Source organism: Neofelis nebulosa, chromosome 15, assembly GCF_028018385.1.
Source record: "Neofelis nebulosa isolate mNeoNeb1 chromosome 15, mNeoNeb1.pri, whole genome shotgun sequence".
Lineage (NCBI taxonomy): Eukaryota > Metazoa > Chordata > Mammalia > Carnivora > Felidae > Neofelis > Neofelis nebulosa.
In genome coordinates this window covers 72,367,485-72,439,293 of record NC_080796.1, presented here as the reverse complement: position 1 = coordinate 72,439,293, position 71,809 = coordinate 72,367,485, and the positions used below count along the sequence as shown (strand labels likewise).

At 42.2% G+C, this 71,809-nt stretch overlaps 5 protein-coding genes and 1 pseudogene across 5 annotated transcripts; 3 read left to right on the top strand and 3 right to left on the bottom strand.

Annotated features, from left to right (window-relative positions):
- Positions 1-4,400: 4,400 nt before the first annotated feature.
- On the bottom strand, positions 4,401-5,355 carry LOC131496169 (olfactory receptor 10T2-like). The gene has a single exon (XM_058701472.1). It carries the CDS (start codon positions 5,343-5,345, stop codon positions 4,401-4,403), a length of 945 nt encoding a protein of 314 aa, XP_058557455.1. The 5' UTR covers positions 5,346-5,355.
- Positions 5,356-21,798: 16,443 nt separating this feature from the next.
- LOC131495701 (olfactory receptor 10K1-like) lies at positions 21,799-22,822 on the top strand. Its single transcript, XM_058700769.1, has one exon. It carries the CDS (start codon positions 21,881-21,883, stop codon positions 22,820-22,822), a length of 942 nt encoding a protein of 313 aa, XP_058556752.1. The 5' UTR covers positions 21,799-21,880.
- A 6,667-nt stretch (positions 22,823-29,489) lies between these two features.
- LOC131496299 (olfactory receptor 10R2-like) lies at positions 29,490-30,498 on the top strand (annotated as a pseudogene).
- A 957-nt stretch (positions 30,499-31,455) lies between these two features.
- LOC131495587 (olfactory receptor 10R2-like) lies at positions 31,456-54,469 on the top strand. The gene is given in 9 exon segments (XM_058700581.1): positions 31,456-31,577; positions 33,361-33,502; positions 48,071-48,160; positions 49,076-49,125; positions 49,127-49,163; positions 49,166-49,550; positions 49,553-50,008; positions 50,753-50,851; positions 54,276-54,469. Coding segments are annotated over 9 exon segments (1,575 nt in total).
- Positions 54,470-59,000: 4,531 nt separating this feature from the next.
- LOC131495867 (olfactory receptor 6Y1) lies at positions 59,001-60,570 on the bottom strand. Its single transcript, XM_058701041.1, has one exon. It carries the CDS (start codon positions 60,548-60,550, stop codon positions 59,573-59,575), a length of 978 nt encoding a protein of 325 aa, XP_058557024.1. The 5' UTR covers positions 60,551-60,570; the 3' UTR covers positions 59,001-59,572.
- Positions 60,571-70,043: 9,473 nt separating this feature from the next.
- Positions 70,044-71,002, bottom strand: LOC131496102 (olfactory receptor 6P1). The gene has a single exon (XM_058701301.1). The coding sequence runs from the start codon at positions 70,995-70,997 to the stop codon at positions 70,044-70,046; it is 954 nt and encodes a 317-aa protein (XP_058557284.1). The 5' UTR covers positions 70,998-71,002.
- Between the last annotated feature and the right edge of the window lie 807 nt (positions 71,003-71,809).

Here is a 71,809-nt window from a genome sequence, read left to right as displayed (position 1 = left end):
ATGGCCACTGTTACTACCTTTAGTTTTTCAAATTTTGGCCTTACTTTCATTCATTTGCTTCATTTTAAAGTTCTTGTGGGGAACTATGAGCTGGAGGTGTCGGGAGACTTGAGTTTAGGCTAAAAATGAAGCCACGTCTGAAGAAGCAGAGCTCTGAGACACATCTTGAAGACAGTTTGAGGACAACCTTCTAGAACTCTGCACCAGCCTGTGCTCGAAAGCATTGCGACACCGGGCTTTTCAACTTACCTGAGCCAATAGGTTTATTTTTCATTAATATTAGTTTGAGTTGGATTACTTTTTATTTATAACCCAAAGATCTTAAATTATAAGACCTTGTCACATTCCCGGATGGAGTTGAGATGACTTAAGTATGTGCTATTCAGGCAGGCATAGCTATATTAACATATAAGAAATTAGGGCAAGAGTAAAATAATAACACATTAATAAAGTGAATTGGCGAGAGGGAGTCATTAAGGACTCATTTGAAAGGAGGGCACAGAAATGTATACACTGAGGCCACATATATGTATTAAGTTTGGTTTCAGAATTAAGCACCAAAGTTTACACTGGGTCACTCAAGAGACGATGAAAATAACTAAGCATCATGTTATTCACAAGACATGAAACACATGAGCCCTGTGGTTTCCAACATGGAGGTACTGATCATATTAACAAAGCCATAATTAATTACTGGACATCTAAGCAGAATGGAAGAAGGTCTTTAAAACGATGCGACCATATCACACCTAAAACCTCAGAGTTGGAGCCTAAATGAAAAGCGGAACTGTATTTTCTTCGCCTCAGCCCACCTGGGTCACGAGTCTGGACTAAGACTGTCCAGACCCTCGCCCTGTGCAGTTCACACTCAACTACCTATTCAGGGCCTGGGAGTGAGGGACGACAAAAGGGAACATCCCTGCCCGCTTCCTGTCTCTCTTGACCCTGCCATACCTCTCACCCCGCTTCACCCCTTTCGCTCATCCCGTTCACCCTCTCCCACCCACAAGATCATAAATATATTTTTAAATATTCTAGAAAATGGACCTCTTAACCTTAAACACTTACTTCTAATACGCATGTGGAATTGACTTTGTGTACGATACGCGACACAGTTAGATTCTCTTTTTCTGCGGCTATCCACCGCTCCTGCACTATTTTTTGCAAAGATCATCTTTCATTCCAGATATGAGAGGATGCACTTGAACTTTTGCCATATCACCCTTGCCATCATGGGATGATTATATAGATATTGGCTTATTTCTGAGTGATCTTTTCTCTTCCATTGTTCAAGGCATGTGTTTTTGCACCAGCGTTAGACTATCTTTATCACTGCAACATTATTACACAGGTTTGTTCGTTGGAAATGTAAGTCTTCTAGACCAGTGCTTTTTAACGATTGCTTCCACTTTTTGTTCTTTTGCATTTCTGTATTTCATATTCCTAGACATAGGGGTTTTCTTTTCCGCTGATTCAGAGAAATACAATTATTATTTTTTTGTATGATTGACTTGGTAGCAGGTAACCTTGTAAATAGGTTCATTTATTAATTCTCATTTTCATCTGTATATTCTTATGTAATTTCTATGTTCCTAAGAATATTTTCGACGCACACTTTAATTTCTTCATTTCAAACTACTATTATTTTGTTTCCCTTCCACTAGGAAAGACCTCTAGTACAGTATTGAATAGAAGTAGAGAGAGTGGACATTGTTGTTTTATTTGTGAAATCAAAGGCACATTTCCTCCTCTTTCATCATTAAAAATGAAATTTGCTACCAATTTTTAAACATACTCTATCAGATTAAGAAAGTCTGTTTTTAGTTTTATATATTTTTATTTATAATTGCGTGTTAAATGTTATTGAATTTTTCTGCATCTATCCAATTATATCATAAATATGCAAATCATATTTTAAAATAAATTATAGGGGCGCCTGGGTGGCTCAGTCGGTTAAGCGTCCGACTTCAGCCCGGGTCACGATCTCGCGGTCCGTGAGTTCGAGCCCCGCGTCGGGCTCTGCGCTGATGGCTCAGAGCCTGGAGCCTGCTTCTGATTCTGTCTCCCTCTCTCTCTGCCCCTCCCCCGTTCATGCTCTGTCTCTCTCTGTCTCAAAAATAAATAAACGTTAAAAAAAATTAAAAAAAATAAATTATATATAGAATTGCCTTGACAAACACAAAAAATTACATATATACAATTTATATCCTGTATCTACTCCTATCTGTTCTGTATACCTATCTAATTTAATCAATAAATCTACCATTCTGTTGGTCCTTTTTTGGTATGAATGTCGTCATTTTGAAATGTAAAGTATGTTAAGTCAAGCAACCTTTGGATAAACCCCATTTGTTCATATAATTGGGTTCAATATGGCTGCCTTAATTTAATCTGCAAAGTCCTTCCTAATAGGATTCCGTTTCTGCCTTATTTTTGTCACCTCGGTCTGTCACCTTGGAGGTCTATTTCTGGCACACGGAACACATAAATGTACTCATCTAAGCTATACAATCCTTCTCTGAGTCTGTGCACCTGCCCAAAACACTCGCTGCCACTCTTCACTTCCTTAGTTTTTACTTATTTTTCAGGCCTCAATTTCAATAGTACTTACTCCAAGATTGAGTTAGATCTTATTATTATTTGTATTTTTATTTCTCCAAGATTGAGTTAGATCTTCACACATATGCAGGCACTGCGTCCCAAGTAATTATCGCACCGTGCTGTAATTCTCTTTTTTTTGTCTACAATGTTTCTCACCTCTCTGTCTTGATTACCCTCACTGTGCCTATTGAGTGGCAGATGCCAAATAATTCATTGTTTGATAAATGAATGAAAGTAGAAAACACATTCTGAGTCGAGTGTATATAATGAATCTTTATTCAGTATCTCATTAAATCAATAGTAAAGGTACTACTGAAGATCCAGAAAAAAATCCATTCAGTGATGCGATTATTTATATTTACAGGTAAATTAGAAGACCTCAACGACCTGCCTCTTACTATCGTTTATTAATTGAATAAACATTTTTGAAAGCCTAGTGTGTGCTCAAGTGAAAGGCTGAGAAATGAAAATTTGTGACATTATTAAATAAAATTCACTTGTTTTATTGAAACTTACCTTCAACCAAAACCACAGTAAATTCAGTGGAATATGTATGAGGTACTGAAACAGGTGACTGAAATTTGGTCACTTCCTATAATAGGACATGAAGGAAAGAAGGGTGCACCTCACTCTTTGCCCACAACACTTTGCACACAACTGCTTTGCACACAGTAGCAGGTGCATCAACAGAGCTTTCATTTCATTAAAAAAATTTTTTTAAACGTTTCTTCATTTTTGAGAGACAAAGACAGAGACAGAGCGCGAGTGGGGAAGGGGCAGAGAGAGAGAGAGAGAGAGGGAGACACAGAGCCCAAAGCAGGCTCCAGGCTCCGAGCTGTCAGCACAGAGCCCGACACGGGGCTTGAACTCACGAGTCGTGAGACCGTGACCTGACCTGAGCCGAAGTGGACACTCAACCGACTGAGCCACCCAGGTGCCCCAACAGAGCTTTTGAGTGTTCAACTTAAATTCCCACTGTATCTGACATTTAGTACAATCACAGTTTATGGAAGTAAGAAAGGAAAAGGAAGGAGAGGTGAAAGGGAAGGAAAAATGTGAATACCCATGCTTTCTATCAGACAAGCATGGGATTGCTTTGCATTTTTAATTTATTGAGTTCTTAGAATGCCCCACTGAAGAGGTGCTAGGAGTCTCATGTTACCCAGGGGATAACCGACCATAAGAGAGGTTAAACCTGCCTCAGGGCATTTAGCTGGAAAATTATCCAAATCAAGATTCAAATCCAGGATTTGGTGAGTCCAAAGGCTGTGTTTTCTACTCTACCATTGGTCTTTTAGAACTTGAATTCCTTTCTCATTTATCTATAAGTGAATTCATTTCTTTTTACCTATACATTTTTCTTTGTAAACCCCAAAATATATAGAAAAGCATCCAGAAACTTAAAAGACCTTTGCGATTGGTTCCTTCAGTGTGAGGAGACTATCACAAGGCTGGGCATTCTCAGAAGGATAATGTATCATTTGTCGTGAAAGCCAAGAAAACCGACATTTCCAGTGCACAAAAATTGCATGACTTGAGTGCTTAAGAGTTTCCATATTCACATAACTTTCTGGGGACCGACTGGCATAACCTCCACAGTGGATAGAGGCTAACCATGAAGAAAGACTTTCCAATAAAGAATCAAGGTACCTTGAAGTCCTCATTTCTTCCTTTTTTTGTCTTTTGGTTTATCTGTTCCTGTTTTGTTTTGTTTGACCAAGGAGAGTGACGGATCTGTTTATGACGCTAAATTTCTGTCCAGGACACTTTCACGGATATAACTTGCCTGATTTACCAACTCATACGGTTTTGGGAAATGAGTACCTGCTGAGAACTCTACTCAGAGACATCTTTACTTCTTTATTTCTCAGTGCGTACACAAGAGGATTGAGCAGTGGGGTGATCACAGTGTAGGTCACTGCCACGAGCCGGTCCTTATCTGAGGAGTACAGGGACGTGGGCCTCAGGTAGATAAAGGAGGCGCAGCCATAGTGGACGACGACCACCGTGAGGTGGGAGGCGCAGGTGGCAAAGGTCTTCTTCCGGCCCTCAGCCGAGGCCATCTTGAGGATGGTGGAGACGATCAGGACGTAGGAGACGAAGATCAGCACAGAGGGAACCAGCAATACCAGAATACTGAGGAAGAAGATGACCATCTCCTTTCGGTTGGTGTCCGTGCAGCCTAGTTTTATGACCGGGGAAATGTCACAGAAAAAGTGGTTGATCTGATGGGAGGCACAGAAAGGCACGCTAAACACCAAGGCATTGACCACCGCAGAGATGAGGAAGCCACAGAAGCCGGAGGCGAGGACCAGCTGAACGCAAGTGGCTCGGCCGACAACGAGTGCGTAGTTGAGAGGGTTGCAGATGGCAACGTAGCGATCATAGCCCATGACAGCGATTAGAAAACAGTTGGTACAGGCAAAGCCCACGAAGAAGTAGAGCTGAGCAGCACATCCGGAGAAAGAAATAGTCTGGCTTGCGGAAAGCAGGTTGGTCAGCATTTTTGGTACAATGACCAAGGTGTAGCAGGTTTCAGAGCAGGAGAGGACAAAGAGAAAGAAGTACATTGGGGTGTGCAGAGTCCTGTCCAGGCGAATGACGATCATGATGGTGGCATTGGCCATCAGAGTGGTCAGGTAAACCAGGAGGAAGATGAAGAAGAGAAGGATCTGCAGATTCCCCTGATTTGAGAAGCCTACGAGGATGAACTCGGTGGTCATGCTCTGGTTCTGTCTCTTCATTGGTCAGTGGGAATCTGATCCAGACGTCCTGAAATTGCAAACAAAGAATCCAACAAAAGAGACATGCCCCCAAAGAGACGATGCGTTTCTGCACAAAGCTGAAAACACTAGTTTGGAAAAACGAGTAACAAACCCTAATCACACTGATCATGGGGTCGGGGAAAGCAGGAGGTGTGAGGAGAAGTGACCTAAGATGTCCCACTTCAAGGACATCTGATGGTTCACACACAGTGTGTTAAATCAAGAGGTGATGATTGAGAGCTCATCTCACCTAATCCTGTCATTTTATGGAAGAAGAAATCGAGGCTGGAAAAGATTAAGCCATTTACTTAACCCACATGAGAGCAATAGCCTTCGAAAAAATCACTTACCTGAAGAATCATCTTATGAGAACCTGATTCAGAAAAAAACCAAAAACCAATGAAAACAGTTCTGTCCAGTCCCTCAGATGTTTAGCTCAAATACTGTTTGCTTACATGCGATATTTCTTATTTATTTAGAAGTGTGGAGATTTATTGATGATAAATAATCAACTGCGAAACCTTTGGGATGGGCTTAGAATGATCCCACATACTGGTGTTTTCCTTGTCATGAGTGCATGGGAATTTGGGATTAAAAGCCTAAGTATACAGCTCATACTCTGCACAGAGGGTGATGAAGCCTCCATTCCTCCAGCACTGCCTTGGTCTCTATTGCCTCCAGAAAGTTCTAAGAACAACTCTCACCATTATTTGGGGATAGACCTGTCGTTCGATCTAAGAGCACATAGTACTGAAACGTGAGACAACCAGACAGACAATCTTTATGTCAGAGAAAGCTCAGGGGGCACCTGGGGGAGGGCTCAGTCAGTTGAGCGTCTGTCTGCCTCTTGATTTCGGCTCAGATCGTGGTCCCAGGGTCGTGAGATCGAGCCCTGAGTTGGGCTCTGTGTTGAGCGTGGAGCCTCCTTAAGATTTTCTCTCTCTCTCTCTCTCTCTCTCTCCCACTGCCCCTCTCCTCCACTTGTGCACTCTCTCTCTCTAAAAATATAAAATAAATTAAAAAAAAAAAAAGCTCGGGAACCTCCTTGGTCAATTTGCATGCAATTCTGTGAATGTTTTGTGGAAATCTGGGACGTATGTCCTGTCACTACAGTCAAGGTCCAGTTATAAGAAGCCCACGGCCACAGTGCAGGCTGCTCTCTTGCTAGGCGCCTTAATTGTCGAGAACCTCCGGATTCATAGATGAACCAGATATTCCTCCTTGACTCAGCCACCTGTGGGTCTGGATGTGTCCTCTACAGACACTTGGAAGGGGCTTAATCAGTTTTCATCAAGGATAGCCCTTTAGTTACTTCAGCAGAGCCATCATAATCCTCTTCCGGGTCTTATTATTCTCTTGACTAACACTCCTAGTTCTCTCAATTATTTCTCCTGACGTCGTTTCTGGAATTCTCTGTCTGGATCGTCATCTCAGGTGCTTTGGTCCTGAGCATTAGATCACACTTCTGGCCTCAACTGGTAAGACAAGCTGGCTGGTCCACGGCCATCACACATCACTAACTTCTGTCCCTCCGTCTTTACAAATAACATCACATTTCCTTTCCCACCGTCCTTTATCCCCCACAGTTAATATTTAGCTCGGCCGCTCATCCCCTGCTTCATATTTATCTCCTGAAAGGCTTCTCTGAGTGGCTATGAAGGCTTTGGTTACCGTGCACGTCTACTTCTCTGTCAGTTGTTCTGGGACCATTGGTTGGAACAGAAGCAAAGAGACGCAGGAGCTAGGCCGTGAGGCTGAGACCATGGCTCTGACACCGACCGGCTTTGTGACTCCATGGAAATCACGTCTTCGTGCCTCGGGCTTCCATCTGAAATGGCAGTGATAAGGGCAGAAACCGTTACGTGAGCACCAAATGGTCACAATCAATTCCCTGACTCATAGTGAATATTGAGGAAGTGTCCGCTCTATCTAATCCACCTGCCTTACGTGACATGTCAGGAAGCTGAAGCCCGTAGAGGCACCATGTAAAGATCTAGGTGGTTTCGCAGCAGAAATGAGGCTGTGTGTCACACATCGTGAACTCCCCCATCCAGGGCTCTGTCCTGTCATTAACCTGGGTCCTGTGTTTGCCATCTCCTCTGTGCTGTGTGCTTACGTACCGGTGGCTGAGGAGACAGACCAGCGTGTTCTTGACTCTGTGCGGCCCCGTAAGGCAGCCTGCCCCCCACCCCCTCCCGCCTCTTGTTCTCCCACCTTTACGGTGCCACGGATGCTTTCCATCAGCTAAAGTGTAGATCTGTCCTGTCATCCAGGATGTTTCCTCCTACATCTTGGTTTCAGTCTGTTTTAGAAAGTTTGCTGGTTTACATTCGTAATGCTTCCCTCCCTCTGCTCTCTCCATGTTCAGGTGGCAGGACCTGTTCCCTGGCCCGTTTTGTCTTCGTCCCTGTATCTCCCCCCTGAATCCCGATGCTCTGACCCGCTTCACCTGTGCATGGTGTCCACCAGCTATGCTGCCTCTGAGTCTTTCTTTGGTGCCCAGGACGTTTGTAGCGTGACTGACGGACGATGCCGCTCAGAGGAAAGGCTGGTGCTGCAGCCCGAATGCAAGAGAAACACTTACATTGAGAGGCAGGGTTCCTGCCCAATCCCGGGTTCCCTTCTAGACCCTGGCAAAGTATAAACGGAGAGACGAATAGGTAAACTGTAAACACATCCCGCAGAATTTTCCCCCCCAGAATCGATCGCGGGCAGTCCGGGGTTATAAGCCTTTAAAAAGGAAAGACAGCTTTGTGAGCTGGATGGGCGGGAGCCAAGGGGACAGCCTTGACTTCACCAGCTCTGTGTGCCCGATGGCAGACACCCCAGTGAAATCCCTGGGTCTTAGAAAGGTAGAGCAGGTACTCTAGGGGGTGAGGCCTCAGGGGGGAGGTAGTTTGGGGAACGTGGGCATTAAAACCTTGAGAAAAAAAATCAAATACATTCTGTGCTTGACTTGATCTGTGTTAAGGATGGAGAGCTCTGAATCTTATGATTTTTCCCCCCCATAGGTCATTCGTTTTGGCTCAAGGTTCCACTTGCTGAATGAAGTAATGAACTGTAACTCTCTTAATCACTGGCCTTGTAGAGTCTAGATAGAGATGAACTGCTTTAAGGGGTTACATAAATGCCATCCTTGACAAATCTCATATGGTTTCTTCCTCCTTCAAGGATGCTAGTTGAACAAACCAGATAATTGTTCCTGTATCTGTGCTGCTTCAGAGCATCTCAGCTACGCCTGCAGCCCAAAGGGGCGGAAATTCTAACCTTTGCAACACTCCTCTGCTAGATCAATCTTTTCAAATACATGAGTGGATCCGGACCTCCTTCTACCCATCCATCAGTTCGTTGCTTTAATCCTTACGCATTGAGTACTGATGTCGTTCCAGGCACTCTGGTGATTGTTTCGACTGTTCCGGTGGGGAGGGCTTCACAAAGTAGGGAATGGCGGAGTCCACGATGGTGGTGGTTTACAGGCCACCTATCGCGGGATTGTACCGAGGATCCTCTGCATGAGGACTCTTTGGGGTCGGTGCTGGGACCCTTTTGAAATTGGCTCCAGGGATCTCTATCACTCTTAGTAAGTTTAGAGCTATAGCTCTGTGTCTGAAAAGAGGTTGGTGTTTAGAAGGGCAGATGTAGAAGTGAGGCAAAGAGGGCTAAGCCTGAGGTGCTCTCAGGACACTGCACTGGATCCTTACTCATGCTTGGGGTCTCCAACTCCTCATGTTCCTCTTCCGCGTCTCTCCCTGACAACACATCTCTTTCTGAAGGACTCAGGATTTTTGTGCTATTTAAGGAGGGAAGAAATCATGGATTTCTCTCTCATGTTTTAGTTTTTAATTCTGAGAAATATGAGGTTCTCATTGATAGATGTGGGCTATGGGTTAATACAAAGGAGAGGGGTGCCTGGGTGGCTCAGTCGATTGAGCATCTGACTTCAGCTCAGGTCATGATTTTGTGGTTCATGGGTTCGAGCCCCACAACGGGCTCACTGCTGTCAACACAGAGACGGCTCCAGATTCTCTGTCCCCTCTCCCTGCTTGCACTCTCTCTCAAAATTAAATAAACATGAAAAAAGAAAGAAAGAAGTCGGGCTAATCCAAATAAGAGTCTTGTTGGTGTTAACCTGAATTTTGAGGAGGAGAACACACATACTTAAAAGGAAGAATTGTTTTGGGGGGCCTGGGTGGCTCAGTCGGTTGAGCGTCCACCTTTGGCTCGGGTCATGATCTCACGGTTCGTGAGTTCGAGCCCCGCGTCAGGCTCTGTGCGGACAGCTCGAAGCCTGGAGCCTGCTGCGGATTCTGCGTCTCCCTCTCTCTCTCTGCCCCTCCCCAGCTTGCACTCTGTCTCTCCCTCTCTCAAAAATAAATAAACATTAAACAAAAATTTAAAAAAAGGTAAGAATTGTTTAAATTCATAGGTCATTTTAGAGAGAGAGGGGTGAAGGACTGTACCAGCAAGGCTTTCTTTCCACTCGTTTCCATACTGCAGCTCTGATACTATGAGCAGCTTTCTGTGCATCTACTAGGCAAGCATCGGTATCCTTTCATCAGTGCATTTAGCTCAATAATGAGCTCATCGGTTCAGACCATATTATGTGCATTTACCGAAGGAACCCAAGGAGAGCGCGGTGGTCCTGCTGAGCTGACGAGTGTAAATTGAAGCAAAGTAAGAAAAGCTTGAGGAGGTCAAGCATCTGTCCTCTGAAGGGAGGATACCAGAGAGATGGGCCAGTTTAGGGCAAGTGTAGTCACCCCCTGTCACCCTACAGGGTTATTGCAGTAGGGCCGACCCTCTTCCCCATGCTGTGCTTTTCATCCTTGCGACTTACTTATTTCATAACTGGAAGCTTGAATCTCTTAATCCGTTTCACTTATTTCACCCCTCCCTCACCCCCTCCCCTCTGGCAGCCTCCAGTTTGTTCTCTGTATGTATGAGTCTGTTTCCGTTTCTTTTTGTTTGTTTGTTTGTGTTGTGTTGTTTTTAGATTCCAGATACTAAATAGTAAAAAAATTTTAAATATCATACATGATGAACACAATTTAGAAACAGAGGACCCAGATACCAAGAAAAGCTACTGAGCAACACTGACCAAGTGATATTGGCATAAGACTGAACACTTGAATCAATGGAACAGACGCAAACTGTGGAAATGGCACCATGCACATATGCCCAACTGATTTTCGGCAAAGATGCTAAGGTTTTTCAATGAAGAAAAGATAGTCTTTTCAACGCACTGTGATGGAAATATTGGATGTACATATTAAAAAATACAAACCTTAACCTTTACCAAAAGTCATACACAATTTAACCTACAAATATCAAAGCTATGCAAATTTGGGGGGAAAAAACTCAGAAATTCTGCAACTTTGAGTAGACAAATAATTAGATCGACAGAAGATAGGAAACATGAATCACGAAAGGAAAAAAAGTGATGAATTGAACTACACCTACATCAAAAATGTGCTATTCCAAAATTAGATAATGTTGATGGTTGCAAAACTCTGATTATATGGACAACTACTGAGCTGTGTACTTTAAAGCTGTAAATAAAATGGTTTGCAAATTATAGTTCTTTTTTATATTATTTAAAAATTTTTTTTATTGTTTTTTAATTTATTTTTTGAGAGAGAGACAGAGAGGAAACTGGGGGGTGGGGGCAGAGACAGAGAGGGAGACACAGAATCCAAAGCAGGCTCCAGTCTCTGAGCTGTCAGCACAGAGCCCGATGCGGGCCTCGAACTCACGAACTGCGAGATCATGACCTGAGCTGAAGTCAGAGGCTTAACCGATTGAGCCACCAGGCGCCCCTACAAATTACATTTCATTAAAACTAGTATAACGAAGGCATAATCAATGAAATTAAAAGGTAAACCACAGGAGCACCTGGGTGGCTCAGTCGGTTAGGCGGCTGACTTCGGCTCAGGTCATGATCTCACGGTCCGTGAGTTTGAGCCCCGTGTCAGGCTCTGTGCTGACAGCTCAGAGCCTGGAGCCTGTTCCGGATTCTGTGTCTCCCTCTCTCTGACCCTCCCCGTTCATGCTCTGTCTCTCTCTGTCTCAAAAATAAATAAACATTAAAAAAAAAATTTTAAAAAGGTAGACCCCATAGTAAGAGAACATATGTGCAAAATTTATATCTAATAATAGACTCTAATCCAGAATACAAACGTATCTCTTACAGAAGAAAAAATAGAAAGGCAGACCAATTAACGAAAATTCAGTCAAAGCTTTGAACATGTACTTGGTTCACAAGAAATTACAAATAGCCAGAAGCACATGAAAAACTGCCCAGCACACTTAATCTTCAAGTACATGCATAATCAAGGTACCGTGAAATGTCACTACCCTTGTGGGCTGTTGAAAAGATGAACAGTAGAAGAAGCAGACAGGATGTGAGGGTGCTGGAACCCTCCTGCGTTGCTGGTAGAAATTAGTCACCATATAGCCTTTCTGGAAAACAGTTTGACACTTTATAAATGGTTAGACTTACCTCTACCAGCTGGCACAGACATCCCCCTCGTAGATACTTACCAAAGATAAATGAACATAAATGTCTGCATAATGAAGTGGAGACTCATTTCATAAGAGTTTTACTCTGATTAGCCTCAAACTGGAAATAAGCCAAATGTCCTCCAACAGTTCAAGAAATGAATAAATTGTGGCGTATTTGTAAATGGAATGCTGTTAAGCAATAAACAGAAAACGGATAAATGCAACAAAATAAGTGAGTCTCAAAAACCTTACGCTCAGTGAAAGATAGAAGACACAAAAATGAACATACTATTTGATTTCATTTTTATGAAATTATGGAAAAGATCAAACCATATCAATAAAAACAAGTTTAGTGTTTTTGTACAGGCGTGGGTTGAGTGGAATTGGCCATAAACAGATGGGAAGGAACTTTTGGGGGTTGTAGAAATGTTTTATATCTTGATGGGGTGGTTATTGCTTGGGTATATGCATTTTTCAAAACTCACCAAACTGTACATTTAAATTGGAAACATTTTATGGCATATAAAGGAATCTCTGTAAGGTTAGTTTTCAATGGCAGAAAATATTTTAATAAAAATTAAAAAAACTAGTTGGAACCCTTTTAATTCAAAGTCGAAATGTAATTTGTGAACCACATAGTCTTACAAATCCATAAAGACCAAAAGCAAAAGAAAAATAAGAAAGTGTTATAAGTAGAAAAATTCCAAAAGTTGAAGGAATACCTGATAAATTTTTGTAAAATGTTTTACCCCTACTAAGATGTAATCAAAGGAGTGTAAAAAGAGGCAAATAACATTTTTATCTTTCATCTTGACTAGAGCTGAAAGGTTAAAAAAAGCATTATATATATATATATATATATATATATATGTATGTATGTCATGGAGAAATTGACTTGTCCACAGATAATTAGTGAAAATATACATTTATAACATTATTATAAAGCTCCCACATCTATTGCAAAGATTGATGTCAGATCATACATAGCTGTTTTCTGAGAGCAAATCCACTTGAGGTATTTAAAGTAATGAAAGATTTGATAGAGGACTTAGAGATATATATCTGTTGAAGGCCAAGAGAGGGAATGTCAGGAGGGTTGTTCTTGACTTTCAGCATTTAAAAGGATTATAGGGAGGCCCCACCTATGGTTTTGGCTGATGCAGCCCTAGAGAGTGATTCTCAGGAAATCTAAATGCCAAGGGCAAAAGCCCATACCTACCATCTGCTGGCATAACATGTTTCCAGAAAACACTGCCTTTCCTTCTCTTCCATTATCTATGCAGCTCTAAATATGTCTCAAATTCTCCTGGCAAGTGAAGGGACTCAAGGCAGTCTCCCCCTTCCCTTCACTCCCCCAGAATGTACCATTTTGGCATGTGAGTTATTTTGAGCTGAAGGCACTTGAGACCTTGTGGGCTCAAAAGAAACTTTTGTCCTTCCTCAACCACACAGAAGAATCTAAACTGGTGGTGATTCCCCCAAATAAAGGTTATTAACAGATAAATTTGATCTGAGTGACCCATCTACCTAGTAGGGCAAACATGTAATTATCAAACATCTGCTCTTTTTATTTCCTTCTGAAGTGCATTCCTTTTTTCTGAAATCCCAGACCCCTACCCCTTCTCCTTAGTTGGGAATGACATTATAGACCTCATTTTGGCTAACTGTCTTTGGAATTTCCATGTCTTTGGGGATTCTCCATATGTACACCTATTAATTTTAATTGATTTTCTCCCGTTAATCTATCTCATGTCAATTCTTTAGTCCAGTTAGAAGGACCTTTGAGGGTGTAGGAATTCTTGCTCCTTGACACAAAGAATCTGGACAGACTCCAGGAATTTGAGGATTTCTGTCCTTCTAGAAGAGTACAGTAAAGAGAGCCTTAGAATTGTAAGTATGATATGAAGTATCAACAAAATATAACCAGCCCAATTTTTCCTTTTGGATATTCAACATCCATACATAACCTTCTTTTCTTGTTTCCATTTCCAAACAGTAGTAACTAATATGTTGCAAATATACCTCACACAGTATGTCCACATTCATCTTCAAAAAAAGGAGACACGGTGCCACGGGTTAAGTATTCCCTGATGGCCTTGTTTTAAATATTGAATTATGATGTTTATCACCAGCAGCACACCTTATATATACTAGTCTATTAAGAAAAGGGGGAGTATGGTTAACATATACAGATATATACATCATTACACAAGAAAGAAAATAAAACACAGATATTGCAACCCTCATTTCTGGAATTTATCACAAGACTGTCATAGTTATTTCTGATTTTTTTCTTTCACCTATTGAATAGTCTTTTGAACTTAGCCAACATCTCAACATTTCCAAACAATCTAGCCCTTGTGACTTTGCCTAATTTAGGTTGTTTCAATCAAAATTTGTATATGAAGTAATAAAAGATGCCCTATCTTCTCTCCTAGATTCCAGACACACTCTTCCCTGACCTAGTAGTGTTCCTTAAAAAACAGTAGCCATAAAGGAAGACAGCGAGCGAGGAAGAAAGGAAGAAAGAAACAAACCACAAAACAATCGGAAGACAATGAACAAAATGGCAAGAGTAAGTCCTTCACTAGTCACTTTAAATGTCAATGGAGTAAATTCTCCAAATAAGAGACAGAATGACTGAATAAATAAAAACACAAGATCCAACAATGTCTTGCCTGCAAATGACTCGCTTTAGCTTTTTAGGACACGTATAGGCTAAAAGTGAGGGATGGAAAAAAGATATTCCATGAAAATGGTAAACAGAAAAAGAACAGGGGTGGCTCTCTTCATATCAGACAAGATACACTGAAGTCAAAGCTGCTACAAGAGACAAAAAGGTCGTTACCTAATGATAAAAGTGCCAATTTAATAGGAAGATATAATAATTATGGATATATATGCATCCTACATCAAAGCACCTAAATATGTAAAACAAATAATGACAGCTCTGAAGGGAGAAACAGATAGCAATCCAATACTAGGAGGAGATTTCAAAGTGTCACCTTCCATAAAAGGATCATTCAGACAGAAAGTTGGTCAAGAAGCCGAAGAATGGAACAACAGTATAGAACAAATGGATCTAACAGACATACACAGAACTCCCCATCCAATTGCAGAAGAATGCACTGCCTTTTCAAGTGCACACAAGACATCCTCCAGGATAGATCACATGCTAGGACACAAAATGAGTCTCAACAAATTCAGAATCAACATCATTCCAAGTAACTTTTCTGACTACAATGGAGTGAAATCAGAAATCACTGACAGCAAGAACATGCGAAAATTCACAAATAGATGGAAACTAAACGAGCACACTCTTGATAATCACTGGGGCAAAGAGGAATTTAAAAGAGCATTTAAAGAATATCTTGAGACAAACAAAAAATGAAAATACAACATAGTAGGGTGTACAGGATGCAGCATAAGTAGAATTAAGAGGAAAGTTTGTAGCCATAAATGCCTAAAGAAGTACAGATCTCAAATAAACAAACTGACACTATACTTTTAGGAAGAAGAAAAAAGAGAACAAACTAAGCCCAAAGTTAACAGGAGTGAAATAATAATTCTTAGAGAAGAAACACACCAAAAGGATACTAGAAAGCCAGTATAAAAGAATGATCAACCAAACCAAGTCTACTCTTTTTGAAAACAAAAATAAAAACAAAATTGACAAAACTTCCACCAGAGTAATTGAGGTAAAAGACAGAAGACTCAAATAAATGAAATAAAAAATGAAATAAGAGACATGTACAACGTATGCCTGAGAATCAGAAAGGATCATAGGGGGCTATTATGAACAATCGTACTGCTACAAATTGGATAAATTCCTAAAAACATATAATCCACCAAAATTGTATCAAGAAGAAACAGAAAGCTTGACAAGCCCAATTACAAATAAGGAAATTGATCTGTAATCAAAAATTTCCCAGCAAGGAAAAGCCCAGACCAGATAGTATCACGGGTACTTTCTACCAAACGTGTGACAAAAAATTAACACCAATCCTTTTAATCTCTTCCAAAAAATAGAAGAGGGAACAATTTCAAACTCTTTTCATGAGGGTAATATTACCCTGATGCCAAAGGCAAAGACAGCACAGAAATATCATGGGCCAGTATCTCTGATAAACACAGATGCAGAAGTCCTCAGCAAGATCCTGGGAAACTGAATACAAGGGCCATTAAAATTATTACACATTATGATCAAGTGAGACTTACTCTTGAAATGCAGGAAGTTCAAAGTGCACCAATCAATCAGTGTGATAGACCACACTAACAAAAGGAGAGAAAAAACATGATCAAAACAAAAATGCGGAGAAAGCATTTGGCAAAGTACAACATCCATTCATGATTAAAACTCTTAACAAATTGGGTAGAGTAGGAATTTACTAGGACACCATAAAGGCCGTATATGAAAAGCCCACAGCTAAATTATATTATCAATGGATGAATAGGTGAAGAAAACATATGTGTGTGTATATATATACAGATATATATATATATATATCTGTATATATATGAAGAAAAAATATATATTGTATATGCTAATCACAAGTGTTCTCACCACACACAGGTTGTAACTATGTGACGTGACTGATATGTTAAGGGGCTTTATTGTGATAACCATTTCACAATGTATACGTATATCAAGGCATCATATTGTATATCTTAAATACGTACAATTTTTTGTGAAGTTGGAAAAAGTTTCCAAATCAAAAGTGAAAATAGATTAAAAATGTTTTAAAGAGAGAAAAAATACCTATTGTTTCTGTCATGGGGGGAACAAATGACAGGTAACCTCTGGAACGGATAAGCCTAAACACTGAGGAGTGTATCTTTCAAAAAATCTACATATTCATTGAAATATGTAGCTATGTTCCTCTGCTAAAGGATACTTGCAAAAATCATCTATCTGTAACTTACAGGTAGATAAGCTAAGTTTAAATTCTTAGATTGAGGACACATGTTCTGAAAAATAAAATCGATTCTGTGGCAAGCATAAGGAAATCGGACCAATTGCCCTAGCTAGAGGAATAAACCCCTTTCTGCCTCTAGATCGTTTGTAGACCAAAGCGGACTGAAGCGGCCAAGGACAAGTCTCAATTTCCGTCTTGAGTTTCCTGGTACAGGTAACACTCCTGGGAGAAATCATGGCTCTAAACTACAAAGCCCAACCTTATGGGTGTCAGTCAGGGTGCAAAGGAAGGAACTCTTTCCGTCTCCTCTCACACGGATTCCCAGACTCACTCGTGCTGGCTGCTGGCCCAGGGGCACAGTACGTTGTTTGCGAGTTCGGAGGAGACTCACAACTCCATCCAGGGTGGTCACACTGTTGGTGCTGCTGGTGAGGCTCCAGGAAGCCACTTCTTTGTTCTACCAGGACACCTCCTTTGAGTGGTGGGGTACAGAGAGGGAGCCTGCTTGCCAGTATGATTCACTAAATAATCACCGTTTTCTTACTGACGTGAGAGGTCACTTCTGTCAAAGCCCGAGTTTCAAATATGCACACATTAATTCCTGAGCGGTCCTCTCTGTGTCTCTGTATTATTGGTTTCTTCCTGTTCCCACAGCATGCTCTTTTTATTTCTAAGGCAGCTTACTCCTGGGAAGGGTGAGCCTCCATATTACCCATCGTTTCTCAACAGCGTCTTATTCTTCCATGGTAAACCTTAGAACTTTGATGGTCAGTCTACCTTCACAATTCGCGCTGGGAGTTTGCCTGGAACTATACTCACTTTGGATTCACTTGGTGGAAAGTGACAACTTTGTTTAGTCACGCCAGTATAAAAACATCTGTAGACAACAGTTTAATGATAGAAGTCAAGTACGCTGAAGATACACGCCAAAAACTTAGGTTTTGGCAGAATATCTCAACGTCTCTAATTAGAATATCTATGGACAAGACCCCGAGAAGATGAATTTGTAATTAAGTCCTATTTTGACTCTTATGAACACTGAAGTTGAGAAGCAACTTTATATACTGTTATTCCCGACATAAGATACTCTTTTCCCTGACAGAAATTCAATGAAACATTTCCACATGGTCCCTGCAATACATGTTTTATCATGCTGGTTTCTCCTTCACAATCTATCACAGATGGACTGAACTTCCGATGAAGACACGGGCTAATTTTGCTCATGGCTCCTTCTCCCCAGGTTCCTCAGCAAAGGGTACCTTTAAGAAGTTGGTGACATTAGTTTTCCCAAACAGGCTTGATGTTCTAATTAACCCCAAGACGATGTCTCCAGTAGTAGACACAGCCTCAGGAGTCCAACGATCACAGTACATGTTGCTAATAACCACACTGCCTGCTGGTCACCAGAATGTCCACAGAGAGTGACTTTGGCTGGAGAGGTCGAGGGTCCTGATGGGTGAAAGAGGCTTCCTATATTGACGCAGATAAGAGCTTCTACTTAGGGCAGGTTCACTCTCTCTGCTTTCCTTTCTTCAGATTCTAATCTTTGGCTTAGGATCTAGTTGTCAAGGGTTCCCACATACCGAACAGCTCCTTCCGTCTGAATTGAAAGGAAGAGGGCAATGTAGGTACTTACTGAACAGCGGGGATGTTGGCGTAGTCTGGGGCTTTGTGGTGCATGAACCTGAGTGATGAGTGGTGCTTGTGAACATCAACCCCACCCCTGACGAAGGAGATCAAGTGATGGCAGCTCCTGTAAGTGGCAGGCTTGAGAAGGAGAATCAGGGGCTACTTTTAACTCCAAGTCCTAAGAGTGATTCAGTATGATCCATAAAGTTCTCTGAATTTTCTTAATGACCAGACTGGGTCAGTCTTGTTCCTAGCTAGATTTTCTTTTCCTTTCTTTTCGATTGGATGGCTCATGGATTAAAAGAAACAGATACTGAGCCTCCACTTGTCTCTCTGCCGTGTACTCATGGATGACTGTTGTTGGCTATATTGGAAATCTGATGCTTACACTCCGTTTTAATAGGGCAAGTTCAGGTTTTTCGTGTGTATCTAAGAAGATAAAATCTTACTTCTTTACCATCTGATGCTGCCTCCATAGTTTCTCTCAGTTTATTGATTGGGGCTTTTCCTAAAATAAATATTTGAATGTCTCAAAAGTTTTGCATCCAAACTTTATGTAGAATTGTCCTCTTTTTTGAGGTACCCAGTACCCTCATGTGTCGAGTCACTATTTAAATCCAGGTTACCTAATATCCCAAGGAGGCATCTAAGGAGTTAGAAAGATAAGCTGTGCGAGTGTCATATCCTAGAATCCTAACCTGAATTCCATCCATAAGTTCTAGAATATAAGGGCCCTTTAGGGATCACCATTGAGAGAATCTTGGATTCCCTGTGTGGAAAGGACTCTTAGGGGTCGGTACTCCACTCTCACCTTAAGTCAAAAGTCCTTCTGCAAGACACTGTTCAAGGAATTTCTGCTTAAATACTTTTCCATGCATCCTGACAGTTCATTACAGTGATTGCTTACTCCAGCCCCTTCAATTTTAAAGAGACCAAATGACATGCTTGCCCAAAGTTACACAAAGCTAGACCTAACATATAGGTCTTCTCACATCAAATGGAAGGATCTTTTACCTTAATTTTATAGCGTGCTGGTATTGGGCTGGAAAACCTTTTTAAAATTTTTCTGCTCTTATATCTTTCCATCCATAGTATAGATCTAACTCACTGTGGTGGTCTCTGATGTTTTCTTGGGCGGACGAGTGCTGCTTTCTCAGATGGACTGTGCCTCTGGGTCTCCAGACACCACAAAAAGGGCATATATACTGATCACACAACTCACTTAGATGGTGCAGTTATATTCATAGTATATAAGAAAAGTCCATTTGACTGAAATCAGCTGTTCTCATGGGTCTGAGTGACGAATAACCCAAAATATTATTTTGGTGTTGGGTAGATACCAAAAATTATCTCGTTATTTGTAATTAGGTAGATTATTTGGTATTGGGTACTGGGTATTTGGTATTGAATATTTTGGTACTGGGTACCCTTTCACAATCAAGGAAATTCAAGCCTCCAGAATTCTACATATCATATGAGTGGAGTGAGGGTATAGTGGGAATTCAGCATCGATTAGGTGAAAGAAGATCCAGAAAGATCTTTGAAAGGGGCTAAGACAAGGATAACTAATGAGCATAAATTCAGATTTGCCTCAGTGTCTTGAAATAGATGGAAATCCATTTGTCCTGGTGAGGGTGTCATGTACAGATATAGTCTCATTGTTTTGTTTTTCTTAGTATAGTAAACATACAGCTATTACATACATACGTATATAGTGGGGATAGATGGGGTATATACATATTTCATATTTTATTTAACAGAAATATCCTTATAATTGCAGAATTAAAAATTCCTCTTATTTGTTAAAGAAATTTAAAACCAGCATATGTGAGTATCCTAATACTAACTTCAAATGAATGAATGATTATATCTACTGAAGTTTAGAAACAGTTTCGGGGCGCCTGGGTGGTGCAGTCGGTTAAGCGTCCGACTTCAGCCAGGTCACGATCTCGCGGTCCGTGAGTTCGAGCCCCGCGTCAGGCTCTGGGCTGATGGCTCGGAGCCTGGAGCCTGTTTCCGATTCTGTGTCTCCCTCTCTCTCTGCCCCTCTCCCGTTCATGCTCTGTCTCTCTCTGTCCCAAAAATAAATAAAAAATGTTGAAAAAAAAATTAAAAAAAAAAGAAACAGTTTCTATCATGTAAGAAAAAACAAAAATGTATTATCTCTAAATTCTAGGCATAGATACAATGAGTTTCAGACATTTCCCATCATTTACCTTAAAATCTAAGAATCTAAGCTTTGCTCTTGGCTAGAACATAAAAACAAACAATTCTGGTGGCAGATGGAAATAATTCCTCAACCTAAAAGTATATAAATACACTGAAAGGTGTGTAAATAAAGATTGGATGCAATCTAAATAAAGGCTAGGTGATTTTTCTTCACTCACGAGGCTTAGAAAGTTGGGAAATACACCCAATAAACAATGATCTGATATAAGCGATAAAAATGACTTTAGAAATGCTCCTTTCTAGTAGTTTGCAGACCATGTTTAGTAGCCAAATATTCAAAAGGAATCTTGTTGACAATAATATATGAAAGACATAAAGCCTGTGAGTTATGACGGGACACGGGAACCTGGAAAACAGACCAATTGTTGCATTCTTCTTCATGCTCTGTGACAAGCTCTGCGCCATTTTGGGGAGAACTCTCTTCTCTGAGTTTCCCTGAGGCATGGAAAATGGGAAAAGGGAGGTGAGCTGCAAATGCCACAAAGGTAGTGAATCTCTTTTCACCACCCTGGTGACTCTTCTCTTCCTAGGAAAGGAGACCTTCTTTAAAGCAGTGTTGTCTTCTGTTCCCCCCTTGGCTCAGGGTTCCAGTGTGGAGCCTCCAGTAATGTCCGTAATCGCTGGCTTAGTCAGTCTGTCAGAGGTAACGCTAAAGGTGTTTCTTTCCTTATTGTTTGGGGTACTGCCATAAGATTGTTGTAATGAATACTCGACATGGATATATGCAGTGCTTACCACATATCCTAGCATATGATAAGTCATCAACAAACACAATTCCCCTCACACGTTTGCTGGACATCATCTAATTCTTCCTCTCCCTTCCTATGGTTGGATAAACTGAGGTTCGTACGCTGTGTCCCAACGCCACTCATTCCTTCATTCCACATTCCAAGTTCAGATGGCTCAAGTTAAACTTAGTTTGTCCTTTTGGAGAGCTAGTTTCCTTGGGCTTGGAGTGGGCAAGAGAAACACAATAATCCCTAAGGAAGATGCAAAAGGAAACAGATAGTTCCTTAATCCTTGGCTAGATAGATAACATGGTCTTAGTCTTAGAGAATGCCTCCTAGTTGGCCGTCAGTTCGTTGGTTGTATATTTTGCCTTAATCCTTTTCTTAGCACAGCTTTCCAAGGAGGAATGAAGTTCTTGCTGCCTGCAGACTTTGTGCTGAACTTCCCATACATTTCCCGGATCCTGGCCTCTGTCTCTGTCCATGACTCTCCTTTCTGCAGGTGCTGTCCATGGAGCGGGGCAACGGGACCCTGGTGACAGAGTTCGTCTTCCTCGGCTTCTCTTCTCTGGCCGGGCTGCAGCGGCTGCTCTTTGTTGCCTTCCTGCCCCTCTACCTGTTCACTCTGGGCACCAATGCCATCATCGTTTCCACCATCGTGCTAGACAGAGCCCTTCACGCCCCCATGTACTTCTTCCTCGCTGTCCTCTCCTGCTCTGAGACCTGCTACACCTTCGTCATCGTACCCAAGATGCTGGTTGACCTCCTGGCCCAGAAGAAGACCATCTCCTTCCTGGGCTGTGCCATCCAGATGTTCACCTTCCTCTTCCTCGGCTGCTCTCACTCCTTCCTGCTGGCGGCCATGGGGTATGACCGCTACGTGGCCATCTGTAACCCTCTGCGCTACACGGAGCTCATGGGACACGGGGTGTGTGTGGGACTCGTGGCTGCTGCCTGTGCCTGTGGCTTTACTATTGCACAGATTATCACCTCCATGGTATTCCACCTGCCCTTCCGCGCCTCCAACCAGCTCCATCATTTCTTCTGTGACATCGCCCCTGTCCTCGCGGTGGCATCGCACCACTCACGCCTCAGCCAGTTGGTCATATTCATGATTGGTGTGTTTGTCTTGGTCGTTCCCCTGCTACTTATCCTGATCTCCTACATTCGTATCATTTCCGCCATTCTGAAGATCCCATCCTCCACCGGCAGGTACAAGGCTTTCTCCACCTGTGCCTCTCATCTCATCGTGGTAACTGTTCATTATGGTTGTGCCTCTTTCATCTACTTAAGGCCCAAGTCCAGCTATTCCTCAAGTCAAGACACCCTCATATCTGTGTCCTACACCATCCTGACTCCGCTGTTCAATCCAATGATTTACAGTCTGAGAAATCAGGAGTTCAAGTCAGCCCTTCGAAGGGTAATGGGCCGTACTTCATATCCTATTAACTAAACTATTTCACTAAAATTAAATTTTAGCTGTTCAGTGAATTGTATGCCTTTTGTGCAACTTTTATTTTATAAATGGGATGCCTAGAATCATTTCATACTTTACAGTTCTAGTCATTTTATCCATCAGCTTGTAATAAGTTTGTATTCACATTTTAATTATTTTTGAGGAATTTTTCATTTGTTGGTTCTCTAATATTTTCCATCGTGCTTTTGTTTCAAGGAAATTTTTCATTTTACAGTCAAAGTTTTGGTTACTTGCTACTCTGAGAATCTGTCATTATCTTTAAGCTTAGTTTCCAAGTTTTTCATTCAGTGATAGGTATTGTTTCTAAGCATTTAGCTTTTTGCATTTTACTGACATATCCACAAGATTTTTTAGCATTACGTAAGTTGAAGATTAAAATGGGGTTTTCCCTGTTTCTTAAAGAAGTATTTATTGAATTGTTATCGTATGTTAGCTGAGATCACCTCACGTTTGAACGTTTGTTGAAATTCTGTGAAAGATACAGGTAGAGTGTCTTTTCTGAGGGAAAACGCCATAGTAATAGTCCTTGTCAGAAAATTGACCTCTAAGACCATTTTTATTTTGAGCGGATCACATCTGGAATTCAGTTTTCTACAAAATTATTCATCTCAGCTAGGCTTTGAAAATTATAAAATTTGTGCACAAATGTTCTGACTTTTGAAAATATCTTAGAAATGGTTATTTTCTGTGTCATTTTATACTATGTATATTTGGGTTTAATTTTTTTTTTTCTGGTTCATATAGTAGTTTGTAAGTTTTGTCTATTGTTTTCAAAGAGCTAATGTATGTGTGAATAAATGGATGAATTCTAGGGTTGTTTCTCCCCCCATATCGTTATTTGAAATTTTATTCATATTATTATTCCTTTGAATTTTCCTGTAAATTGTTGTTTTATTTCTAACTTTCTGATCCTTTCTATGTACTTTTATTTTTTGATTTATTTTTTATATATAATTAGGCTGTGAAATTTCCTCTTATCACTGCTTTAAACTTAACCCATGTAGGGGGGCCTGGGTGGCTCAGTCGGTTAAATACCTGACTTCAGCTCAGGTCATGATCTTGTGGTCTGTGAGTTCAAGTCCCACACTGGGCTCTGTGCTGACAGCTCAGAGCCTGAAGTCTGCTTTGGATTCTGTGTCCCTCGACCCCCACCCCCCGCCCCTCCCCTGCTTGTGCTCTGTCTCTCTCACTCTCTCTCGAAAATAAGTAAAATGTTAAAAAAACATTTAAAGTTAACCCATGTATTCTACTAAACAGTATATAGTGGGTATTATTTATGGGACCTTATTTCCTTTTGCTTTGTATTTCCCTTTTGACCAATAATTATTTAATAGATTTTTAAATTCTCAGATGGAAGAGACTTTTAACTTTGTTTTCCATTAATAGTGTATTATGCTGGGATTAAGGAATATTGTTTGTATTCTTACCACTTTATGACCTTCGTTCAAGGCTTTATTGTGGCTTAATACACAGCCAATATACCTTCTTACTTCGTGTGCCTTGAAATGAACATGTGTACTTTTTCATTAGAACGTGAAGTACAATAAATGCTCTTCAGATGTACTTCACTAATTTGCTGCTTAGGCCTTCTAAATTCTTAGCTATATTTTTCTTCCTGACCTGTTTGAGCAGAGAGGTATATGAAAGTTACCCATTATTAGTGTGTGTCCTTGTAGATACTGTATAGTTTCTTTCTTATGAAGTTTGCATCAGTGTTTTTTGGAGAGGACATAAATTCACATCTATTACAATTTCACTGTGAATTGTACTTGCTGGCATTAAAAGTATTTTTGTTTTGTTTTATTACTGTCTTTCATTGTTAATTTAATACTCCCGGCCTGAACCTTAAATTGTCAAATGTGGAGATACCTCTCTTGCTTGTTTGGTTTGTGAGTGCTGTACATAATTTCCCAACTCTGTATTTTTAGTCTTTCTGAATCACTTTCGTCAGTCTCTCGCATGTGCCCTATTTCCAGCCCGAGTGTTTGGACTCACTGGCAGAGGGAATAAATATGCAATCTGAAATTAGGAGGAAGTTCTACCAAAGGAGACGTCTCAACAAAAACCTACCTACACCAGGGCACTACCCCATTCTTCTCCGTAATCCAAATTTAATTTATTTATTTATTGAACAAATACTGATCACGTTCACATTGTATTCTAGGAACACGTATGTTTAACAGGTGTCTGAAACACTTATGTTACCTCTTCCATTCCAATATTGTCCTTAATTTGTATCTCTCTTCAACTCTTACAGATGTCAGAAATGAAAATGTAAAATTTACATTTTTATTCCACCTAAGAATGAACATTTAGAGTCATTATAGAAGGAACCTCCATGGAGGCCATTCCACTGATGTTTGTTTTAACAAATGGCTCCCGGAAAACTTCCAGCTTTCAATAAGTCCCCCGAGAATTTCTAAGAGGAAACTGACTAATCCCTATGGGGTATTAGAAAAGACCTTCTCTTTGGCCAACAAACTTTCATAGTGTATTACTATAGTTGCTAATGGGGGAAATTATGGACAAGCATCGGGCACAACGTGGTAATTAGCTCCCTGTGGAGGAGAGGATCTTAATTACCACCAAGGCATTGAGGCCAATGTAGAAAGAAAAGACCATCGGTGATACTCATTGAGGCATTAGCTAAACTACCCACAGAGAAGAGACAAAGGTTATATTTTTCTGTGGAGTCAGGTAGAGAGTCTTCTCATGTTGGTCCAGAGAGTTTATGGAAAATGGAAGAAGACCTCTGGCACATTATGACAGAGAAGATAGTTTTGGCAAATTTCACCTAGAAACCTTTATAGACATTTCAAGGAAGTGTCTGAGAATGAAGACACCAGGATGTCACTGGGAAAGAGCCCTCTGACTTGAGGGATTGTAAAATTTTTATCTTTATTTAGAGACCTCGACTTCCTTATTGAAAAGAGCAGTGACACGCTAGTCATTGCTTGTATGTAAATATTTAAATCATAGCATTGTCCCGTGAATCTTTGACCGAGTTTCCCCCATCATCAGTAGTAGGAAATGTGATCAAATGACAGAAAGGATAAGTGGATAGTGGAAACTGAGGATAAAGGTGAAGGTCAACAGGGAAACAATTCATTAATGGACTATTCAATGTATTTATTCGTCAGGCACTTATGTCTCATTTAAATATTGGGTTAAGTTTCGAGGATACAGAAGGAATAAGGCATGGTCCTTATCCCTGAGGGTTTCAAATCTACTGGTGACAAAATCAAGATGAAATAGTTTGGATGTAACAGGCTGAGTATTTTGATAAAGACACAGGAAACAAGCTTGAAATATACTAAATGTTAAATATAGTAGAAACAGCAAACTCTCCCTATACATATTAGAGGAAGTTCAGTGACTTTAAAAAATATGAATGATGGGAGGGCCACAGATGAAAGTGAGAGAATATTGGAAGCTGAGATTTCCTTCTCTCTCTCTGTCTCTCTCTCTCTCTCCTTCCCTCCCTCTTTGTTTCTATGTCTTGCACACCCACTGTCTCAGCATAAAGTCTTGAAACGCAAAAGTGTATATAGAAAACTGTAAGTATGTCAGTTAATTCCTGTGTGATGGAGATTTAGAAAAGGAGGCTGTAAATGGAATTAAGAGTGGAGAATTAGCTGTCTTTTTAACCCGCTCAAGGAACTGGCTTCACCCACACTGATGAAGTCCTTGAACAAAGTAATGAAAAATCAATTCACCTTTTCCACTTGTTAAGAATACAGTTGAATTACCCACGTTTTCTTTGTATTTATTCCCACCCCCCACACTCCTTATCTTCCCAATGCTCTTCTCTGAATTCATAGCATCCTTCTTTCCAAGCTCAGGGCGCTGTCTTTTATTTATCAAATATTGTATGCTGCATCACCAACCAGGATAAAGAGAAATGAAGTTTTTTATAGGGAATTTATTTTCAAATTTCAGTTCAGGCATAGGTTCCAAGGATGACTCTGAAAAAGCAGATGATGTCTTGTGAGTGCTACGGGGGAGGGTCTTGGCATGGTCACCCAGTAATGTGGCCTTTCGTTCCTTTCAGAACCCCAACCGTCTTCGGCTAACTAGTCACTGCTCTTCCTGGGGATGGTCCCATAAAAGAGAAAGCACTAAAGAATGGAGCCAGGGGGCGCCTGGGTGGCGCAGTCGGTTAAGCGTCCGGCTTCAGCCAGGTCACGATCTCGCGGTCCGCGAGTTCGAGCCCCGCGTCGGGCTCTGGGCTGATGGCTCGGAGCCTGGAGCCTGTTTCCGATTCTGTGTCTCCCTCTCTCTCTCTGCCCCTCCCCCGTTCATGCTCTGTCTCTCTCTGTCCCAAAAATAAATAAAAAAAAAATGTTAAAAAAAAAATAAATAAATAAATAAATAAAAAAAGAATGGAGCCAGGACATTGGAAAAGTGGAGTTGACATTTCACTTTTGACTGGACTTTGTTCCAGTGAAAGCTCCTGATTTTAGTCCCGTTTCAAATTTTTGCTACTGTGTCTAAGCAAAAGAGCAAACCATGATAGAAATTTTAGTATTTGAAAAGACCTTCAAGACTAAGTGTTATTTAAATGAAAATCAAAACACTTAGCTAATTGAGATAATGGGAAAAATCACTTGATAAACCAAAAAGCAACAATTTTTAATGGCTCTTTTGTCTCTGCATTTAGAGAATGGCTTCAGAGACATTTTTCATCCCAAAATGTTGACGCCGAAGGTTAATAATATATGTTAAATTAATATTAAGGGAACAAGTTTGGAAGACACCTGAAATCAAACCTCCTGGGCATTCTGAAATAATTCAGAAGAAAACCTGGGATCATGACTATTTATTTTTTCAGTAAGCTCTCAAGCCCCTGCTGTAAAGTAGACATTGCCGTATGTGTAGAGAAGCAAGTTCTGGTCTCTGGTAAGTTGCAGTTTGTGAAATCAAAGATGACCTCATAACGGTGGTGACAATCAGGTTCTAGGGATAGCTGAAGAGACAAAGAGAAAGTGATAATAAAGCATGACGAGGAAGTTGTGGGGAGAAATCAATGTGTACGTGTTACTTTAACTGAGAATTTCATACAATTAAAAGAAGAAGAAAACAATCCCACAAACACAAAGCATGGACGATTTCCAGATTTAGAAGGTAGATTGAAAAATGACCTGATTGTTCAAAGTTCCTCGATGCTGAAGTGCATGTGGGGGAATACGGTGGCAGTTATGCGTGGAAAGTTACATTTGGGAAAAGTATGAGAGACAGAACATGATTGTCTTAACTTCATAGATAATTGAGGGTCATCTAATTTTGGTAAGAGGTTAGGATTTGTCCTGTATGAAGACAACTCTGGGGCTACAGTGGAGGATGGCTTAGAGCGGAACAAGATAAAATCCAGAGGGTCGGTTTATCATGTTCTTGGAGCAGTCCAGACAGGTGGTAAGTTTCTAAAGAAAGGAAGAAATGGATCCTAGAAGTATTGCAGAACAAAAATAGATTGGATGTGGACGAGGAGAAAAGTTACGTGTTTCAACATGTCTCACAAATCCACAGCGGATGTGATTAGCAGGATTTTGAAACTCATTATTGAGATACAGGATCCAGGTGAAGGACCAGATCTGGGAGAGAGAGGGGAAAGGGCAAGAATATTTTAATGAAAATGTATGTAATCTAGCACCGGTGACAATAAGTTATCAGAAGCCTCAGGGGAAGCCTCCCTACTAGGAATTCAGGGACATGCGGGGAACGTTGGTCTGTTGAGTCTCCAAGTCTCCTGCTCCAGGTGTAGCAGGGTAAGATGTGCAACCAAATGTGCCACCAGTGAATGTTGAAGCAAAACTAAATTCTTCCAGCTGCGTATTTTCTGCCAGGGAAATCAGCCCCTACACGAGTGTGTGGAGGAATCATAAAGCTATTTCTGAGACGGCAACAGTGGTTCTACACCAAATTAACTTAACAAAAATTTTTTTAATGTTTATGTTTGAAGGAGAGAGAGACAGAGTCACAGAATCGGAAGCAGGCTCCAGGCTCCAAGCCGTCCGCGTAGAGCCTGATGTGGGGCTCGAACCCGCGAACTGTGAGACCACGACCTGAGACGAAGTAGGCCGCTTAACCAACTGAGCCACCTAGGTGCCCCCCAATCAAATTAACTTTTAATGAATAACTGCATGGAAAGGGAGTAAGAGGCTACTCATGAAAAGGAACTGTATTCTTCAGAGGCCAACCACACAAAGACAGGCAAGAGTGCTTCCTCAGCTGAGGAATGTGTTAGAGGCAGGTGAGAGGTGGACCCTCAGACATTGGTACCATTGCTGGTGGAATCCATGGATTAGTAATATGGATGAAATGACGACCACTTGAAGTCATAACTAGCGTAAAGTTTCTTTGGAATATTAGATTACCAAAAAATCAAGTGGAAACTACATAAGTCTGCAAGAGCAGAGTCGGGGGGCGGGGGGCTGTAGGATAGGCTTTATTGGAGCAAATGTCTGTGCCTTCATGTGGACACTTGTCCCCAGATTCACTGTCAAAATCACTGGCAGAAAAAACAGCACCGTGGGTGCATATCTATTTAGGATAATTTTTGGTTGACTTATAATCCTGTCTTCTTCTTTCTTGCCAGTTGTTTCCCATTTGCCCCAGACTGGTGCTGGTTATGGTATGAAGGGTAAGTCTCCCTGGTTCCTCCATCCCAAGGGTCTCTGGACCTGATTACACTGGCTGTGGTGTCTGCTGTCCATGGCCAATTCCTCCCGGGTCACTGAATTCCTGCTGCTGGGTTTCTCCAGCCTTGGCTAATTTCAGCCTGTCCTGTTTGTCCTCTTTCTTGGCCTCTATTTGATCATCCCGAGTGGGAACCGCACCCTCTTCTCCATCATCCGGCTGGACTGCAGCCTCCACACCCCATGTCCTTTTTCCTCTGTGTCCTTTCAACCTCGGAGGTCTTCTACACCATTGTTACCCCGCCCAGGATGCTTATCAACCTGCTCTCTGTCCTCAGGACACTCTCCTTCGTGGGCTGTGCCACCCAGATGTTCTTCTTCCTTGGCTTTGCTGTCACCAACTGCCTGCCTCTGGGAGTTATGGGTTATGACCGCTATGCCGCCATCGGCCAGCCTTTGCGCTACCCGGTTCTCGTGAACTGGGGGCTATGTGCCCAGTGGGCAGGAATCTGTATTGTTAGTGGCTTCCTAGTATCTCTGGTGGGAACAACTTTGGTCCTCAGCCTCCCTCCCTGTGGCTCCAACAAGGTCAACTACTACTTTTGCGACATCTGACCAGTCATCCGACTTGCCTGTGCTGAAACGTACACTAATGAGCTGGTCTGCTTCATCTGTGGCGCCTTGGTGCTAGTTGTACCCTTGCTCTTCTTCCACACCTCTTACGGCTTCGTTGTCCACACCACCCTGAAGATCCCGTCGGCTGACGGCAAGCGGAAAGCCCTCCCCACCTGTGCCTCCCACCTCACTGTGGTCATCGTCCACCATGGCTGTGCCTCCTCTGTCTACCTGCGGCCCTCAGCAAAATACTCATCAGGCAAAGACAGACTAGTGACAGCGACCTACACCATCGTCACCCCACTGTTGAACCCTACGGTGTACGGCCTTAGGAATAGAGGCGTGCAGCTGGCCATTCGGGAAATGATCGCAAAGACGGGGTTTTCTCTTAAGACTTTATAATTGGAATGTTTTATACGGTACGCCCACATTTGGGCCAAACGTGCCACTGAGTCATAAAGTTTCTAGTAATATTCGCCTATATAAGTGTGTGGTTTTGGTCGAGTCGTTTGACGTTGCAGGGCCTATCTGTTCTCTTATGTAAAGCAGGCATGGTAATCTATGCCTCTCAAGGTGGTTGGAAAGATCACTGGAGACAGCACAGTGTGTGTCGCTGGAGGTTAAGTCTCCTCCTCCTGTTCTTTCTTCCAATTTACAGTTCTCAAAGGCTCCCAGAAACCTTTACCTCTTCTCTCTTTGGCTTGTTTGCCCCAGAGCTCTGATTATACTCTTTGTTTAAGGTTACGTCTAGCTTAAAACAAGGTGCTTGGGTTTGAAGGCGGCTTAGATGTGGGGGTGTGACATGATGGGGAAATCATTTACTGTACTAGGAATTATAATGTTTCAGCCTGACACTGGTTAAGTCGCGACTCTAAGAAGGTTGTGATTATTGGGGCGCCCAGGCGGCTCAGTCGGTTGAGCTTCCGACTCTGGCTCAGGTCATGATCTCACAGTTTGTGAGTTCGAGCCTCGCGTCAGGCTCTGTGCTGACAGCTCAGAGCCTGGAGCCCGCTTCCGATTCTGTGTCTCCCCCTCTCTCTGCCCCTCCCCTGCTCATGCTCTCTCTCTGTCTCAAAAATAAATAAAAACCTAAAAAAAAAAAGAAAGTTATGATTGTTTTCTGAATCTAAATTTTAAAATATGGAAAATAAAGATAATTTTCCTCTTTTACTTCACAGGTTTTTTGACCACCCCTTGGAACCATTTCTTCTTTAACATAGAAGTGCTATGTAAATGCGTGGAAAAAACAGTCAACCATCCAGTTCCATGAAGAAGTTGGAGGAGAGGGGTCTACATGGCCTTGCACGCTGAATCCATTAAGGAGAGGAAGCTACCCAGTGTCAAAGTTGTCATCAGACTATGTACTTCAAGAGAATGACTTGGGTAGCCATCGTGTCCCACGTCTCACCTGTTCAGAGGTCCTTCCTCAGTACCTCCTGGGGAACCCAGTACCTCCTGGGGAACCAAGCCTGCACTGACTGGTAACCTGTTGTTTCCGCATTGTTGTAAGTGGATACTCACCTTTCTATGATTTTCACGTTCTCTGTCTCTCGTGTCATACCCCGAGTCCAATCTTGGCTCCCAGATGTTGGAGATAGTTACAATCGGGCCGTTTCCCACTGCCCACCTGAATTTCAGACACCGTGCCTCCTTGGGTGCAGGCTTCTGGACACACAGCAGCTTATCAGTATTCTCTTTAAAGCATACCGAATGAAAGTGATGTTCATAGTTCACGTGTGACTGCATTTTCAGGTGAAACGTAACTGTGTTCTCTCTTGTTAAGTTTACTTAGACTTTCGAATTAATCATCAGTAATTCTATTTCAAAATTACTATCTCTCTCCTTGGTTTTGTCTCCCATTTTTCAGGTTTTGGATTAAGTCTTGTATTATTTTCATTCTTACTAGTTAAATATCCAAAGCCTTTAAAGCACAACATATCCCTAAGTATGGGATGGTCCGTCTCTGTTATTTCATTCCATTCTTTTTTCTTTTCTTCCTACCTAACACATTTGCAACTGTCATTGATTGACCAAATATTATTTACAAGTGGAATATTTGCTAATTTATTATAGATATGTCCTGGCTAATATTCAAATAACTTTTGTTATTTATTTTTAGCTTTTGTGTGTATTATGTGAGACCATGTGACTGGTGTTAAGTTCTATGTTTACAATTCATTGTGTTTTATTATTATTTTTTTTCTGAATTATTCCCTAGGAAGTATTTTTATTTAGGTTGAAATAGGACGCATAGAGTGGGTGTTATCTTAATTTTGTAATTAAACCCTTTTAGTATGCAAAATCATTATTTGCTGTGTGTGTATATGATTTGTCATGGTTTCATTGGGCTGATTTCAAATACTTCCCTATTCTATTTCTAGCGATACTGACTTGGGGATTTTGTTACGGAATCTGTTTTTTATTTTCATTTTAAATTCACAAAACTTTTGTGAGAGACAGAGTGCAAGCAGGGGACAGGGAGGGAGAATCTTAAGTAGGCCTCACACCCAGCACAGAGCCTGACATGGGGCTTGATCTCACCACCCTGGGATCACAACCTCAACTGAAATCAAGAGTCAGATGCTCCACCTACCGAGCCACCCAGACACCCCTGGAATCTGTGTGTTTCGAATGCTAAGTAAACCTTTTGGAATCCAACGTATATATTCTACTCCAGAACCCACTGAAGTGGTAAACACGAAAGCACTCGTCAAGAAGCAAACAGGAGAGAATAATATACACGAGGGGCAAAAAAGTGACAGAGGCCAAAGAAAAAGCGGTTCTAAGCAGAAAGGTGGTGGGAAACCTGCAGAAGGTGGGAAACCATCGGAGAGCAACCACGTGACAGCACAGACCTGTGTGCGGACTCTCTCCTCGCAATCAGGCCTCCCTGGTGCTGCGGGAAAGAGCAAGATTGGTTCATGTCCCAGGAAGGAGAGCGGCTTCTCAGCCGATGCGGCTCAGAGGATCTGCAGGAAGGACCGGTTTCTTTCCTTGGTCCATATCATCACCAGCTGATACTTCAGTGAACACAATGAAAACAAAGTACTTGAAAAATGAAAGGGAAAACATCCGAGTGTCCCGTTCTGTCTCCCGAAAGGTGTGTCCACTGATGGGATGTCTCAGTGATATCACGTTCTGGAACAGTTGCCCAACCTGTCGCATTTCATACCCGTCCCTAACCCTACCCAAAGAGCTCAGGGACTAGACTGCAGACGCTTCACCTGAGAGTGTTGGCCTCTAGTCCTTTCTGTTCTGTGCCAGGGTCAGACGGGAAGGTTTCCCTTCCGGAGCAGGGACACCAGGCCTCACTCGAGGAGCTCCACTTGAAGCCGCGGTGAGCGGGAGCCTGAGTGTGATCACAGCACAGGGTGTCGCCGGCCTCTCCCCCCTCAACTCCCAGAAGGTGACAGCTATCCTAAACAAGTCCCTTAAGAAACGGGACGACTGGGGCGCCTGGGTGGCGCAGTCGGTTAAGTGTCCGACTTCAGCCAGGTCACGATCTCGCGGTCCGTGAGTTCGAGCCCCGCGTCAGGCTCTGGGCTGATGGCTCGGAGCCTGGAGCCTGTTTCCGATTCTGTGTCTCCCTCTCTCTCTGCCCCTGCCCCGTTCATGCTTTGTCTCTCTCTGTCCCAAAAATAAAAAAAAAAAAAAAAAAAAAAAAAAAAAAAAAAGAAACGGGACGACTTCTTTCTGCCCAAGGTGACTGGATGTTATCACTTAGCTCAAAATAAATGAGTGACTCTGCTCTACCTGGCTCTCCCGCTGGGCACCCCCCCAGTCTTAGTTTCACCCTCGCACGGAGAGCTTCTAGAAGCTTTTTGGGTGCCACAGCCCAGAGTAGATTTCAACATCCAAGGCTTGCCAGACATTTGAAGAAGGCTTGAACGTGAAACACAGAGGTCAAAACAGAAGAGCAAAACATTTTCAGAGGAAATCTAAAAGTGCAGAGGACCAAAAAATATTAACACTGACACCTTGTATTGCATTCATGAAAGGACGGTGTATCATGTTCACTTTTTACAGAAACAAAACTCACTAACAGAAAAAACGTACAAATCGCGATTGGCATATCAACGCATTTTCAGAGTGAACCTACACAGGTCAAAAATAGACCATCGCAAACATCTGGTTGCTCTGCCTTCTCCATGAGAAACACCTCCTGTGGCTTCTCCTCCCAGCTTCAGGGTTTGCCTGGCTTCACACTTTATACGGATGGAATTTAGAGGATGCGGTCTCTACAGTTCTTTTCATCCTTTCTCTAGTTTTCCCTCTTTCATATCTGCTTTTCCGGTTATGGCCCCATCCGTCACGTTCATTCACGCGTATGCCCTTTCAAGGTTAGACCTCATTTATGAAGTGGTTTTTCATTCATTTCTAGCTGCTTCCTAATCTATCCTTTCGCTTTCCGAGACTTCTCTTCCTCCAGTCACCCGTAATGGAATTCTTTTAAATGCCGATCTTGGCTATTATTTTCCACATTCTATTACTTCTTTAATTCTTTCCAGCGTATCCTGAAATATTGGGTGTAAGTCTCCATCCGTTCTGTGGACGTCCAGGCTCTTGCAAGGCGAGTTCCCCAGGAAGCACACTGGGAAAGGGTGCGGCCATGTACGATGCTTATTAGTAAATGCATGGGATTAACACCTGTGGGATGGGACTCCTGTGCTGAGGAAGAGGTCAGGCTGGAGGGACTCCCAGTGACAGCGTCAGCCATCCCTGGGAGTGTGTGTCTGTGTGTGTGAACTCTGTGGTACAATGGCCATGCAAGGGGGGGCCCCCTGCATTGGGCCAAGATGGCCAGGACTTTGTGAACCCACATCAGTCAGGGTTTGGCTGTGCGTTGCTACAGGAGACGTTGTTACTTAGGGTGAGGTGTCTAAGCTGCTGATGAAATGCCCGGAGAGGCACACAGCTGAAGTCCGCCCACCCACAGCACGGCCCTCACCCGGGGCACCAAGCCTTTGTGGAGGAGAATCTGCATCCGGGTCATCCCTACAAGCCTTTAGTTGGAGGAGAATCTGCATCCGGGTCATCTCTACAAGCCTTTCTGTGGAGGAGAATCTGCATCCGGGTCATCCCTATAAGCCTTTGTGTGGAGGAGAATCTGCGTCCAGGTCATCCCTACAAGCCTTTCTGTGGAGGAGAATCTGCGTCCGGGTCATCCCTACAAGCCTTTCTGTGGAGGAGAATCTGCGTCCGGGTCATCCCTACAAGCCTTTCTGTGGGGGAGAATCTGCATCCGGGTCATCCCTACAAGCCTTTCTGTGGAGGAGAATCTGCATCCGGGTTGTCACTACACAGGCACTCCGCTAATTCCTCCAGGGATGTTGTTCTGCTGGGTTTTTCTGTGTGATCTTTGTCTGAGTTCATTGGTGTGAGACTGGTTTACCTGCCCTCCCAGAGGGGAGGCTGGGCCGCCATTATCTTCCTAGTCTTGTAACAAGAGCTCCTTCTGTGCTGCCATCGCAAAGGATCCAACTGTGAACACAGCAATACACAGGAAAAAAATGCCTTTCCTTGTTTGGTATCACATTTTCACGTTGGCCAGTTGGTTTTTAGGTTCTTACCATTGGTGGCTGTTTTTTGTTCTTGTTCTCACGATGCTAGGACTACCAGAAACAAACAAACAAAAAACAACACAAAAAAACCCCACAATCATTCTTTTCCTCTGCCGTTTCAAAAATTTTGATGCTGTATTTTGAGTTTCTTGAGTATATTTTGTGGGTTGAGTTTTTTAAAATGTGGTCATGGGAGTTTTAACGTCCTTTTGCATTCACTTTTCCCTTAACTTACTTTTAAATTGAGGAATAATTTACATAAATAAGATGCAAATATTTTAAGTGTAAGTTATTTATGAATTTTTGCAAATACATCCACCCACTTAACCACCAGAGCAACCAAGAAATACGACAGATCTATCACCCTAAATGTTATTCCATGCCGTTTTCCAGCTGGCTTCCTGCCCTGAGACAACAGAGTAGTGATTTTGTTTTTTCCAGCTTTATTGAGCTGTGTTGACATGCAGCATTGTGTAAGGTAAAGGTATATAATGCAATGATATATACGTGTATATTGAGAAATGCTTACCACCGTCAGATTAGCTAACACCTCCATCACCTCACAAATTACTTTTATTTTTGTGGTGAAAACATTTAAGATCAACTCTCTCAGTGACTTTCAAGTATATAATACAGCGGTGTTAATTAAGGTCATCAAGCTGTACCTTGGACCCTAGAACTTACCCATAACTGCAGGGGTGCGTCCTTTGACCAACAACTCCCTCCTCCCCACCCTCCTGCCCCTGGCTACCACCCTCCTACTCTCTGACTCTGTTACCTCAGCTTTTTGGGATTCCACATACAAGTGAGGCCATATGGTACTTATCTTTGTCTGACTTTATTTAGTGTAATGTCCTCAAGGTCCATCCACATTGTTGTAAATGGCAGGATCTCCTTTTTCATTGCTGAAAAAAACTCTCATGGCATTCATTGCTGTTTAGAATTCTCTGGTAAGAATATGCCAAAATAGGCTTATCCATTTATCTGTTGGTAGACATTTAGGTTGTTACCTCTTCTTGCTATTATGAATAAACCTGCCATGAACATATTTTGTAAAAGTCTTTTGTGGATATTTGCTTTTGTTCCTCTCTCTTATGTCTGGGTAGATACATATTTAATTTTATAAGATGTTGCCCAGTGTTTTTCAAAGTGGGTGTGGCACGTGATACTCCTATCAGTTGCTTCACATTCTTTCCAACTTTTGGTATTGACAGGGGTTTTGTTTTGCTCTTGTTTTGTTTTTCTAAATATAGGTAGTTTCAGTGGGGCAAGTACCATCTCATTAGTTTTATTTTGTATCACCTTGATATCTAATTATGCTGAATCCTTTTTTTTTTTTTTTTCATTTCCTGATTGGCTATTTAGATATCTTTTTAGTACATTGTTCTAGTCTTCTATGTTGATAAGACTGGTTTTTTAATTATTGAGTTCCAGGAGTTATTGACAGACACTGGGTTAAAGTTGTTTTTTTTTTTTTTTTTTTTTTTTTTTTTTTTTGTAAGATACATGTATTGTGAATATTCTCCACAAGTCTGTAGCCAGCATTTTTATTTTCGCAGTAATGTTTTTAATGCGAGTGAGCTTTTTCATTTTGCTTAAATTTACTCATAAATTTATTCTTTCATTTTTAGTGCTTCTTGGGTCTTGTCTAAAAAACATTTTCCTAAACCAAGGTTGGGGAAAACTCCTCTTGCATTTGCTGGTAGCAAGTTTCTACCATGAGCTTTTATACATGGTGTTGGGTTCATTTATGTTCCATCTCTTAACCAAAAATATTGAGACATAATTTATGTATAATAAAAGACACCCACTTTAAGTGTATGGTTTTAGGTGTTTTGACAAATATATATACCATGTAACCACTGCCATGATCCATAGGAAGCATTCTGTCACCCCAACATTGTCCCTTGTGCCCCCTCCTGGTCAGTCTCCTAGACACCACCGCATTCACTGATACTAGAATTTCATATGAATGGAATCACATAGTGCGTACTTTTTTCCTTTTTTGGTCTCTTCCATGAAGCACATTTTTTGAAACGTAACCACACTGTGTGTGACCTAGGAGTTCATTGTTTCTGTTCCTTTGTGTAAATACACTGCAGAGTGTCTGTCCAGGCACCCAATCATGGTGCCCTTCTCAATTTTCACACATTTCCGTAACATATGGGATGTTTTTATTCTGTGGAACAAATATCTAGGCATGGAATTGCCGAGTCATGTAGCACATATAAATTAGCTTTCTAAAAGATTGCCCAACAATTAGGCAAAGAAGTTTGCCGTCCGACTTTCTCCACAGCAATGTGTGAGAGGTACCAGCTGTCCGTCAAACTCAACACAATGGATCGGTCTTAATTTCATCCATCGGGTAGATCCGTAATGGAACTGGTTGTGGCTGAATTTGAATTTCCTTCATGACTAAAGATGCCGAATATCTTTTTGTGTGTCCATCGGCTATTTCTGTGTTTTCTTTAGTTGAGCCTCTTTCTAACATCTTGTACTCATTTCCGAACTGGAATGCGTCTGCCTTTCCAATTTTTGGATTGGATTCCTTGTCTCCTCATTGAATTGTGTGAGTTCTTTCTATTTTCCACGTACTTTGTTCGGTCACATATGTATTATCAAAATATTTCAGTCATGTTGTGGTTTACTTTTCTTTTTTTTTTAATTAAAAAAATTTTTTAGTGTTTATTTATTTCTGAGACAGAGAGAGACAGAGCATGAGTGGGGGAGGGGCAGAGAGAGGGAGACACAGAATCCAAAGCAGGCTCCAGGCTCTGAGCTGTCAGCACAGAGCCCGACACGGGGCTTGAACTCACCAACCCTGAGATCGTGACCTGAGCCGAAGTCGATCACTCAACCTACTGAGCCACCCAGGTACCCCTACTTTTCATTTGTTTTACCAGGGTCTTTTGAATAACAGAGTTTTGTTTTGGTAACGTCTAATTTATTGATTTTGAATTTTATAGCTCATATGTTTTGAGTCTTATTTAAGAAATGTTTGCAAAACCCAATTTCACTAAGAGTTTTTCCAATGTGATTTTTATTTATAAGTTTTATAATATCAGCTCTTCCAGGCAGGGTATGATTCATTTCCAGTTAAATGTTTATATGGTAAGAGAAGACGGCAAGATTCTTTCTCTACCCAAATGCATCATTGTTGGAAAGATTATTGAACTGAATTCCTGGCAGTCTTGCAGAATATTAATTGCCTACACAAACGTGGATCCATTTCTGGACACTCTATTTGGATCTGTTTGCCTACACTTATCTATTAATACCAAACTGTCTTTTTAGAGGTAGCTTTGGAATCAGTGCAATTCCCTCTGGATCCTGCCCTCCAGGTTTCTCAGGGAAGCCATCCATGGGAAGGGCTACACCTCTGAACCTGCTGGGGAGCCACCGTTGGTGGCACTGCAGAAGCCACTCATGTGAAGTGCCTCGCTATGGAAATTTCTGGGAGAATTGCTGGTGGGGACAGTGCAGCTGAAATGGTGGGAGGGAATACCACTGGGCATCCCTTGCACTGCAGGCCTCCAAGCGAAAGAGAGCACAGCAGAACCAGGGACAGGGTCCCCATCTAGTGCTGCTGTCCCCTCAGCGTCTTCTACTGACAAAACTTAGTGTCACGTTGGCTGACAAGGGAGAAGCGTTCCAGGATCACAATGAGAGCAATTAGAGGAAGTTTTAGAGCTGAAACACAATTCCATCCATAATTTTCACAGCCCACTAGAGTTAATGTTGTGGCTATACTTGAAATGGAGAAGCTTTGGAATTACTTGGACCCATTTATCCCCACCCCATCCCTGATGCTAGTCTATTACTTCTGTGTGTATTAAAAACTCATAGGAAAATGTAGCAATTTTTGCTTTATTCATAAGTATTCTAAAGACATTAAGAAGAAAAAAAATTATCTTTTATGTTTACCCAAATATTTATAATTGTAATACTGATTTCTTTTTGATGATAGATCTTTAATATCTATATTTGTTCATATTATCCTTTAGGGAGTTTTGGAGGGTGAACAGATGATTACTTACAGCAGTAACTGACGAGTTTCCTATTGGCCTAATCCTTCTGGGTTGTGTGATGAGAGCCAGATGTTGACGTACACACACGAAGGTCTGTACTGCATAGGAATAACCCTGAAATTAGGAATCTGGGAGCTTATTTGGAGTGGAACAGTTCTTACCCTCCTCACCTAACAGAGGGAGGAGAACATTTGTTCCCTTGTTATTTGCAGTCCTTTGGAAGATGAACACCCGGTTCCAAGGTCTTAGGTTTCCTCCACTTTTGAATGGAAACACATACTTCCGAGAAGGTCAATCTGTCACTAATTATTTAGCATATTCTAGATTTCAAGCCTTGTCCTTCAAGCTAGGTGCCAGGTTTATTTACTGAGGGAAAATTCACATATGTACTTTCTAACACCCCGCTACTCGAGTTTCTGTCTTGTACAATTTCCCTTTAGCTTGAAAACCTTCCTTCTGTATTTAAGCTAGCCCAACCCAAGCCTATTGGGACAAATTCTCTTAGTTTCCCATTATGTAAACATGTCTTTATTTTACCTTCAATCCTAAAGAGTATTTTCAGTGGAAATATAATTCCAAACTAGCAGTTTTATTAATTTTTTTCTCTTACCATTTTTACGTTTCTGTTCCACTGTTTTCTGGCCCTAATTTTTTTTGGGTGGGAGGAGGGATCGACTTTCAAGATATGCTTCCCCCCCTCTCTGCTGCCACAGTTTGGCTCTGATGCACCAAGGTATGGATTTCTTCATATTTATCCTGCTTGAGATTTGTTGGGATTCTTGAATCTGTAAATTCGTGTCTTGAAAAATATTTGTGGAATTTCTGGCCTTTATTTTTTTCAAATAATTTTTCTGCCTTATTCTCTAGCTCATTCTTTTCTAGAGTGCCAATTACACATGAGTCAGACTGATCTGTGTGGTTCCCCATATGCTTGGGGTTCTGTGTGTCTGTTTTCATTGTTTTCTTGTCTTGTTCACACTGAGTCATTTTTTTTTCATTCATTTTGAGAGAGAGTATGAGCAGGGGAGCAGAGAGAGAGAAGGAGACAGAGAATGCCAAGCAGGTTCTGTGATGTCAGTGAGGAGCCTAACCTGGGGCTTGAACTCAAGAACTGTGAGATCATGACCTGAGCCAAAGTTGGACGCTTAACCAACTGAGCCACCCAGGCGCCCCCATCAAGTCACACTTTAAATCCAAAATTACTTTCCATATACAAGACCAGAAAAATATGGCCATTCTTGAGAAAGAAGACAATCAATATAGACCTACTGAGATGTAACTCAATGTTGAAATTAGTAGGCCAGGATTTTAAATCAGCTATGATAACTATGCCCAGTAACGTACATAAAATGTTCTTGTGATGTTGAGCATCCAACAAGTCTCAGAGGAGAAACAGAGACTACAAAAAAAGACCCCCCCCCCAAAAAAAAAGGTAGAACTGAAAATACGTTATCTGAAAAAAAGAAAAAAAAACTTCAGAGGATGAAACTAACATCAGAATGGAAGTAACAGAGGAAGGAAGCAGTGAACATTATTACTGAGTGATAGAAATAACTCTGTGATTGGATGTGCTTGCATGGCTCAGTCGGTTAAGTGTCTGACTCTTGATTTCAGCTCAGGTCATGATCTCACGGTTCTTGCGTTCAAGCCCCGCATCAGCTCTGTGCTGACAGCTCAGAGCCTGGAGCCTGCTTCAGTTTCTGTGTCTCTCTTTCTGCCTCTTCCCCGCTCATGCTCTGTCTCTCTCCCTTTCAAAAACAAATAAATATTAATTTTTTTATGAAGTGTGACCTGATGAATATTATGTTGTAGAGACTCGGCTAAAATAGTTTGACAATTGCTGATGTTTTTAGTTTTAGGAGGCAAGTAACTTGGTTGGACTAAAACTCAACACTTGTTCTCTGGGGTGGTGGTTCAAATCTCTGTTTAAATCTTTCAGACTCTGGGCTGCTTTGAGTCTTTCCCACACATATGGACTTCAGGGATCAGCTAGACATTTGGGCAGAACATATATGTGGAAGGAAGCTCTCTCTCTGGTTCTCCCATTTCCAGGATTTTGTCTTCACCTCCCAGCATTCTGGTTACCCCAAACGCTATCCCCTGGTTCTTTGTGCTAGGAAACCTGTTGGTTTCCTTTTTGAGTCTTAATCTTTTCGCCAACAGCGCTGACTGTGGCCTTCATTAAAACTGAAAACTTATGCTGTGTACGTACCTACTTCCAAGTGTTGACTACACTCCAGATCTGCCTGCTGTTATCCTATCTTTAGTGCCTTCAGGTAGTTGCCCTTTGTGTTTTTTCCAGACTTTGTAGTAATTGTCTTCAGGAGAGTTGATCGTGTAGGGACTTACTCAGTGAGACCAGAAGCAGAATTCCTGCTTGCCTTTACTTTTAAGAAAGTTTTAACCTCATAATAGAAATGAAGTATTTTTATGTAATAAAATTATTCCCTAATTACTACTTAATCAGTGATTCAGTTGGAAATTAATGCAGGAAATGGGAAATTATGTAAGTATTGTTAGAAGAAAATTTAATTAAAAAACTATAAATGATCGGAATGTTTGAAAAGGTCAAGAGTCTGTCACTGGCATCATTGATTCAAGGACACAGGACAATAGCTGAAATCTGTAGCCAAGGAAATGTTGCTGCTGTCACTATTTAACTGCTTCCTCTGAGTACAACACTTGGGAGCAGAAACTGAATCTAATTCCTACAATATACTCAGACTCTTACTATTTTGCTTCCCTGTACAAGCAATATAAAAGAAAGATGACCTCAGTTTTGCCTCCCGTTTTCAGTATAATGAGGAAAACCCCAGGGAAGGTGAAGTTGAAATAGAGAAAAAAGGAGAGCTAGGAAAACAGACTGAGTTCTGATGACTTCACGGTCTGATGACATCATGGTCTGTGACTCACAGTTTGCCTGAGCTAATCTCCTGATGCGCTGATGTATGTTCAGATATGGGTGTGATGGATGGTTCTTCGTTTCTATGTAGTGAATCCAATTTAAATTGGATTTTAGTTTTCACTTTTTTCAGTACAACAAAACAATTTATCTAGGAACCATTTCAAGAGTTCCTGTTGAGACAAACCCTACCCGCCCCCCCCCCCCCCATTCCTCAGCATAGGGCTGGTTAAAAAGGTCCATGAAGTCTATCACACAGTGTCCCACCTTCTCTTCTATAGAGGAAGAACATTGATTAAATTCCATATATAGCTGTGTAGACTGAATCTCTCAGTCTTTTGAATTGCATCACTAAAAATGGAGGTTTAAGACTTTTGTCTCCATTTTTATCCTGTTATTTGGATAAAGCCAGCTCATGGAGTAAGAAATCTAGCACAAAGGGGCACCTGGGTGGCTCAGTCAGTTAAGCATCTGACTCTTGATTTGACTTGGGTCAAGATGTCACGGTTTGTGAGTTTGAGCCCAATATCAGGCTCTGTGCTGCTTGGGATTCTTTCTCTCCCTCTCTCTACGCCCTTCCCCAGCTCTCTCTGCCCCTCCCTAGCTCTCTCTCTCTCTCAAAATAAATTAAACATTAATTTTTTAAAAAAAATCTAGCACAAGGAGTAAAGCTAGGTCAAGTGAAAGAGAGAACGGGAAAAAGATTTATTCAATCAAAATGCATTCACTCAACAAATATTTATTGAATGTCTATTGTGTATCAGGCAATATCTTAGATATGGAGTTTAAACATTTAGTAGACCAGAGGGAAAGATCCCCACAGGGTCGGAAAAGAGAGATATAATCACAGACATTATATTGTCTATTTAATAGACAATAATCATAAATTGTGGGACGTGCTAAAGAGAAGTAAATTATGTCTAAAGATATTTCTCTGAGGTTGGCCTCTGAGTCAAGACTCAGAATAACCCATAATGCAAGTTCCTGAATTGAGCCATATCTGATCAGGTTTGTCATGAACTTCCCCATTGTTTAAGCTAACAGATTCCCTTTCCTTATGCTAAATCATGTTCTACTTCTTTCTTTTGAAAGCCAAAGGTACTAACATAACACGGTCTTCTTTTTATAGTGTAATTTGAAAGATTTTTTTCTTTTTTCTTTCTATTTTTATTTCTATGATTTATGTGCATAGCCTGTTTTGTGTATTGGTCTGGATTCTCCAGAGGAACAGAATCAGTAGAATATCCATACATTTTATATAGATAGATCATCTAGATGCATCAAATAGATGAATACGTAGGTATTTATTATAAGGATTTGGCTGAAGCAATTATGGAGGCTGAGAATTCCCAAGATCTTCAGTCAGCAGATTGGAAAACCAAGAGAACCAATGGTATCATTCCAGTACAAGTCTGAACATCTGAGAACCAGGAAAGCCAGTGGTGTAAGTTCCAGTCCATGTGCAGATGCTAAGGCTGGAGACTAATGTCCTAGCTCTATGGTAGCCGGGCTCAGAGAAAGAAACCTCTTCTACTCAGCCTTTTTGTTCAATTCAGACGTTCACCTGACTAGACGAGGCCCACCCACGTAGGGGAGTGCAATCTGTTTTTCTCAGTCTACTGATTCAAATGTTATTCTCATCCAGAAAAAACTCACAGACCCACCCAGAATAATATACAACTAAATATCTGGGTACCACGTGGCCCAGTCAAATTTACGTAGAAAAAAGTAACCATCATATCTTGTTAGTCTTTATATTACATAGTAATTTTAAAGTTTAACAGCTTTGGGGAACCTGAATGGCTCAGCCAGTTAGGCGTCCCACTTCAGCTCAGGTCATGCTCTCATTATTCATGAGTTCAAGCCCCGCATCGGCATCAGGCTCTGTGCTGATGGCTCAGAGCCTGGAGCCTGCTTTGTATTCTGTGTCTCTTCTCTCTCTGCCCCTCCCCCGCTCATGCATGTTCACGCACTCTCTCTCTCTCAAATAAATAAACATTAAAAAAGTAAAAATTAAAAAAAAAGTTTAACAGCTTCTTCTAACAGCTGCTTTTATTATATAAAACACAGATGTCTTTCTTAGTTCAAAACTGTTTACAACTTTATGTATTAGAAATTCTCATTTTACTTTTTCTTCTTTGAGATCCCATATTTTAAAAAGATTTTAAATTGTACCTTTGTTACACTTAGTATCTTTTTCTTCACTTAGTATCTTTTTCTTTTTCTTTTTAGTATCTTCACTTAGTATCTTTTCTTCACTTAGTATCTTTTCTTTTTCTTCACTTAGTATCTTTTTCTTCACTTAGTATCTTTTCCCTTTACTTTAATACAAGGCAAGGTGCAGAGAGAGAAGCAACAGAAATGCAGATTCTTGAAAGCTTTCGTCTCACAGAATCCTAAAGAATGTAAATATAAAAATTAGAAGTAATTTCCTACAGCAGTTGCTGGAAAATATAACTGCAACCTATGCTTCCTATGTTCACATTGTTCAAACTTGGGATTGGTGCCTGATAACAGTGTTTCCATGGCCACGAAAGCCACCATTGTAGTCGCGAGGATCTAGAGCCTTGGGGATGAAGTCAGTGGGGGTGATACACAGCATTTGCAAACAAAACTTTCCTCAAGACGAAGTGTCTCCATTTGAATTTAGTTTATAATCTTTTCTGTGAATGTGCAATTAGCCTGTCCAGGGCTATGGCTTTGATTGCATGCATGGACCATACTGAAATATTTGAGATGGAGTATGTTTCCTCTACGTTTACTGGAAACCCGAGTTTAAACTCTAATAAAAAAAAAAATAACGGCTAATTTTAACTTCCTGAAAAAGTATCTTCCAGTGCCTGAGGGAGGGACTAAATCCATAACTATGTCCAAAAGTGACCCCAGAAATGTGACTAATGGTGGTATTTTTCAGATTTCTTCCTGCTTGGAAACCTTGGAGGTCTTTGAACAGGTGTTGTGCCGCAGCGAGGCCCCCGTCCCTGTGCAGAAACGTTTATTCAGGAAGAGGCACTGAGCGGACCAGATGTCCCAGGAACCCCGGGATTCAGCAGCTCTTGCCAGGGGCTCATGTGCACATTTGACAATTACTGGAAGCAGCAGTAGCTGTTGTCAGATCTCAGCTGGTAGCCTCTGAAAATGATCTAACTGGAAAGACGAGGAGTCTGAGTCAGGAATGAGCTCACTTAGGAATTTCTGCTGCTCTGCAGGCTGGGACCTGCCAATAGGAACATCTCTGCCCAGGGCCACTCCCCAACCTGCAGCAACACTCCCTGTCAAGTGCACTCAGTGCTCTCAGACATCCCTGTGTGACTCAGTCATGATTCATGAGGGAAGGTACAGACGGTGGAATTTTTATATTATGGCACTGAAGAGGAAGAATAATGATTCCCAAGGAACTTGTCTGTCTTGGGTCAGGCTATCAGAGAATCGCAGGGAAGATGGGGTGCCTGGGTGGGCTTAGTCTGTTAAGCATCGACTCTTGATTTCTGGTCATTTGGCTCAGGTCACGATCTCACCGTTGGTGAGTTCAAGCCCCACGTTGGGCTCTGTGCTGATGGTGTGGACCCTGCTTGGATTCTCTGTCTCCCTTTCTCTCTGCCTCTCTCTCTCTCTCTCTCTCTTTCTCTCTAAAAATAAATAAATACATTTTTTAAAAAAGAGAGAATTACAGGGAGGAATGAAGACCATTGGGCTCACCAAGCCCTGGAAGGTATTACCCACAGGTTTTGGTCCTATTCCCTACCCTTGGGGCTGACACTGATTGGAGACCTTGCCATCTCCAGGAAGCTAGGAAAAGTGTGGTGTCACATATGTGACCTGCGTGTAAACACCCCACCCCTTCCCTCGGTCCTCAAATCTACTCCTCACTGCTGCTCGTGGAGGTCTCAGTTCTGCCAGCTAAGACACCACGCCGTGCTCCCACACCCTCTCCTTGGTGCAGAAACGTAATTTGAGAGGTTCAGAGGAAACTTGACTGACAGAGAGAGCTTTGTTTCTTCTTTTGCAATGCCAGAACAAGACTTGATTTGTCCTGGGGATGTCCAAGGAAGGGGCTTCTCCCTCACGTGAAAGACCCCGGAAGAGACAGCCCTGCGTCACCTCCTACCATATGGGTTTTCACACGCACATCTCTGTCCTTCACCTGTCACGGTTTTCAGCTCCTAATGAGCTACGAGGCAACCTGGGACTAATTGCCAACTAATTGCCAACGTCAGGGTTTGTTTCCTGTTCTCTTTTTATCCAACTGGCCCTGTGAGATTTGAGTCCACGGGGTTGCCTACATCCTCTTTCCTCATTGTAAGGATTGGAACCGTGCCAAAAATAAAGTTGTAATAATGGCTCCCCGGAGCTTGGGAAAGTATAAATATAAACCAGCATGTCGGAACCACAGTTAATGAGAGACAAAAGAAAAGTTCTTCTATGATGCTTCAGGGGATACTTCCCAGAATTCTCAGTAGAGGAAGTAGGAGTACGCGGTTTGGCGCATGGAGATGTCCGTAGTAGAAAGGAAGAGAATAAAGCCATTTCAGGATAGAAACGATTATAGCAACATTAATTTTTTTAGTCTCCTTTGATGAGATTTCTGGGTGTCACTGGATTCTACTCGCTGTGTGCTCAGGGAGCAAAGGGAAATAACCCCCGTTGGGTTACTTTACGTGGGGAATCAAGTGAAGATTGTGTTTGGGTCCAGTAATAGACAAGTGCCAGGCACCAACGATAATTTTAGAAAAGTCCTAATGATCCCATGAGCTTCAGTCTGTCTGTCTCGTTAGTGAGGGTTACAAAGAGCATGTGAGGAGAGTAAGGGACACACATGTATGGTAGCTGTGAAAAATGGAGGACAGTATAGGGCTTTGGGGAGAGAAAATAAAATAAGGCATCACTCAACATTTAGTTCATTCAGCTTCCATTCTCAAATGTCTCATGAAACTATTCTTTAGCGACAGTGGTATACCAGAAAAGTCTCATGGGTGACCAAAGAGTGAAAGAAGCAAGTGTCTGAGATGTCTTTCCTTACAGACCTTCTGCTGTCTTTAGACCTCGCCACCCAAACGTTGTGTGGACAAAGCATCTAAGCCTCAGAGATGGGAACTGAGGAGGTAAATGAATTACGTTCCTCAGGGAAGACCCTGGTGGTGATCTTTTGTTAGCCATCAAGTGATGCATAAAGGGTTTTGAAGAACCAGAATCATAGGTGGAAAAATCTATGGAAAAAAAATCTATGGAAAAAAAAGCGGACACTTGCACTTCCAGTGCTCTCGTGAAATCGAGGGAACCCGACACGAATGCACTCAGAGCTGATGTGGATGCAGGCACGATCCCCCAGAGGTGTGGGATCAGCAGTCAGCCGGGCTCTGGAATTGAGCTACATTAGCTAAAGAATTTCGTTTTGCAATCTATTCTGTGCTTTTATTGTTTTCAATTATTTGGTTGGTCTGGATGTTTCTTTATTACTTTATTAAATTCATACTTGCTTTCAGTTGAATGGAGGGGAAAGGATCTGTCCATCCTTTAGCAAGGAGAAATTACAGGAGCCGAACCCCTCGAGGACAGGTGTGCCCAACGCAGAGGTGAGCTCTGTTGGAAATCCAAGGAAAACATACAGAAATACAATGGTTCAGATCGAGGCGAGGTCTGATGGGTTGGATGGATTTCTGTTTGAAGCTTAAAATTACTTATAGGAGAACTCTAAATCAGTTTGCTCTTCCTGGCAGAGTGGTAAGCAGGGGGTGAGACCAATGCCCCACGTGACCGTAAGAACCTGAAATGGTCTTAGAGCTATTTCGGGGCACAAAGCCTCCTTCCTTCACCCCTCTCTCCAGTGGGTCAAACAGGTTGCGGGATTCGGTCCAAAGATAAACTAATGTCAACGCATTATTATCATCACTAAAAATATGCACAAATAGGAGTTGGGTTTGAATGTTGGCTCAGTAGTTTTTTTAAAAATAAAACACGGTAAAAAAACACACAAAACAGGTGGAGATACACTTAAAGCACATCCAAAAGGAAACTTAAGAAGGACTAGCAACCATTTCCTGAAGATTAAACAACATGTGTAGCAGAGGCTGGCATTTACTAACAGTTTACAATGTGCATGTGCTGTGCAAAGTGCTTTCACTTCCATAAGAGCCCTGGGAGAGAGGGGCCGTTAACATCTTTACATTACAGATGGGAAGACAGGCACAGACGAAAAATGACAGAGTTGGGATTGTCACACAGGAACTCTTCAGACACCGCCTCCGTTTGAACTAGGCAGTGTGAAAACATTACCTAGACTTAAGCACTATAAGAGATGCCAAAATGTCCCTGGAAACAGGTGTAATTCTACATTTTTGAAACAGTTCTATAAACTGACATGATCGTTTGGGCATTTCCTGCCTGCCTTCGCCTTCCTCCTTCTGTTTGTGGTTACTCTATCAGAGTGGGACAAGCCGCCCGCCTCTTTCAGAGTGAACAATCTGCTTCTTCATTCCTGTTCTCTGTAGGTCAATCTTGGGGACCAAGTCAACCAAGCTAATTTCTCCTCCGTCACAGAGGTTGCTGCTGGGCTTCTCCAACCTCGGAGAAATCCAAAGCTCATCCTCTTTGCTGTATTTCTGTGCCTGTATCTGATCATTCTCAGTGGGAACATCACCATTGTCACTGTCGTATGCCTGGCTCGTGGCCTCCACGTACCTATGTGCTTCTTCCTGGGGATCCTTCCCATCTCTGAGACATGCTACACTCTGGTCATCCTGCCCAAGATGCTCATAAATCTGTTGTCCCCGCTCAGAACAACCTCATTTGTCGACTGTGCCACTCGGATGCTTTCCTTCTTTGGTTTTGCTGTCACTAATTGCATGCGGCTGGGGGTCATGGGTTATGCCCGCTATGCTGCCATCAGTCATCCATGTCGGTACCCTATCCTCATGAGCTGGCAGATATGCGGACAGCCGGCAGCCACTTGTGCTGTGATTGGCTTTTGTTCTCACTGATAGGCTCCCTCTTAGTCTTTGAACTCCCTTTCTGTGGCCTCAATAAGATCAACCACTGCTTCTGTGACATCTTGTCAGTTATCCAACTTGCATGTACTGAAACCTACATCCATGAGCTGATCGTCTTCATCGGTGGGGTTCCAACACTCGTGATCCCCCTGACTTTCTTCTGCATCTCTTATGGCTTCATTGTCCACACCATCCTGAAGATCCCATCCACTGACGGCAAGCGGAAAGCCCTCCCCACCTGTGCCTCCCACCTCACTGTGGTCATTGTCCACCATGGCCGTGCCTCCTCTGTCTACCTGCGGCCCTCAGCCAAGTTCTCATCCAGCAAAGACAGGCTTGTGACAGTGGCCTACACAGTTGTGACTCTGCTGTTGAACCCCGTGGTGCATAGCCTCAGAAACAAGGCTGTCGAGATGGCCATTTGGAAAGTGATTGGCAGAAGAGAATTTTATCCTAAAGCTTTGATTTTTAAAAAAAAAAATTTTGTTTTACATTTATTTATTTTTGAGACACAGAGAGAGACGGAGCACAAGTCAGGGAGGAGCAGAGAGAGAGGGAGACACAGAATCCGAAGCAGGCCCCAGGCCCTGAGCCGCCAGCAAAGAGCCCGACGTGGGGCTCGAACTCACAAACTGCGAGATCATGACGTGAGCCGAAGTCAGACACTGAACCGGCTGAGCCACCCAAGCACCCCTCAAACACTCTCACACTTGCACAAGTAAGTATGGTGTTTTTTCAGAATATTTAATTGGGACTGATTTTATTCCATTCCAGGAAAGATAGGTAACTTGGGTTAGGAGGTTCGACCATCAGAGCTTCTCAGTGATTTAAGATAATCTCAGTAGGACCCTTCACAAAAATCGTGGGTGAATAGGATACATGTAACGGAGAAGCATTACTACAGCCATGAGCCACCGGTGTTGGAAAGGATCCAAGGCTGTCGCTTCCACTGCCCTGTCATTCCAGAGTCCCACCTGCAGTATCCTGGCTCTGCCTGACTGCTAAACAGGGGCCAGATGCTGTCGAACATCCCTAAGTGTTATCAAGTCCCACCTTTGTGTATCTTCCTCCTTCCGGTCCTAGTTAGTACCTCTGGAGATTCGTATCTTGTACCTAATATCTCACGTACACAGCAGCAACTCAGATATTTGAAGACGATAGCACGTGTTTCCTTTGCAGCACCTTTAACTCAGCGGGTGACTCTTTTGACCTTCATGGCAAATCACAGGTTACGGACCCCTCAAAATCCTGGTCATCGTTCTCTGGGTTATTCTCAAGGTATTTCCCATTTTGTCAGCAGTATTGTATTCTTCAAATGGGTCACCAGGAAGTGGGTGCACCATTCCAGGTGGCAGTATGGTCATCTGCCTTGTTCTGGAAGTCAATTTTATATTAATACAGTGTGGATTTTTTTCCCCTCTCATTTCCTGGTAATTTCTGTCACATATGTGCTCTTCCTGGACTCATGTGTCCTTTAGATTAAGGGGTTTTATGTTGTATTATCCCCAGTCCTATCCTTGCGAAGCCTATCTTGGTTAGTTTTGTTTAGTTGTATTATTCTTTAAGGCAAGCTCATAGTTCATATTTTTCCCCTTAAATCTCTGCCTTTGACTTTAGGCCAGAATATCCAGTTCTTTTCATACTTTATAACATCAAGCCTACTGGTTATCTCTCTTATAACTCCGTTCTGTTCCTTCTTCTGGATTTGAAGGCTAAAGAGTATATGTATTGTGTAGAAACACAATTAACAGTGGCTGCATGGATTCCAGGACCGATTTATGCCCAATGCATCTATGACTAGATACTAATGGTGGCCAAGTGCCCGCCATGATGGTTCACATGCTCAGATGTTTCCCATCTTCGTCCCGGGGCGCCTGGGTGGCTCAGTCGGTTAAGCGTCCGACTTCGGCTCAGGTCACGATCTCGAGGTCCGTGGGTTCGAGCCCCGCGTCGGGCTCTGTGCTGACGGCTCAGAGCCGGGAGCCTGTTTCAGATTCTGTGTCTCCCTCTCTCTCTGACCCTCCCCCACTCATGCTCTGTCTCTCTCTGTCTCAAAAATAAATAAACGTTAAACAAAAAAATTTAAATGTTAGTTTATATAATAAAAGAGGAGAGGAATATCTTAAAAATCTAGCTATTTAACTGACTTCATCATCATTACCTTTGCAGTCAAATGTTGCTGGAGAAAATTGTGTAATAAATCAAATTATTACAATAAAGTGATAATCGACATCTTCAAATGAATGCCCAAAACTACTTGGTAAAATTTTTACATTTTTTAATGAAAAAAAAAAGTCAACCTAGTCTCCGCAGAAGCTGTTGTACATATGCTCACTTCTAATTAGAACATCCATTAACTGCTCTCCTCCGCAGCCCTCTCTCTCAGTCCTGCCAAACATCTTGCTGCCCCAGGACATTGCATCATACTTTAGGAAAAACACCAGGTAGCAGATTGAATCTCCCTGTTCCTCTTGTCACCGGCTTTACACATGTCCTTGCCCCACAATTATTCCAATACCTTTTTTCATTCCTGTTACAGCACAAGGCACCCCCTTCAGTGTTCTCAAACATACTTCCTTTTCATATTCCCTGTGTTCTCTTTGTTCCTTATTTGGTGCTCCAGTATCCCTGTCTATGTCATCAGGACTTCCCCCCGCCCATATTGGACAACAGGGATCGAGGAACTGACATGATGTGAATAGACACAAAATAAGACTGTGTTGAAGTTTTTGCAGATTGGATGCTTTCAGCGTCGTTATGCCAAAGCACACACGCCCTTCACAACGTGGAGAGAACTGGAGCAGTTTGGAAGGAACTCAGACAGCTGATCCCAGAAAAGACCTGTTCCCTTCCCCTCGATTTGTGAAGTTTTAGGCAGGAAAAGTGGCCTTAGGAAAGATCTTGGAAAATGAGGGAAGGAGTCAACTGAGTGATATCAATGCAGTAAATTAACACACCAGCTGTCAGACTCCATCCATGATTTACTCTTTTTTTTTTTTAAGTCTATTTATTTATTTTGAGAGAGACAGAGAGAGCAGGGGAGGGGCAGAGAGAGAGGGACAGTCCGAAGCAGGCTCCACAGTGTCGCACAGAGCCTGACCCGGGGCTGGATCCCATGAACTGCGAGATCACCACCTGAGCCGAAATCAAGAGTCAGACGCTTAACCCCCTGAACCACCCAGGCGCCCCGGTGACGTACTCTTTCCTCACCTACTTACTAAGCACCTGCTACGTGGGGAAAGATACAGAGGTGAAAGGAACATCATTCCTGCTTTCCAAATGTTAAATCTGCACTTACTGCCCCAAACTCTTCACATAGAGAAGGGGCGATCCCCTTCCTACACATTTGTAAATGAAAATATCATGTGTATATATACCTACACACACATACACACACACACACATATATATATATTCATTAAGTTACTCAACATCATATCTATCTATCTATATCTACATATATATCTACATATATATACATGTAGATATAGATAGATAGATAGATATGATGTTGAGTAACTTAATGAATATCAACAAGGGACATAAGTCTTGCTCCTACCAAGAGGGGTTAACATAAAGCAACTTGGACCCCACCGTAACAAACTAAACACTGGAAAAAACACGTTGAACTGCAGTTTTCAGACATCGGGCAACAGGCAGTGTAACGTCCCCCGAGAGTGGAGCAGTGAACGATTTCGCCTCCGTGTGACCGGACACAGTGTCCAGAGTGTGAAACGCAGAACCCGGACCCCAATCACAGGCCCCCAAGGGAAAGCCTAATTTGGTTTTTAAAAATGCCGCACGTGGGGAGCAAGGCAGGATCTCTGACCCACCTGCCCTGGGCGCCGTGTCATTAGGTTTGGGGGTTAAGCAGTTGAAGTTAAATAATTTTACAGAACGCTCACGGTGGACGTTACTCCGCGATCATGATGAAAGTGAGACAAAAATACGCTTTGAAATCTTAAGTACTAGAAGTGAGAGGTTCTGTTACTAAACCTTTCAAACGAGAGAAACCGCAGAGGGCCCTCCGGTGCCTTGGGGTTCAGGAGGCACGACCGGGGCCCCAGGACCGTGAGGCCGTTTCCCAGACACCGAGGACAGGGTTGGGCACAGAGGGCTCTGCCGTGCACCAAGGGACCCCAGCAAGCCTGTGGCACAGAGCTGACTTGTGCACCTATGAGAGAAAATTCGGGAAACACGCCGGGAGTGAGCGATAAGCCAGGTCCCCGGGCGCCCCCTCGGGGCGCGCGTCCCGCGGCAGGTGCAGGCACGTGGCACGCTTGCGCTCAGGGCGATGCGGTCACCCAGCGGGGGGATGAAAGCTCCTTTCCGCACCCTAAGACACTTGAAACCCGCGTGAGGGCATCGAACTGATTTGACAAGCGAGTGCAGTAAGAGACCGCAAATACCACGTGGCGAGGTGGCCGTCACTAGACTAAAACTGGACAAAAACCGGAGAAGGATCCTTGAATGGGAAGCCCAGTCTCACCAAGTAGGAATGGAAAAGGGAAAAGACAAGGAAGAAACCATGGAGAAGATGCAGGAATGAGGTGATCTTATACATGACTTCAAATAAAAACTGTGAAGATGAGAAAAATAAAGGAAACACCATCGCAGCAAAAAGGGATACAGTCACACTTAATGCAACAAAATCTAGCAGCAGAAATCGTAAAATCTAGAGTTTCTGACATCCGGTTCAAAGGTACTGGGCATTCAGAGACGCAGGAGAAAAACTGTCCAGTAGACACAGATCCAGAACTGTCAGAGATGAGAAAATTTGCAGGAAAGGACATTGAAATGGTCATTATAAATGTATTCTATATGATCGAGAAGGTAGAGGAAAATAATGAGCATGATGAGGACCTGCATGGAACACGTAAAACAGACAAATTATAAATTGCAATGATGAAAATACATACTGTCTACAGTGAAAAAAATACAATGCGTAGCATGAACTGCAGACCGTTTGGAAGAAAAATCAGTCACCTTGACCGCAAAGCAATAGGAGCTATCCCTCACACAGCACACGCAGAAGTAAAACAAGACAACAACCCAGGGACTCGGTGATGATGTGTGGGAAACTCTCGGGCTGTCAAACACGCATGCAGCTGAGGTCCCAGGAGGAGGAGAGAGAAGGGTGTGAGAATAATATTTGATGAAGTAAAGGCTGGGACTTTTCTAACTCGGGCAACACTATAAACTCATAGACCCAAGCTCAACACCTCTCGAGCAGAATGAAAAAGAAAATCACACCAAAGTATATAGGAATCCAGTTGTTGAAAATCAATGATAAAACCCGTAAAAATAGTGAGGAAAAAAAAGGAACATTACCTACAGAGCAACCCGGTTAAGAACAGATGACTTACTGGAAATTCTGGAAATTAGACCATAATGGAACACGTGGAAAATCTGTCAGCTCAGACTCTTCACCCAGGGGAACGATCTTCAGAAAAGAAGGTGAAGAAAGCCTTGTCCAGACTGTCAAAGCTATGAAAATGTATCATTAGCATACACCTGCACCATAAATAAATATTAAAGATACAGCTTCAGGCATTAAAAAAAAAAAAAAAAAGGTTACCAGATAAAAATTTGGATCCTCACAAAGTTTAGATAGGAAAATAAAATGCTAAGTATATGGGTAAAGTTTATTTTCCTTTACTTTTTAGTCTCCCTGAAATATAGTTGCTTAAAGCAAAAAAGTAATATCAGTGAATTGTAGATTTTAGAATAAGAGAGATAAGATATATGGTAATGTAGTACAAAGAATGGATTAAGAAGCTTTTCAGTATACATGCAATCATATAATATTATTAGAATAATGACACTGATAAGTTAGAGATGTATATTGTGTGCCTGGAGCTGTGCTATCAATAAGACAGCTCTTAGGGGCGCCTGGGTGGTTCAGTCGGTTAAGCGTCTGACTTCAGCTCAGGTCATGATCTCACACTCTGTGAGTTCGAGCCGGGGGTCGGGCTCTGTGCGGACAGCTCAGAGCCTGGAGCCTGTTTCGGATTCTGTGTCTCCCTCCCTCTCTCTGCCCCTCCCCTGCTCAGGCTCTGTCTCTCTCTGTCTCTCAAAAATAAATAAAAAACATTAAAATAAGACAGCTTTTAGCTCCATGTGGATATTGAATTTTTAATTCAATTAAGATTCAATACAATTAAAAGTTCTATTTTCCTGCCCCAGTGGTCACATCGTAATGTTTGATAACCTCGTGTTCTTGTGTCCACTGTCTTGGGCAGCACAGATATAACATTTCCATTTTCATAGAAACCTGCCCCGGAACAAACACTTGTAAGCCAAAGTGAGACAAAATGGAACTGTTAGAATGTACTCAATTAATTTAAAAAGGCAGTAAAAATGGGATAAGAATTTAAGACCAGGGATTATCCCACTGGATAAAATATATCTACTTATACACAGTCTGTAAAGTACTTACTTTAATTATGAGCCACAGGTAGGTTGAAGGTAAAAAGACAGGAAAAATATATACCAGGACACCCAAATGAAATAAAAGCTACAGTGACCCTATTAATATCAGCTGCAGTTATTTTTAGAACAAGGAACATTCCTTGAGATAAAGGGTGACATTTCAGAATAGTTAAGTGTTCAACTCAGAAACAAAACCCATAAAAATCCCAAATGTATATGCATATAATTACAAAAATAGAAAATTTATTAAGTAAAACACTGATGAAAATTAACGAGAAATAGATGAATCCACTGTGATAGTTGAGGTGTTCAGTACTTTAGTCTTGGTAACTGGAAGAACAAGAGGACCTAAAATAAAGATATAGAAGGATAGGGATGTGCCATATCTATATCCACAAAACGTATAATATAAGGACAAAATTAAAATGTGGAAGATTTTAACGATACTTTTAACCAATATGATCTAACTGATAGGTGTTGGAAATCGTACGCCCGAACAGACGACATACTCTTTTCAAGTGTGCAAGACAGACCATGTGCGTGACCATAAACAAGTCTCAGAATATTTTGTAAGATTTAATTAATATGTAAGGATGCTCATTGATTATAATTAAGTTAAACAAGAAAACAAGGACGAAGAGATATCTAGAACAGACCAGATGATTAACACTTAAAATTACACACTTCTAAATAGCTGATAGGCCAAAGGTGGGGCGGGGAATCAAAAAGGAAATTAGAGTTAGTTTAAACTGAATAAAGTGACAACGTGATGTATCAAAAGTATTTGGGGGATGCAGCTAGATCAGTATTCAAGGGAACATTTGTAGCATTAAATGCTTACGGTACAAAAGAGACTCGAATCTGTAGGCTCAACTTTTGTCTTAAGAAACAAGAGAAAGAACAGACTACAATAAATCAAATGTAAGCAGAAGAAAGGATATTATATATTTTCCCAAGACCAATAGACTCCAGCAATTGTACTGATTTTTAAAAAATAAAATTGATAAATCTCTAGGGAGACGGAACGGGTTAAAAGAAAGAAGACACAAGTTGCCCAAATATTAAACAATAAATAAGTACCTCCTTACATATACCGTGGACATTTCAGGGAATACCATGAACAACGTTACGCTAACAAATTTGGCAAATCAAATGGCGTGTCACTTGAAAGACATCCTTTCAAAGCTCACTCGAGAATAAGCCCATAAAAAAAGAGAATAAACCAATAACCTGATTGTTCCTATATCTATTAAAAAACATAGGTTGTACGGTTAATAACTTCTCACAAATAAACCTCCCTAGTCCCGATTAGTTCATTGGTGGATTTTATCAAATGTTTAAGGGGAAAGTGATGTCAATTCTACATACTCTTTCTTATGGACTCAATGTTTCTGGTCCCTCAAACTCACATTGGAGTCTCACCCCCTGAGGTGGCTGTATCTGGAGACCGGACCTTTATGCAGGTCATTAAGGCTGAAGGTGGTTGTGTGCGCTCTCTCTCTCTCTCTCTCTCTCTCTCTCAACATAAATAGATAAAACTTAAAAAAAAAAAAGGCTTAAAACAAAGAGTCCACTTATCATGATGAGCGCTGAGTAATGCATAGAATTGTTGAGTCTCTCTACTGCACACTTGAAACTGATTTAAAAGCCTAAGAGACTCTTAAAAACTGAGAACAAACTGAGGGTTGATGGGGGTGGGAGGAAGGCGAGGGTGGGTGATGGGCATTTAGGAGGGCACCTTTTGGGATGAGCACTGGTGTTGTATGGAGACCAATTTGACAATAATTTTCATATTAAAAAAAATAAAAGCAATATAATGGAAAAAAAGAAACTGATTTAAAACTGTATGTTAATTATACTTCAATGAAAAAAATTTTTGAGAAACTTAAAGGCACTATGATAAGTGAGTCTGACACAAAAGACCACAGATTGTGTGATTCTATTTATGTGAATTTCTAGAAAAGGCAAAGCAAAAGTGACAAAAAATTTACCACTCCCCAGTAGCTAGGTCTGGGGGTATGAGCAGGAGATTTAATGAAAAAAGGCGCAAGGGAACTTTGGGGGATGACAGAAATGTTCCATCTAGTGATTGTTGTTGTTTGACAACTTGCCCACTTTTCCAAAATTCAGTACGATTTAAAAAGGTGAAATTGAGGGGTGCCTAATTTAGGAGTGACTCAGTCAGTTAAGTGTCTGACACTTGGTTTTGGCTCAGGTCATGATCTCAGGTCACTTGGTTTTGGCTCAGGTCATGATCTCAGGTCATGAGATCTCATGATCTCATACACGATCTCAGGTTCGAGGGTTCAAGCCCTGCATCAGGCTCTGTGCTGATGGTGTGGAGCCTGCTTGGGATTTTCTCTCTCTCCCTCTCTCTCTGTATCCCTCCTGCATTCTCTCTCTCTCTCTCTCTCTCTCTCTCTCTCTCTTTCTCCCTTCCTCTCTCTATTGGATAAACTTTAAGAAAAAATAAAAAATAAAAATAAGGTGAAATTTATTGAATGGAATTATACTTTACAAAGCTGATTTTATTTTATTATTTTATTTTTTTAATGTTTATTTATTTCTGAGGCAGAGAGAGACAGAGCATGAGTGGGGGAAGGGGAGAGAGACAGGGAGACACAGAATCCGAAGCAGGCTCCAGGCTCCCAGCTGTCAGCACAGAGCCCGATGCGGGGCTTGAGCTCACCAACCCTGAGATCATGACCTGAGCCGAAGCCGGTCGCTCAACCGACTGAGCCACCCAGGTGCCCCACAAAGCTGATTTTAAAAAAGCTAACCATAAAATAAGAAGTGAAAAGTAATTGCTACTAAAATCCGTGCTCCGGAAATACAGAAAAGCTTTTGGTTTTTAATGCTTAACATCTTGAAAACACAAGGTATGCCTCCTAAAGTTTTGCTGAGGTTTTCACAAAGCTTGGGCCGCTCATTGGCTTTGTGCTCTTGAATCAGCAAACGAGTCAGGTAAGATGAGGTGGTGACTTTATTTGGGTGAACGCATGCCAGCGTCTCTGTGGAAAAATAGGGGGTGGGGAGAGGAAGCGAGGAGGGAAGGAGGACGGGAAGGAGGAGGGCAGAGAGCGAGCACATCTATGAGTCTGTAAGAGGAAAGACAGAACAGAGAGAAGCGAGGAAGAAAAAGAAATGACAATGAGCAGGCGGAACAGAGGCCATCAACACGTATTCACAATTCCCCTCTTCATCTTCAGTGTTTTCACTCAATGTATTTATTCAGCGACCCTTGCAACAGTATGTAGTAAGCACCTACTGTGTGACAGACGCATCTGTCCTCTCGTGGGGTTTGTATCTTAGTGGGAGAGAAAAATCTGCCCTCGTTTCAAGGAAGTTTGGGGAAATGTCTAAAACCGGTCTGCTGAGCTAGAGGTAGAGGCTGCCGCTTGCGAATATGGTTCTTTAGCCACGTTTGCGTCTACACACGCACACACGCACACACAGGGGAGCAGGGCTAAAGTACTGGATATGGATAGATAAGCAAGGGCCAGAGTGTGGGGTGTGGATGTGGAACCATCACCTCCTGACTCAGGCCTGAAGGGAGTCTATAAGCGTTTAATTGCTCAAAGCCACATCCCCTCTGGAACGACTTCCTTTGCACAGTACGGTCTTCTTGAGGGCTGCCTTTACTTCCCGGTTCCTCAGACAGTAGATGATGGGGTTGAGGAGGGGGACGATGACTGTGTAGAGCACAGATACCACTTTGTTGGAACTGTAGGTGTACATGAGCTTGGGGCGGGCATAGGTGAAAAGGGTTGTGGAATAGAAGAGAATGACAACAGTCAGGTGAGAGGCACAGGTGGAAAACGCCTTTTGGCGGCCTTGTGAAGAAGGGATCCTAAGGACGGCACTGAGAATGCTGGCATAAGACGCCACGACCACACAAAGGGGGATGGCAATAACCACGAGGGCCAGAAAGAAGTCTACTCGCTCCGCCTGCGAGGGGTCTTCGCAGGGGATGCTGAGGAGCGGAGAAATATCGCAGAAATAATGGTTGATGTGAGGTTTGCCACAGTAGTGGAGTCGGGCTATGAAAACCATCTTAACCGTGGCAGTTGTGAGTCCACAGAGCCAGCATCCCCCCGCCAGGGTACCACAGAGCCGGTTGGTCACGATAACTGGGTAGCGTAGTGGCTTACAAATGGCTACGTGGCGGTCAAAGGCCATAACAGCGAGGAGGAGGTACTCTGCGCAGACAAAGGTCACAAAGAAGTAAAGTTGAGTCATGCAGCCATTGAAGGAAATGGTCTTGTCATGGCTGAGGAAGTCCACCAGCATCTTGGGGCTGATGACGGTGACATACCACATCTCCAGGAAGGAGAGGTGGCTCAGAAAGAAGTACATGGGCTTGTGCAGTTGTCTGTCACCGCGAATGGCCAGGATGATGAGAGCGTTCTCCAGCAGAGTCAGTAGGTAGGTTGCCAGGAACACGAAGAACAGGAAAAGCTGGAAGGCTGGCCGTGTTGGAAATCCCAGAAGAATGAAATGTATGGTTGCTGTGTGGTTACCTGCTTCCAGAACTTTGGTGATCATAACTGGCTGTGGGCACAGACAGAATCAGATTTTTCCACTTCCTGAGCACGAGCCAACCACCAATGATAGACCCCCCCCAGCAGCAAAGTCATCACAAGAGAAGTTCTCCTGCCTTTATACCTTACTTTGTCCTAAATTATGATCAGAACCAGAACTTTTGAGCCATCATGTATTTTGAGGAGCTTATATTTTAATTTTTGTCAACTTAAGCCAAGAGAGATAACTCATCCAAGGTACACACAAGTGAAATTGGAAACTTCTGACTCCAAATTAATTCTGTGCCTTTCCAGTATTTCCCTGTTGGTCATAGGAGGATGGCCTTCCTATCACCCCTTCACCATAAGCAAGAAATCCCATCTGCTATGTATGTAAAGAAGCCAGAAACTCAGGTATTCACCGCGGGCTGCCCCCCCCCCCCCCGCCCCAGGCATAATTGGCATAACTTCCAGAGAAGTCTTCTGACTCCACTTATCTGTACGGAAAGAATTCTTCTGTTTGTGTGTTTGTTTCCTATTTAACAAGGTTGTAAATCCTGAACGAAGCAATATTTGAGCAAACACACAGGGTTAATAGCAAACCTGATATGAATGTTTGCCAGCTTCTTGGAGAACAAAATCGAATGGGTAATCTAAAAGATAATGTTTTCTTTGATCCAATCCATTGTATGGAGTGCTGGATTAGGAGTTTAGGAAAAGTACATCATATCCCACTTTCGTCTAACTCCACGTAAGTGAGCTTACTACTTAATGTTCAGAATGTTAGTTCTTTTATTTCTAAGGTGGATATAATATAATTTCACCACATCTGTAAACATCTAATGAACTTTAGATTTTAAATTAAATTCCTATGGACATTTGCTGTGACCTTTCCAGGATACACTGCTAAATTCTCCCAAAACCCTGCCAACAAAGTCAACACAAATCTACATGGTGGAAACAACAGCCATTGTGTATTATTATTATTATTATTATTATTAAATATTATTATTATTATTTTAGAGAGAAAGAGAGAGCACAAGCATGAGCAGGGAGAGGGGAAGAGGGACAGAGAATCTCAAGCAGACTCCACACCCAGTAAAGAGCTCAATGTGGGACTCAATTCCATGACCTTGGGACCATAACCTAAGCTGAAATCTAGAGTCAGACACTCAGCCAACTGAGCCACCCAGGCACCCTTAAACAACAGCCATTGTTAATGAGAAAGGAGGGGACTGTAGGACCTTTCCAGGGGTATTAGAGTAAAGGAGGCACAAGTTGCTTGAAAATAATACCAGAAAAAATGGAGGACCCAGATGCCTTCTGCCATCACTGAGCCTTCTGCATTCCCGCCCAGGGTACAGTCTCCAACCAGCCGTCTGAGAATCACTCTGAACCTCCCATGCTGAGTGCCTTACCCTTCCCAGACTTTCTCTGTGACCTACAGCTTGATTCTTCCCTTTTGCATCTCTCCAGAGCCTGTGCCCCCTACTCTCCTTTTCTCAACAACCTTGCCCATGCGTAGGACATAGGGGTGCAGCCAGGGGAGGCTCTCTGCTTTTCCTGAGGAAATGGTCCTAGGGTGACAGCTGGAAAATGGCTGCCCATCCCATCCACTTCCCTCTTGCTGCTCAGACTTCGCTTTAGGACCCTAAAGGAAGGCAGAACAGCCACCTCTTAGATATCCATGTTAGAGAAGAACACAGACGCAGATAAACAAAAAAAAACAAATAAGGTCTAATAGTGCCAATTCGACAATTTTGTTTGTTTGTTGGAACTCAGCCTTTAAGCTACACACACACACACACACACACACACACACACAATGCAAGGTCCCTGTGTGCTGTGGCCTAAGATTCAGGAGGCAGTGGGGGGTTGGTGGAACTTGAAAAAAAGGCAAGGTCTGTGAGCCCCAAGCTCCCTCAGCAGCTTTCCTCTCTTCTCTGAGTCTGAAAGTCCAACCAACCTGAAACCCATTAATGAACAGCTTAGACACCCCCTCCAGCCGGGCTTTTCCTCAGCACCTCTGTCCCTGCCAATGGACACATGACATCGACATGTCTTCAGCTACTGGAGGAGGGGGGGTAGCATTTCCATTTGGGAGGCACTTCCTTCACAATAACAGGACACCAGTCTCCATAGCTGTGTGCTTGGGTTCATTCCCTCGTGCGTTTTTATATTCCAGAAATATGTAAGGAGGGAATCATACCCAGAAGTCCTTTCTTCCTGGAACTTGTCCCCCTCCTCCTCAGTGCCCCCCAGCACTGCGACAATGCAATATATTTTCAGGATTTCAGCAACAGACACTGTCCTTCTCAGAAGGCATGCCTCAGACCTGAAGCTGGAAATCAATGTGGCCCATGGAATTTAAGACTAAGAATTAGGAGGGCGCCTGGGTGGCTCAGTAAGTTAAGTGTTTGACTTCAGCTCAGGCCACCATCTCACGGTTTGTGGGTCCCAGCGTCACATCAGGCTCTGCACTGACAGCATGGAGCCTGCTTGAGGCTCTTCCTCTCCCTCTTTCTCTTCCCCTCCCCTGCTTCTCTCTCTCTCTCTCTCTCTCTCTCTCAAAAAGAAATATTTTGGAGTGAAATTAATCTATATATGTCCTAAGTTCACTCCCCAACTATGCCCTGTAGCTACACTTCCCATAGTAAGCTCAAAGAAGACAAACTATTTTAAATTATCAATAAAATGAAAGCTCCCAAGAATCAGTGATTTAAATGAAAATGATGTTCAACCATCCCCTGGAAATACCTGAGAGTCTTTTCAACCCACCATTGTCTCAGTGACGTAACTTATGGCTCTTCTCCCAGCCTTGTCAGGCATGGCCACCTTGAACCGAGGAAAGAGGAGAGGTCATGTAGACCAAGAGGAGGAAGGCGGTGTCCTTAAGCTCGAAGAGGTGTTGGGCCAGCCTGGGTGTGTCTCTGCTCAGCTTGAAGATGGGCACAGAATGAGCTATTTGTTCTCTGCCTGTCTCCAAGCTACTGGAGGGGCAGGTACCAACTCCCACCCACAGGGGACCTCCCCACAGATACTGCCCTCAGGAATGTATTTGGCCTTTCCAGGGCCCAAGGGGACCCCAGGGGAATACTAAGGGAAGAGCTGACAAGGTAAATGACACAAGAGGGACCTTAGGCTTGGAGCACACTGCTTTCCTCCCTGCCAGACTCTGGGGCAGAGGAAGGTGAGGGAAAAATGTGTGTGTGCAGGCTCTTCTCTTTCTGAGGAATGGTCTCACAAATAATAAGATCCTCTGGGGGAAGAGAGCGCTATAACCAAAGCCATTCAGCAGAAAATCAGAATGGCATTTGCCCGCTCTTATTCGGGGACCCAAGCATGTGCACACACACGTATACAAACCCCAAACACCCTTAGATGTTGTGCACACAAGTGTCAGCTCTACACATCTACACGACTCTCATGTGTCAGTAACTCAGTAGATACAAAAGATACATGTATTTCAAAGAGATACATACCCTCGTGTTCATGACAGCATTATTCACAGCAGTCAAGACACAAAAACAGCCCGAATGCCCATCAATATATGAGCAGGTAAGAAAGAGGTGGTGGGTATACACAGCGGGAGTCAGCTATGGGAAAGGAGGGAATCCTGCCATTTGAGAAAACATGGATGGACCTTGAGTACCTTATGCTAAGTGAGAGGAGGCAGAGAAAGACAAGCACTATATGTGAAATCTTAAAAAAAAAAGTCCAAGTCATAAAAGGCAGATTACAAAATGGTTGTTACCAAGGAGTGGAGAATCAAGAAATAGAACTGAGGGTGTTTAAGGATATACACTTGGAACGGAAAACAAAAAAGCCATAGTTTTCAATGCACTGTACGATGACTATAGACAGCAATATGGTTCTGTATGTATGTAATGTGATCGACACAGCTACAAAGACAATTATATTGCCATGCATAAACGTGTCAAAGTAACACATTGTACACCATAAATCGGATAAATAAATTGCTATCAATTTGACAATGTTATATGTCAAATATATTCAAGAAAAAAAAAAAAGAAAAACATGAGTTTTTATTGTTCCTGGGTAGCTCTGTGAGGCAAATAAATTCCCAAGTCTCTCTAAGTACTGCACTCCTCATCTTTAAAAGGCGATGGTTGGGGCGCCTGGGTGGCGCAGTCGGTTAAGCGTCCGACTTCAGCCAGGTCATGATCTCACGGTCCGTGAGTTCGAGCCCCGCGTCGGGCTCTGGGCTGATGGCTCAGAGCCTGGAGCCTGTTTCCGATTCTGTGTCTCCCTCTCTCTCTGACCCTCCCCCGTTCATGCTCTGTCTCTCTCTGTCCCCAAAATAAATAAAAAACGTTGAAAAAAAAAAAATTAAAAAAAAAAAAAAGGCGATGGTAACATTACCTTTGGTATGATGGTAACCCAGAAGTTAGTAAAACAAAATACCATCTTTTTTTGGTGAACTGTTTACAATCATTCCTTGGTACAAAGGAAAAAAGCTGTAGTTAAAACGCTGAGCGCTTAAAGCAAAAATGGAATCTTAAGTTCACTCTTGACTATTTCTTGTCACGGAAGAAAAGAACACAGTTAATTTAAGGATCTTATTGAACAAACGGGCAGAGACTACAGCTCTGAGCTGAGTGAGAAAAAGGGCAGAGCTTACAAATTGTAATATGTCTGAGTCTGGAAAAATATTCCGGATCAATACGCACTTAGCTTGGGTAAGGAGAAATAGAGTAATTTTTAAATGTAGAAGTAAAAGTTACCGGGGAAACTCACATTTTTCTTTGTATTTATTTATTTATGTTTTAACTTTTTTTAAACTTTTTTAAAATTTATTTTTGAGACAGAGAGAGACAGAGCATGAACGGGGGAGGGGCAGAGAGAGAGAGAGGGAGACACAGAATCCGAAGCAGGCTCCAGGCTCCGAGCCATCAGCCCAGAGCCCGATGTGGGGCTCGAACTCGCGGACCGCGAGATCGTGACCTGAGCCGAAGTCGGCCGCTCAACCGACTGAGCCACCCAGGCGCCCCTTTTCTTTGTATTTATAATTATTTCTGAAAATTGTGTGTTTCTCATTTCCTCTCAAGTTATTTAAAAATTTGAGGCAGATAATCACATTTTGTGCTTTCTATGTGGCGTTTTATGAATAAAAAAATCACATAATTTATGTTTCCTTTTTAAATGCAAGGACCTAAAAAAATAAATAAATAAATAAATAAAATAAATGCAAGGACCTTCTTAGTTAATTGTGACGAATGGTACCCCTGTTTTAAAATGAATTAATTGTACTTAAAGAATCATAATTGACTTGAACACATGCTCCTTCCTTACTTCCCTTCTGTTATGCCTCTCTGGTGGAAAGTGGGCTCCACTGAGTACATGTTCATAACCTAAAAAGAAATAAATAAATGAAACAAAATAAAGTATGACAAAATAAGAGAATACAAGACTGACTTGCAGGAGGTTTTTGAATTGCAGGTGTAGCGTCTGAGAAATAACCAGCCTCTCTCTGGCTAACCTGTGAATTACAGCTTTAAAGGCATAGTGACTCTTCCGTTTCCCGGAATGGCAAAATAGGAGCTTTGGCAGGAGGGGGTGGGTGGGTCCTGATCTTTCTCTGGCAACGTACAAAAATAGATTTCATTTGACAAACTTAAGAGACCCTAAAACTAAAAACCGTTTGAAAATTTTAAAACGATGCAAGGCAAAAGTTAGGTAAATGTATTACAGCAAGCATATTAGGTTGAAAATAAGAAGGAAGCACAAATTACAGGGCCTCCAACAAATGGGAATTAATTTTTATCATTTGATAAAAAATAAACATGGGTGTAGGTATTTGCTCGTGTTGGTTCAACTTCTCAAGCATGCTATCGAAGACCCACGATTTTTATGCATTTCTGCGCCTCCAGCCTCAGCGCTGAACTTCCCTCCTCATGTCTGTTACCTCATGGACGGCCGCTGGAGCTCCGGGCATCAAAGCCAAGTTCAACAGAAGGAAAGCGGAAACACCAGTGGCAGCTACATCTTTCTCTGAAAAGGAGATCCTCTCCAGCAGACTTCTACTTCCGTTTATTGGACAAAAACGAGATATACGACCACTCCCAGCCAGATACAGGAAAAGCTGACGAATCAAACATGTGACGCAGAGATGTGGATTTATGGCCGGGGCTGGGCATATTTTCAGCTTGAAAAAGATGGGTTGTCACAGCGAAGAAAAGTGAGCTATCTACACCAATGAACACACTGCGGGAACCTCTCACACGAGGGGAAAAACAAATTAGGAGGGCTACTGGCCCCGCCGGGAAAGAGTGTGATATGACAAGGGCCCTAATGGTGGCATTTGTACCAGCTGACATTCTCTAGCTCCTCCCTCGGTACTATGTAGATACCCAGAGGGTCAGGATCAAGCCCAAAATCCAAGACTAAAATCCCAGGAGGACATTTATGTTCTATGTTAACATCCAAAAAAAGAGTTAAGATACATTCTGATCATTTAAAAAAATTTTAATGTTTATTTTTTATTTATTTTGAGAGAGAGAAAGAGGAGAGAGAGAGAGATACAGAGACAGAGACAGAGACAGAGAGAGAATGAATTCCAAGCAGGGTCTGTGTTGTCAGCCCAGAACCCGACATGGGGCTTGAACTCACAATAAGATCATGATCTGACCCCAAATCAAGAGTCAGTCGGTCAACCGACTAAGCCACCCAGATGCCCCCATCCTGATCATTTTTAAAAGGAGCGTGAACCTCACTGAGTCTACCCAATGGCACGCTGGCGTGCTGTAATAGTTTTAGGTCGTATCAGTGGAAACGCTAAACTTTCTGGTTAACATAGCACCTCTCCACATGATTACGAAGGATGATCAGAGCCCAGCTTTCCACGTACGTTCTAGGGACCCCGGTCAGTCCTCCAATCTCAATTTGCATAAGAGTGAGTTTGAGGCGTGGTTAGTAGAACAGCACATTGGTTAGAAGCCCATGGTCATATTATTTTTGACAAAATGATAATAAAGATGGGGCTTCGCATTTATTGACTATTTATGTGATTAGCTATTACATGCCCAAAGATCTTAGGAATCACCAAATAATCCAACCCACACCCCCCCAAAGGACACACTTGGCATCAGTTTCCCCTAGAGAAATATAGGACAGAGACACAACATCCCAGCACGGCAGCTTCGGGAATTTCTCGTCTGTGGAAGGGGTGCTGAAAACAGACAAGGAGCTGGTCTCTGGGATTCAAAGTCACAGGGCAGGAGGGAGGACATGAGATTCCCACACAAGGGCACAGGGTCCCCCTTGACTTGGATCCCTGAAGTCCCCAAAGAGCCATCATCTCTTCTAACAGGTCCCTGGCATCCTTGGCTTCCAGGGCTCCCAGCAAAAGGCGTGCCAAGTCACAAAAGTAGCCTGAAGCTGTGACTTCTCCCCAGATACTTAGAATACTCGCATTATTCTCCGGTCCAGAGGACTTTTACTCATCAGGGGCCGTTTGTACCCCAAGCAGTGTTGCCTAATAACATTTATCAGGCTTCCAAGAGTCCGGAGCTGGAGAGTTAACCAAAGGTGAACGCTTTCACAGTGTATGTTCACATGCGTCTCAGATCGTCACGTGGTACACTTTATGTACCTTAGGGTTTTATCCATCTGCTCTACTTTGATAAAGCTGGGGAAAAGGAAGTGAATCCACAGCAAAATTTATCTTTCAAGAGAAAAGATTTTAACACTTTACTCACACATACATTGTTTATGTAATGTTCACAGCAAGCACATGAGGTAGGTGACAATGTTTTCATTACAACAGGGACTCACTGGAATGAAACTAGTGACATTTCTTGGCTCGGGGAGCAGAATTCTCACAGTAAAAGGCCATGCCTTCCATAACTCCAGGAAAGGAAAAGGGAATACACTGAGGGGAGGGTAAACAGAGACAGTCTCAGAGACGGTTCTTTAAAAGACTATTTAGAAATTTTATAAACATCAAGCAACTTATACTTTTAAAAGCGTCAAATGCCTTGGCTCTTTTTGTTGTCGCTGTTGTTTCCTTTTACACCCTGGAAAACCTAAAATGATTATTGACCCCGTAGTTTTCTTTAATACAAAATCGTTTTTGTTTCTTCCCCAAAGCCTACTTCAGAATAAGCTAATGCGTCCGTCGTGACAATTTGTGTTTCTGACTATTTGCTCAACAGCACTTTCTTGATTATGTTTCTACAAAATCCTACAACTAGAGAAACACAGAACACGGTTCAAATGTGCAGAAAGTAACCTTAAGTCGGGCTGCGAAAATCTCCCTAAGCAATTCAAGCAAGTTCCCAGAACTCAGAGGAACTTGGAAGAATGTCTATAATTCAGCCTTTGAATCTGAGACATCTCACTCATTCTAGAGATACCTGCATCCCACCTCTCATTCTTTTATTTTGTCTCCAAAAACAGAGAGGGAGGCAAACCATAAGAGACTCTTAAATACAGAGAACAGACTGAGGGTTGCCGGAGGGGAGGTGGGTGGGGGGCATGGGCTAAACGGGTGACGGGCATTAAGGAGGGTACTTGTTGGGATGAGCACGGGGTGTTGTATGTAAGTGATGAGTCATTAAATTCTACTCCTGAAACCAATACGACAGTGTATGTTAACTAACATGGGTTTAAGGAAAAAAAGGCATTTTCTGTTCTTGCGTCATTTGCCCCAGAAACAAAACTTAAAATATTTCACAACTGGTATAACCCAGGCACCAACTAATTAAAACAGAAGCTGCCCATAGTGCTGGAGAAGATTCTGGGACCAATCTATATAAACGCTTTCTAAGGCATTTTCACTTACTACTGAATCAACCCTCATTAGGTCAACCAGCTTGGTAACCCACTGGAGTCAAAGAAGGGAGATTCAGATGAATATTTGGCCATGTTCTTTGGTGCACACATAGGTGAATACCAGCACTACGTTTTCCTCTTCCTTGACTTGCAGTAGGTGGAAGACTGGGAGAGGCACAGAATATTGTTTAGGTAGGTGACATGACTTTCAGTTCTTGGGGTATCATGGTACTTTGGTGATTTCTTATTGGGAGCAGGGTTGGAGAATTTTGATCTCTGACATTGCTGCAATACAACCCCCATCACTTTGACATATCCACCAGTAAATCCCCTTTCTTCTACTTTCTCAGTTATAAAATAAGAGGCTTTGATCTAGGGTTGGGAACTTCAAACTGGCTATGAAACAAGAGTTCCTAGGAAGTTGAAAGTGATGCATGGCCGAGTTGCAACCTAGACATGCCCTATCGGACCCTCTACAGATTTTCTTTTCGGGGAACTTGCATTTTAACAGCCCCCAGGAGACTCTTCTGCAGCCAATTCAAACTTAGTATGGAAACCCTGTACAAGATCAATGGTTCACAAATTTTTGTTTGTATCGGGAACCACTATTCAGCCAAACTGTGTACTAATTGATATTTATGTTCCCTTTGAGCCTATTTCTATGATTCTTTCAGGTGGTATCATTGCCACCTTGTTTCTTCCTGCCTCCTAGGTTCTGCTGCACATCAATCTGGGACATCCCTCGGATAGTGGCATCTGCCCAGGACCGACTTCCTGAGAGCATCCTTCACCTCCTTGTTCCTCAGGCAGTAGATGGCTGGATTGAGGAACGGTACAATGACTGTATAGAGCACAGAGATGACCTTGTTATGGTTGAAGGTGTACATGGCCTGGGGCCGTGCATAGGTGAAGAGGGTGGAGGAGTAGTAGATAACAACCACTGCCAGGTGAGAGGCACAGGTGGAGAAGGCTTTGCGACGTCCCTGGGCAGTAGGAATCCTGAGGAGGGCAGCCATTATGGCAGCATATGATGAAACCACGGCCAAGAGAGGGAGCAGAATCATCACCAGGGCCAAGAGGAAGTCTACTAGTTCTGCGTGCTCTTTGTCAGAGCAGGTGAGGTTGAGTAGTGGGGAGATATCGCAGAAAAAGTGGTTGATGACGTTGGGTCCACAGTAGGACAGCCGGGAAATGAAAAGAAGCTTCATCATGGAGCTCAAGAAGCCACTACCCCAAGAGGAAGCAGCGAGGCGAATGGCCAGGCTGGATGGCATGAGACTAGGATAACGGAGGGGCTCACAGATGGCCAGGTAGCGGTCATAGGCCATGACGGCCAGCAGGACACATTCGGTGCAGGCTAGGGCAATAAAGAAGTAGAGCTGAGTCATGCAGCCGACGTAGGAGACTCTACGCTCCTGGGTAAGAAATGCTCCCAAAAGCCGGGGAACTGTGACATTGACGTACCACAGCTCCAGGAAGGAGAGATGGCCAAGGAAAAAGTACATCGGGCGGTGAAGGCTTGGTGTGAGCCAGACTGTGGAAACGATGAGTGCGTTCTCCAACAATGTCAACAGGTAAATTGCCAGGAAGAGGACAAAGAGGAGGCACTGGAGGGGCGGAGAGGTAGGGAAGCCCACCAACACAAACTCCGCTATGTGGCCTCTGCTCCAATTTCCCATCGTCTCTGTCCACGTGACCACCTGAAAAAAGAACAGGAAGAACGAGAAAGCCATTCCCAACCACAAAAAAAAAAACCCAAAATGAAATAAAATGAAATAAATAAAATAAAATAATAAAATAAATAAAATGAAATAAATAAAATAAAATAATAAAATAAATAAAATAATAAAATAAAATAAATTAAAAAATAAAATAAAATAAATAAAATAATAAAATAAAATAAATAAAACAAAATAAAATGAAATACAATGGAATAAATAAAATAATAAAATTAATGAAATAAAATTAATAAAATAAAATTAATAATAAAATAAAATAAAATAAACAAAATAATAAAATAAATAAAATAAAATAATAAAATAAATAAAATAAAATAAAAATAAAATAAATAAAATAAAATGAAATAAATAAAATAAAATAACAATACATTAGCTTGCATAGTGTAAACTTGACATGTACTTTTGGTCATGCATTTAAATAGTTGCCTGGAATCTAATTTTCACTGCGTGTGAGTACTGACGTTTTAAATGAGATTCCTATGTCACTCTTTTATATGTTCAGTGAAATCTAAATATTGGTGCTATGATACCCACCAATACCTGTTTCAAAAATTATATAAGCACATGTGTCTTTAAACTATGGACATTTTACATTGTCTCACTGAACTCATAATTCAAAGTATTGTAATATATTTTTATAATTACAAGCCTTTTACTGATTTCTCTGTATCTATCTGCATGTTTTGGGGTTTCCTGTACTTTTGAGGCTGTGTTTTGAAAAGACTTTCTATTAGATTTTATTTGGTAATCAG

Excerpts from the sequence above, each read along its gene's own strand:
- LOC131496169 (XM_058701472.1), bottom strand. The coding sequence starts at position 5,345 with ATGAAGAGACAGAACCAGAGCATGACCACCGAGTTCATCCTCGTAGGC.
- LOC131495701 (XM_058700769.1), top strand. The coding sequence starts at position 21,881 with ATGGAGCGGGGCAACGGGACCCTGGTGACAGAGTTCGTCTTCCTCGGC.
- LOC131495867 (XM_058701041.1), bottom strand. The coding sequence starts at position 60,550 with ATGATCACCAAAGTTCTGGAAGCAGGTAACCACACAGCAACCATACAT.
- LOC131496102 (XM_058701301.1), bottom strand. The coding sequence starts at position 70,997 with ATGGGAAATTGGAGCAGAGGCCACATAGCGGAGTTTGTGTTGGTGGGC.